Here is a 67,872-nt window from a genome sequence, read left to right on the forward strand (position 1 = left end):
AGATTTACAACAGTATAATTCTACCATCACTCATACAGATTCATAGCTAAGAAGGATATTCTAAACATAACATTATTCATCAAATAATCATAATATGATATCAAACCTATTATTTCTACAATTTATATACACAAATCTAGCTTCCCCTTACCTGGTTTTCTCCTAGCACAACCATCCTACAGCCAAGAACTCTGCCCCTATCGGAATGACGAAGATGTTCGGTTGCAATGAAGCCCTCTACTCCGTGGAAACCATGGTAGCATCAGAATAGAATTCCTATGGTTCAAGGTGCTGGAATTCTAGAGTGAAGTGAGAGAATTTTGGAGATGAAGTTTTAGAGAGAGAAAGAATGGTTTTCTTCCTCTGGTTGCTCTCCCCTGACGTCCAAAACAAGAGACCCTCTCCTTTGCTATGCTTCAGTAATATTGCACTCCAATAATTGCATTCTAATAGTCAAAGAGGTGGGTGACCACCATGTCCCCACCATGTCCCCCACCATTCAAAAATACGGGTCTTACAGAGAACATTGCTACAAAGAGAGAAGTTGAAATGAAATTCAAATCCCTAAAATGGAGAGAGAAGACAATGATAAGGAGAGAAGATAGAGTTCGAAAATGAAGAGGGCAATTTCGGAATTCAAACTTCAACCCATTCCAAACTAGATTTTAAATTAAAAAAAATATTCAAATTTGACCAATTAAAACCTGACACGTGGTGTTGTCAAATTTTTGTCAAATTGGCTTTGTTAGAATATCGGGATCCATTTTTTTTACCTTGGGGTCACCTTTTGTGTAAACAAAACACAATATTTTCTTAAGTGCACACAATAGGACAAAACTATCATCATGAAACGACTCTGTGGGAAACATTGAACGAAATTTTGACTTTAAGAACCAATATTATCCTTTTCTAGTGACCAACATGATTCCTATCTGGAAATGGAGGGACCGTCTGTTTTCTAATAAATCGTAGGATTAAAATAGCAAGAACAAAAAGAGTGAATGAGAGAGAGGTCTGAAATTGGAGTGTTGCCGGAGAAGTTGAGAAACTAAGGAAGAAGGAGGCTTAGATCAACAAAGTAAGGGCTGAAATCTTAAGGAACCAACCAATCTTTGCTGGAAAAAGAGGTAAGGGGAGCTAGACCTGTTTCTATAGATTGTAGAAATATTAAACTGTGTTTGAGATCTGTTATATTCTACTCTTTGATGCAAATCTGGGAATTTGGGGATGAAAAATGGGGTTTCTGGGTTTCTGGAAAATCTGGTGCGATTCTGCAGAATTCTGCAGAACGCGCGTTCGTCAAAACAGTGCTCGACCAATAGTGGTCGGCCAAACTAACCGTTCGGTTTTGTATACTCCAGTAACGAGCGTTAGCGTTCATTATGGGCTTGTCTAGTGAGTGTTCGGCGATTGTTTAAGTGTATAAGTGCTTGTGATCGTTCGGTCTTAACTTAGTATTCTTAGGTTTCCATCTTGAACGTTCGGCCTTGGTTTAATTGTGATGGTGAGCGTTAATTATCAATTTTGGTATTTTAGGTCTCAATCTCGAGCGTTCGGTTTTGATGTAATAGTGGTTGTAGGTGGCCGTCCTTAAACTGATATTTGCAGTGATCTTTAGCATTCGGTCTTGTTTCTGTATTAGTATTTGAGCGTTCGGTTTTGATAAGGCATTCTCGCTTGTAAGCGTTCGGTATTAATTTGGATTCTTAAGTTTGGATTATAAGCGTTCGTTTTTGGATATTTGTGATTTGTGAGCGTTCGGCCGTAATTGGATATTCTAAGTTTGAAATCTTAAACGATTGGCCTTGGTGTATTAGTGAGTATGAGCGTTCGTTTTTAACTTAGTATTCTCGGGTAGCAATGTTGAGCGTTCGGTATTCATTTGATAGTCTCAAGTTTGGATCTTGAGCGTTCGGTCTTGATATCTGTTAGTAATCATTAGCGTTCGACCTGGATCGCGTATTCTGATGTTTAGTTGGTAAGCGTTCGATCTGGGTGTATCAGTGATAGTTAGCGTTCGATCTTGACCAGGTATTCTCAGGCTTCGATCGTAAGCGTTCGGTATTAATGATAGATAACGTTCGGTTTTGCTGATGTTTATTCTCAGTTAGTGATCGTTCATAGCGAACGTTCGGCTTTGATGATGTTTGTCTTCAGATAGTATTCGCCATAGGCAGCGTTCGGTCTTTGATGATGATTTATCTTTGAGCGTTCGTCCTAGCAGTATTCAATTTGAGTGAGGTGTTCGGTTTTAGCGTTCGGTTTTAGCGTTCGGCCAAATAGTGTTTAATCCAGTGAGGTTTTCGGCTTTAGCGTTCGGCTGAATATTGTTGGTGCTCGGTTTCATCGTTCGGCTGAATAGTGTTTAATCTAATATTGGGCTCGGTTTTAGTGTTCGGATGATTATGTTGGATCTCATAGCGTCCGTCCAAATGCATAGTGTTTGACAATATAGCGTTCGGCAGATGGCTTTCGGTAAATAATGTTTGTACAAATAACGGTGAATAGTGTTCGGCCAAATAGTGTTCATCAAGTAGTGCCCAGTCAATAGTGTTGTTTCTAAGTTCTTCTGCTCTTATTCCGGGATGAATTGGGTGTGTAATCTGTTTTGAAATATATATATATACTGTAATGGGATTTCTGTATTTAATGCAAGTTGGCATATACTTTATTTTCGTGGGATTTAATTAGACAGCCTTTAAGAATTTTATATTCTTATCGTGTATAATCAAAAATATTTTTATGCTTTATCTCGGTAGTTAATTATTAGATTCTTAAATTTTTTACTTTTTTAGTCAACTTTAAATTTGCTTGAGTTTTTTAGTTTTATATATATATATATATATATATATATATATATATATATATATATATATATATATATTTAAAACCTTCTCTGACAGCAGCTTTGAGGTGCAGAACTGTCACAGCCAAGTAGGTATGAGCAGTAATGTCTACCCAAGATTCCCATAGAGACATGACCCACAACTCTCACCGATTCCCATTGTTGGTACTAGTTTTTTTTCCCACTAAAGTTAGGTAGCTCCGTCAATGATTGGAGCAAGGAAGCTTCTATTTTATACTTTATAAACATATTATTCATTTTAAAACGGCCTTCCTGTTACATGAATAACTGGTTGACTTGCAGCAGCTGCATTCTTTGGGACTGTCTATAAGATATTGTAAACCTAGGGCCATATTATTGTATTGCACAAATTTGCTTCGTCACTTCATGCATCATCATAAGTAAAAATGCATCTGTTCTTAAGAAGTACATTTTTATTACATAAATCAAATATGACATGCGTAAGATATATGCTGTCTATCTAAAAATTCTCAATTGTCTACCTAACTGTTTTAAGATTAGCCAAAAAGGCAACCACCATTTTAATTTATCAGTATCTCTATTGCATGTAAAAGCCTTTTAAGGTCTTCTTGCTAATGCTAATCCTCTCCAAGTTTCAACATTCTCAATTGGGTCTTATGCCCAACCTCGTGACCAAAAACAAAAAGAATGGATGAATAGATTATTCTGTCTCTGCAATATTATGATTTGAGTATGAAATATGAGCTTAATGCAAAGACAGAAACATATACTTTAAACTTATTGAATTTGTTTGACAATGCAATAAACAACTCCATTGTTTGATTCACTTTCAATTGTCATCCAAAAAAAAAGTATAGAAGCAAGAAAATTTAGTCTGAGGTGAGCTGCAATTGCTATTCGTTTGCCAACTCTACCTCAAACATTAAAGAACAACAGGGACGGAAAAACTAAATGTTGAACACTTCCCGTAAACCAAGTTCATCATTATTGACTAAGGTGAAATCATTATGTAAAAAAAAAATACCATCTTGGATTTGAGAAACTGGATTGGCTTTACTCAATCAACGAGCTGTGATGGAAGTGACAATTTGAGTAGCTTCTATATCTAATCCAGAAGAAGTCAAGGATCTCTCCAGTGTAGAGGAAGATGGTTGAGTGAGAAGGGAGAGACTAAGTACAATTTCTGCTATGGTTGGTCTGGACAAAGACTTGTCTGCAGTACAATTCACTGCCAAGGAGGCCAAGCTGAGAGCATAATCAATAGGATAATAATTATCTAACTTAGGATCCATCCATTTTCTGAGCCTCTCCTCTCTATTCTCTTCATGATCAAAGATCTTCCAAATGTCCTTCCACAGCATAACCACCTCACCCTTATCTTTGGTTGTCATGGCTTTCTTGCCAGTAAGTAATTCTATCAGAACCACCCCAAAAGCAAATACATCTATTTTTGACATCATGGGGTTGGTAAAAGTTCTGGCCATGGAAAAATTTGCTATCTTGGCCTTGAAGTTAGAGTCAAGAAGGATATTACTGCTGGTGATGTCCCTGTGGACTATTCTTGGATAAGCATGTTCATGCATGTACTGCAGACCCATTGCAACATCCACTGCTATGCTTATCCTCTGGCACCATGTAAGCGTGGTCCTTGAGTTTGATGTCTCTGAACAAGACTTGGCGAAAAGCCAGTCATCAAGAGACCTGTTTTCTGCATATTCATAAACCACAAAACAATTTCCATCATTGTCTGATGAGACACCCACACCCATTAGTTTCACCAGATTTCCATGACTCACCTTCTGCAGAATTTTCAGCTCCTCCGTGACATCTTTCTTGAATCTTTTTATTGCTAAAACCTTACCCTCTATGTTAGCCTTGTACACTGATTCCCCAATCTTGCACTGCTCACTGAGGTTCATGGTAGCTTCCAAGATTGCACCAGTTTCATACATGGTAGGCTTACTTACGTAGCATGAAACTCCAGAAAGTAGTTTATCTATAGTTTCAGCTGATGAGGCACTCCTATTCAAACTCTTCATTTTCAGAAAATATACATACAGCAGTAATATTGCTGAAACCACAACCAGTAGTGTGCATCCCAGACTGATACCAATTATAACTGGAAGACCAATTCTGTGTTTTCTTCCATCTGAAGGAGATTGAATAAGATCTGGCAAGCGTGTAACTGGGATCAAAACTGGAAGGTTGTTTGCGGCAGTGAAGTTTTGACCATAGTTGTTTTCACTTAATATGTCCTCTGGTGATGCACCAAACTTGTTGCTTACGAGGGAAACATTGTCATTGGGCTGCCACACGTGAGTGATCAGGTACTTTATCCCTCTGTCAAGCTGGTTCTTTGAAGGACACTTGCAAAATAAAGGAATTACAACTTGGATGCCTACTGGCAAAGTATTTGGACTTAGAGTGGGGTTTAAATCCATCACTACATGCCAATTTGTGAGATTCTGGTATGAAGTGGTTGCAACAAAGTAGAAGCTATCGCCTGGGTTGATTTCATAGGAGATATTGGCGAAAGAGCGGTTTCCAGTGCAACCACAGGTTACTGGTATCAGCAAGACTTGGCCTGGAATCAACTTGTCTTCCTCATTCTCTATGTTGCTGGCTCTTGCAATTGACAAAGGACTCGTGTCAAATATATTAGATACGCCGGTCACACTCAAAAAATTTGGAGACTGGGTTATGTATGTCACATAGGTTTCACACGAAGGAGGTGAATCGGAAGGGCATGAAAAGTTTGTTCCATTGGTCTGTTGTGATTGAGCTGCAATACAAGTGAAAAACATGAGTACAACATAAAGAATCTGGGCACGGAGAGAAAGAGAAACAAACAAGGCAGCCATTGATGTGAAGTTGTGATCAAATGTAAGTTACGAGGCAGTGTACTATCAGTGGCAATCGGCGTTGTTGATATGAAGAGTTCTTTATCAATAAAAGTATCATTTGTTTTAATATAAATATATGGTCCTGTTTGTTTCATTAGCTTTAACTATATTTCCTTTTGGCTGTCCGAATCCTAGACACAGTGGACACGTCAATATTTATATTAGACAAATTGTATGCACTTCATGCGCATGATATATAAAAAATTGGTAATAGGGTACTGTGATGTCAAAGCAAAGCTTTGGACGGCCAATTAATGTTCCTACCAGTTCTATCTATGCACGATGTTAGCCAGCAAGCCGACACCAATACACCAACTAAACTTGCTGATATGGGTAGGTTTGCTCAGACTTACCAAGACCATTATTAGCGACTGTAATTTACACATGATTCAACATAGTAATAGAAGGAATATTGCATGTACAGGGGCTGTAAGATTTAGCTGAAAATAGACTTCGAAATAACTAAAAAGCTTATCAAATGTTGTTATCAGATGAAATATCAAATGATACTATCAGATGTGAATTATTAAACGAAATTATAGAGTAAGTTTAACGAAAGAAAAGTTCGATTTTGCTCAAATAATAATGTAAGGACCGCACGTCCTTTTTAAAAGAAGAAGTGGGGAAGGGGGCGGCTGCACGTTTGAAAGAAGAGGGGCTCCACGTCCAGCAACGAAGTGGGCAGCAGCTGTGAGTGGTGGGTCTCTCCACCTTGAGTGCTCCAGCCACCACCAAAAACCTCCATCATTACCTTCATAGTGGACTTGGCACTGAGGAGTGGAAGGGGATGGTTGAGATTCGTCCAGCTAGGACCACCCAGTATGAGTGCACGGCCTTCTTTCCCTTTAAGAGAAGAACCCTTGGATTCAAAGGGGTGTTGGGTTACAAAAGCTCTTTGCAATGATTAGGCAGAGTGGTCTTGAGCCTGATGCTTATTTATTTAAGGTATTAATCCAAGGTTATTGCAAGTCAAATAGAGCTGCACTAGCATGGAGGCTCTTTGAAGACATGAAGAATTCTGGTTTAGTGCCTGACTCTGCCACCAAAGAGTTGCTAGTAAAGAGTCTCTGGAAAGAGGAGAGACGAAGAGAGGCTGCAGCAGTAGAAGAGAGTTGTGAGGAAATAAAATAAGGTTCTTCCGCTTGCATTGCAGGGTGATGAATGGACTGTCAGCTCTGCAGATCTCAGAAGAGTTTATAATATTTATTCTAATTCATTTGCTTAAAATGGGGGCTAGAGCTATCCATCGGCCTATACGATGGGTGTGAATTCCGTCGCACATGAAATCTCAGCACACATTCTTACAGGTGACAAACAATTTTTAAAAAAAGTTCGCAATTGTTTTATTTCCATAACAACAACTCCTGTCACGCATTAGTATGTATTTTTCTGCAATGTCAAGGATTTGTAGAAATCGAGCTGGGAGCTATAATATCAATTATATGTTATCTGGGAAATATACTCTTCATATATAAACTAAATTTTCTGGACAAACTATCCAGAACATACAAATACAAACACCACACTTTAATCTCTCACACTCACAACTCAAACAAACACATATACTTCTCTGTCTCTTTCACGGTACACATGCTCACACACTTTCTCTTGCACACAATACACAACATGGAGACTCTCTTTTCTTCCTTCTCACTGCCCATTCTCCCACGGTGCACACACTACAAGTGTGTCACACGACCACACCTTCCTCTGTATTCTCTGCCCATTCTTCCTCATACACGGCCTGACATTACTTTTGCCGTACAACAACTTAGTCAGTTTATCTCCACTCCTCGCCAACCTCACATGCAACAAGCCATGAGGATTCTTAGATACTTAAAGAATGCTCCTGGTTCTGGTCTATTATATGCCGCAAATAACTCCTTCCGCATTCATGCCTATTCTGACTCTGATTGGGCTACCTGTGCTACCACTAGAAGATCCATCTCTGGTTTTTGCGTTTTCCTTGGAACTGCTCTTATCTCCTGGAAATCAAAGAAACAAACCACCGTTTCCAAGTCTTCTTCTGAGGCCGAATACAGATCTTTAGCTTCCTTAACTTGTGAATTACAATGGCTGCAATATCTTTTAAAAGATTTGCATATACCGTGTCCGACCCCTTATTCTGTTTACTGTGACAACAATTCTGCTATCCACATTGCCAAAAATCCCACTTTTCATGAACGAACCAAGCATATTGATATAGACTGTCACGTTACTAGACAAAAGCTTCAAGATGGTCTTATCAAACTTCTCCATGTTTCTTCTACCAATCAAGTTGCAGATGTTTTTACCAAATCTCTCTATCCTTCTCCTTTTAATACTGTTACTTCCAAGCTAAACATGCATAATATACATGTTCATCTTGAGGGAGGGTGATAGAGACCTTTTACATTACCGATCGTCCTTAACGCTCGTCATTACTGTTCGGACGATCGGTTTGATTGTAATCCCTTTCTTTACCGATCGTTCTTACCGATCGTCATCACTGATCGGTAAGGACTCTTGGACGATCGGCTATACCGTTCGTCAAGTTCTGTTGACTTCTCGCTACTGTTCCTGTTGTCTTCTCACTGACGATCGACTCTACTCTCGGACGATCGGTCGTTCCGTTCGACAGGTTCAGTTGTCTGCTCTCTACCGATCGTCTCTATTCTAGGACGATCGGTCTAGGAAGCTGCTCGGTCTGCGTTTTACTTTTCTTAGTTGTTTCTTCTTTTTTTCCTGTATAAATACTTTGTTTTATTGTAATTTCCGTAACTTTTCAATACCATTCATTTTCAGTTTGTTCTTTCTGGTTTTCTCTTTCTCGTTTCTCTGATCACTTACAGTCGCACATGAAATCTCAGCACACATTCTTACAGGTGACAAACAATTTTTAAAAAAAGTTCGCAATTGTTTTATTTCCATAACAACAACTCCTGTCACGCATTAGTATGTATTTTTCTGCAATGTCAAGGATTTGTAGAAATCGAGCTGGGAGCTATAATATCAATTATATGTTATCTGGGAAATATACTCTTCATATATAAACTAAATTTTCTGGACAAACTATCCAGAACATACAAATACAAACACCACACTTTAATCTCTCACACTCACAACTCAAACAAACACATATACTTCTCTGTCTCTTTCACGGTACACATGCTCACACACTTTCTCTTGCACACAATACACAACATGGAGACTCTCTTTTCTTCCTTCTCACTGCCCATTCTCCCACGGTGCACACACTACAAGTGTGTCACACGACCACACCTTCCTCTGTATTTTCTTTCTTCTCGGTGGTGGGTGTTTTACAACCACTTCTTCAATCACTTTTATAAGTGAGTTACACACAAAAATCCAAATAATGGTTGGTGAAGTGGATGACTACTTTCGGTGTAGTGTGGTAGTTACAATCATTACAAACAAACAAATAAAACCGTGTGGACCCTTTTAAAGTTTACCCAACAGGATTGTGGTGACAGCAATTGGAATTGGGACCATAATTTAAAATCGTGAAAACGATTGTGGAGATTGTTTTAGACGGTGAGGTTGACTACAAAAGTTTAGGTTGCTGTAATAAGATTTCTAAATATTTGTTGTAGGCTAGGACGTGGGTTGATACTCAGAAGCGGGCCTTTATTCTTATGGCTACGAAATCCTTCGTTGTATCCACTCAATCAAGCTCTTTTGTTTAACGTGTGGAAACCTGCATTCAGTGGCAATTTTCAACTCCTTTTATTTTTCTTACGAAAGTATTTGGTTACAAATTTCAGTTATGAATAAACAAGGGATGCACTCCGGTAGTGAAAGAAAGGGTGGCGGAACAACGTTAAGAGAAACAGATACGGACGGCATTTGGGTGAATCATCAATTTGATCCATGAAATATGGTTCTCTCGTCAATGGTTCTTAGAGTAAGGAAAATTACTTAAAAAGCATTAGAAATTATGTAAGTAATGCCTTAAATGTTCAAAAACTAACCTTCAAAGGTTCTTCGAATTTACTCTAATACATCAATTTTAAGAGTAAATTAATAAGTATTCAAAATTAATTAAACTATTTGTTACTTTAAAGACTGTTTAGAAGGGAAGGTAACAACTTGAGGACAAAATGGGTGATTTACTTTCAAGAGTCAATGGATGATATTTTTTTTTTAAAGAGCTTTGTGTTGCCAAGATAAGACTTGGCTATGTTCCATAGATGGGTTTTATGTTTAAAATTAATGTCTGACATGATTTTGAATCAGTTTTCTGTTAGAGGATGCTTACTCCAAAAGAAAGAGTGTAAACTGCAGCTAATGACATTTTTCCTTTGGTTTAGTCATGATTATCTTTTTTTATTGATTGAGAATAAAATGTGGTATTTCATTATATTAATTAAATTAATTTTTAAATTTTAAAAAGAGGAAACATAAATAAAAATTATACATATATGGATTTTATAAGAGGTTATTTGTAACATCCCAATTGTGAGAACCTGATTTAATTAGCACACAAAACCACTCTCTGATCACTCTTATGATGCGTTTTGCCACGTCAAAATCCACTCACATTCCCACTGCATGTGTCTGCCATGTGTCACAGTGGAAGCACTCTGCTAATGATAGTGGAAGACAAGTGGTGTGTGGAGAATGGGAGTTAGTTTCTGTGAAAGAAGGAAGTAAATTTTCAGGAAAACTCTTCCCATTCTCTGCATGCAATCACCTTCCTTCTCTCGAAAATTCTGACCTCAAATTCTCTCTGAAATTTCTCTGCACTCGTTCATCTTCTCTTCAAGATAACTTACCATCGAACCCTCTGATCTCATTTCAGACACAGGAGAAAGTTTCCCTGCACCGTGAGCACTATTCAGATCCGAACAGAATTGAGAACTGAACTGGTAAGTTCTCGTTTCTGCACAATTGTCCACTTAGTTCATGCGAACCAAAATTCTGGTTGCATGCAGGATTAGAAGTCTGATCTGTTATGATTTTTGGTGTATTAGATTTAGTGGAAGTGGTTGAGTGAATTCCTGGATAGAAAGCCGTGAGTGAAAGAGTGAAATTCTGAGCAATTGGAAGTACACTGCAGTAACAGGTAAGGGAAGCTTAGTAATTTAATTTAATGCTGTTTTAATGTTAATGACAGTAATGAAGTGCACTGGATGTTGAATTGTATGAAATATATGAATTTTAAGTATGCATGTATGAGTATGTTGCACTGGTTGTGTATGAATGTTAATGTTTGAAACTGTATATTAATGCTGGTATGTCTGCACTGGAAAATGATTAATTCGGGTTGATCAGATGTTGAAAAATGTTGAATTTTATGCAGAAAATGTGCTGTATGAGTTGGGATATTATTGAAGCTATGTAGAATTTGGAATGATATGTTTGGAACTGGAAATTTCTGTATTGATGATGGAGTAATATGAATTCTGTAATGTATGAAATGTAGGATGGAAATGAAAACTTTAAAATTATGAATCACATGAAAATCTGTGAAGTTATCGAGTTGAAAAACCTGGAAATTTTACCTTCTCTGATCTATCATGTACGCTCGTCATCGAACGGTCTTATACCGTTCGGTTTCCCTGGAACATCACTTAGAATAAGGATTCTTTCATTTGGAAAGGACCCTGATCTGGAACGAGCGTTATTAGTTGTCAAGAGTTAGGCGTGAGCGTTCGGCTTAGCCTAGCGTGTCCAACTATTGAAAATAAAGTGAAGTATAGTTAGGACGCTCGGTTTTGGTTTACCAGCGTTCGTCCTAAGTGGCGCTTTGTATTATACTGAGCGTTCGTCCAAATGAACTCTCGATCTTAGATTGAGCGTTCGTCCTAGTTAGCGTTCGGTCTGATACCGAACGTTCGTTCAAATGCACGATCGTTCAAATGCACGTTCGTTCAAATGGTGTTCGGTCATTGACCTGACGTTCGTCCTAAAGAGGGTTCGGTTTCTACTGAACGCTCGTCCTTACTATTGTTTCGTGGGCGAATCTTGTAACGTTCGTTCAATTGATTAATTAACGTTCGGTCTTTGACTGGCATTGTTCGTTTCAGAATTTACAAAGGCTCTGATTATTTACTTAAAGTCATGAAAAACTGTAATGGTTCTTTTCATTTAATCTCAAGTCTTTATACTTAGAATTTTTCCTAAGTATTATTTGGATCTTTTAGACTCAATTTCAATTAAATTAGTTAATTGTATCAGTGTCCTTGCATGAATAAGGGTGCGTTTCTTTTGTTCAGAAACGTGAATGTATGAGTGCTGTAATATGTTCTTCCCCATCTATTGAGAGATGAACGTCCTTTAAAATTTAGAGAGTGGAACACAGAATGAAAATTTAATTAAGAGAAGTTGTGAATATGCGAGAATGGTTATGTGAATGAATTCTATCGGATTGGATTGTGAATGAGCGTTCCAAGGAGGAACGTCTCCATGATGTGAATATGAGAAGTAGTGTAGTATGACCATGGATTAAGCTACTGATGGCTGTTCATCCTGATATTCCGTGATTGCTCATCCTCATGTAGAGGAGAGTAGTTCATGCGTGGGAATGGCAGGAGGCCCTAGTCCTTATAGTACTTGGGCTGATAAGGGTTAACCTCGGGTGGCAGCTGTTGAGGGTATCCCAGTTACTACATCACCCGGGTGCAGGAACGCCTGTAGATACATGGATCATACAGTCCGGACAGTCTTTAATTATGAGAATTTGGATGAGTCACTGTATGCGTGGATATGTGTTTAATATTGTATGAATTGTATGACTGATTTTATATGTTAAATTATGTTGATTGTGTTGAATTAAATTACCTAAGCTTACCCTTGCAATTTTCCTTGTGTTGTCTACTGTTTTCTGTATGTCCGTCTTGTCAATGCAATGATCATCCGTTGTGGATGTGAGCAGATGGTGAGGCACCCCTTGAATCTATGCTGGAAGAAGAAAATTTGGAGGATGCCAACCTCGTAGAAGTTGAAGTTAAAGCTGAGCAGTAGAGGCTCATTCCGTAGCAGTTTTAGGATTTAGTTCTGTATTGTATTTTGACAGTTCTGTATATAGTTTTTGCAGAATTGTAAATACTGAACTGTTTTGTATTTTGATGAGTTTCTGAACACTGTAAAGTGCTGCAAGTTCAGTTTTAAATGTTGAGCATCTGCTGTAATGTACTGTACAGTACTGTTTATTTTTTTTTTACGTGCTGCTTTCTTTTGGAGCAGCTGTTATTTATTTTAAGACTGCACTGTATTTTCTGTAAATGTGATTAGTTCTGATTAATGGTAATTACTATTTATTGGGATGTTACACCAATTATATAATAACCAATATTATATAATATAGACGTCAACATCCAAATATATATAACAGTCAGAATATGACGTGTAATTAAATGTGAAATTACAATTGTGAGGCCTTGGAAAATTAACCGTAAGCCATCTGTCCAATCCAATTAATGCACTGCTGAGTCACCTGGCTGCTCTCATTAATGCACTGCGCCACACACTCAGTCTCATTAAAAACGCACTCACACACTCTGACGCACGCCTGCCAAGTGTCAATTTAGAAGCTTCTGAAGTCAGTAGTGGGGGTGCAGGTGTCACCAGGAGAACGCACGTTCGAGTGGACGTGGGGTAGACAAAAATGATTTCTGAAAAATCTGCCTCCACTCTCTCTGCATGCACCTTCTCCCTCCCAAACTCAGACTCCATTTTTCTCCAACTTCTCTCTAGAATCCTTCAACTTCTCTCTACTATTACTCACCCATCTCTTCTCCGTTCAATATTCAGAACCGTAGGAACGTTCCCTGCGCCGTGAGCTTCAATCTGAACCTAACAGATCCAAGTTCTGTAACCGGTAAGTCGCTCGACTCTGGACGTTTGTTTCTGTGTTACATGCAAACTAAGATTCAGTTGCATGCAAGGGTATAAACTGAGTTCTCTGAGTTTTCTTTGGTTAGACTTAGTTGAAGAGCGTAAGAAAGATCGTGGAGGGTAGAAAGCCATAGTTGGGCAAGTTCAAGTTATACTATTAGACATACACTGCTATCCAGGTAAGGGAAGCTTAGTAAATTAATTTATACTTGTATGTTGTATGCAAGCATGATATGAACTGAATGTATGAGATGTATGCTGGTTGAGTATGCATGAACGAACGTTGTTGTATGGAATGAATATAATATATGTTGGTTGAAATGTATGTTTATGGTTGATACGTATGAATATGAGATGATTTATCCCTTTGAAGTAAGAATGATTAATGTGAATCATATAAAGTTTGGAAATTGATATTGATATGAAGTATAAAGCATGAACTGATACGTTGAAAATTGATAATTGAACTAGATGAAAATCGTAAATATGAAATCCTTACTATGATAAAAATACGTTCGTCATCGTACGGTCTTATACCGTTCGGTTTCTAATCAATTGCTTAAAAAGGAATTCTTTCATTTGGAAAGAGTTCTGATCGAGAACGAGCGTCCCGTGAAATACTATGTTGAGCGTTCGGCTCAGCCTAGTGGTAACCTTATAATTTAAATTAAGTTATAATGTATTATCCCTTATACTTACAAATTTGTAGCGCTCGGTCTTACACTGAGCGTTCGTCCTCTATAGTACTCGGTCTTATACCAAGCGTTCGTCCTAATTAATTATCGGTCTTATAATTAGCGTTCGTCCTAAGAAGTGTTCGGTCTTATACCGAACGCTCGTCCTTACCTTTGATTTCTAAAGGGGCGCAAATAGCGTCCGTCCAAATGATTAGTAAATGTATATTATCGCGTTCGGTCATTGACTGGCAGTCGACCCCTTTAAACACATTGTTCTCAGTATAATTAATTATTTGTCTTGTTGTGTCTTCATTCATTTGGATTCGGCCTAGAGTCCTTGTACTTAAATTATTCTGAACATTGATTGCATATCTCTAAGAGTCGGTTCATTCAACTGATTCGAGTAGCAGTGACGTTCGTCATATAAGTATGTGTCAACTTATTCTGTTTGGCAACGAGTCTGCTAAATCTAGTCTTTAGCGTTCGTCTTCGTTCTTCAGAAGTATGAACGTTCGTTATTTTATACTTTCAAAACTGAAGATAAAGATGATGATAAATTATAAGATGTTGAAGTGTGAACACTATATTAAATGATTATACGATTATGGAATTTGAACGAGCGTTCCAGGGAGGAACGACTCTTACATATATTGAATATTAAATTTGGTAAAGTATGACTGTGGATAAGTTAAGACTTGCTGTCCATCCTGATGTTCCATGAGTACTCATCCTCATGTAGAGGGAGTATGTCATGTGTGAGATGTCCAAATCATACTCAAATTCATCATTTACATCTACAGTCATATTATCACAGTAATTTAAACATATCTCATACATTCACATACTTTTCACATAAATCACATCACAGTATATATATATATATATACATATTCAAAACATATTGCACACTCAATTCAACCCAGAATAAGAGTAGAAGAACTTAGAACCGAACACTATTGGCTGGGCACTATTCACCGAACGTTACTTAGACGAACACTATTTACCGAACGCCATCTACCGAACGCTATATTGCCGAACACTATGCCATTTGGACGGACGCTATGAGATCCAACATAATCAGGCCGAACGCTAAAAGGCAGAACACCATAATGATAGAACGCTCTTAGAACGAACAATACTAGGCCGAACGCTCAAAACCGAACACCATATTCAATTAAACACTATTCGGACGAACGCTAAAACCGAACACCTCACTCAAATTGGATACTACCCGAACGAACGTTAACATCATCTCTTAGGCTCAACACTAAAACACCAAATGTTATTAGACCGAACACTATATGAACGAACGCGAAGATTGAGCACTAAGACTTCACTGTTTGAACGAACGTTCAAAGTTCAAAGCTCATCAAGACCGAACGCTGTCTATGTCAAACACTATCTGACGACAAACATCATCGAGACTGGACGTTCGCTAAGAACGATCACTAACTTAGAACAAACATCATCAAGATCGAACGTTCGCTAACACATAGTATGACCGAACGCTTACAATTTAAACCTCAGAATACCTGATCCAGGTCCAACGCTATCAATCACTAATCACATAATAATACCGAACGCTCAAGATCAAACCTTAAGACTATCAAATTAAGACCGAACGCTCAAGATTACTACCCGAGAATACCAATTTAATAACGAACGCCTACAACCCCAAATTCACCAAGACCGAACGCTCAAGATGACTTCCTGAGAATACCAATTTAAGGATGAACGCCTACAATCCCTAATTCACGATGACCGAACGCTACAAGTTAAACCTTAGAGTACCTCCTCAAAACTGAACGCTTTAGATCACTATGAGAATACCAGTTTAAAGCCTACGATAACTATTTCACGAAGACCGAAAGCTCAAGATTGAAACCTATCAATTTAAGACCGAACGCTCAGGATTGAAACCTCTGAATACCAATTAAAGACCGCATTGTTTTACTGTTAAATGTAATTAATTCTATTATATGGTGATTACTGTATTTTGGGATGTTACACAGTACTAAGGCCTCCTTGAAACTTCCAGAAGATCTCCACTTCACCTCTCCCAGATCTTGCAGCAAAGCTTTTCACTCCTCCGGATGCAGAACCCAACACCCCTTTGAATCCAAGGGTTCTTCTCTTAAAGGGAAAGAAGGCCGTGCACTCTACTGGGTGGTCCTAGCTGGACTAATCTCAACCATCCCCTTCCACTTCTCAGTGCCAAGTCCACTATGAAGGTAATGATGGAGGTTTCCTGGTGGTGGCTGGAGCACTCAAGATGGAGAGACCCACCACTCACAGCTGCTGCCCACTTCGTTGCTGGACGTGGAGCCCCTCTTCTTTCAAACGTGCAGCCGCCCCCTTCCCCACTTCTTCTTTTAAAAAGGACGTGCGATCCTTACATTATTATTTAAGAAGGACGTGCGGACCTGGACACTGTCCTTCAAGTGTGGGAACAGTATACACTCGAGAGCAACCATCTCTGTACTGAATCATATAATATTGTTATGGCTCTCTATGCTCAAATGGGTAAGGACTCGCAGGCTGTACGAGTTTTTCAGGGGATGATTGATGAAGGGTCTCTGCCGAATTTCAGGAGCTTCACTATAATAATCGAGCACCTTGTGAAATCTCGGAAGTTATCGGAAGCAATGGAGGTTTTTAATCTGTTGCCTTTGAGGAGGGTCAAACGCACTTTGAAGCAGTTCTCGGTTCTGCTAGAGGGTTTTGAAGGTAGCAAATGGTTTGATGAAGTGAAAATTTTAGTTGATGAAATGCAGGTTGATGGAATACTTCCTAGTAGAGGCGTGAGTTTGTTGCTGCAGCAGATGAAAGAGGAAGGAATTCTTGAAGACAATGAGCAATTACTGCGAGGAATTTTTCCAGATGAGAGAATCAGGAGTGTAAGTTATTCTGTTGATGGTGGTGACGGGGATGATGATGAGAATGAGAATAAGGTTGAAGACGAGAATATAAATGATGCGAAACAATGTGATCTTGTTGATGGAGTTCATTTAAAACCATGGCTGGACCCACGGGCTTTGGCAAGTGCCTTACGGAATTGGAGTCCTGATGAGGTAGCAGCACTAGAGGGTGCAAACTTTGTGTGGACAACAGGGTTGGTCTGCAGGATGCTTAGAAATTTCAAAACACCAGAAGCTGCATGGAGTTTCTTCTGCTGGGTTGCTAATCAAAGTGGATTTACTCATGACATATACACCGTACAAAGAATCACGACCCTACTGGCACGACATGAACGTACTGACTTGGTTAATACACTCATCTCCAAGATCAGAATGGAGGGAATGAGACTACCATTCAGCACCATCAGGCTGATCATTGACTTTTATGGGATTTCAAAAAATGCTGATGCTGCTACGAAGGTTTTTAATGACGACCGAATACTTTGCGGTCCCATATCAAATGTAAACCTGATGCTTCTGTATTCGTCTGTTCTAAGAACATTGACTAAGTGTGGAAGAAACTCCGATGCCTTGGATATGCTTGATGACATGATTTTAAATGGTATTTGCCCAGATATCCAGACATTTTCAGGCCTAATGCTATACTTTTCACAGCTTGGGGACATAAAAACAGTACCAAAGCTCTTTGCAATGATTAGGCAGAGTGGTCTTGAGCCTGATGCTTATTTATTTAAGGTATTAATCCAAGGTTATTGCAAGTCAAATAGAGCTGCACTAGCATGGAGGCTCTTTGAAGATGTAAGGCGCGTACGTTCAAATTGGTGAGTGAAAGTGGACGTTCGGTTTTGTGGTTAGCGAACGTTAGCGTTCGTCCAAAATGACTCGTACGCCAAAATATGTTGAGCGTTCGGTATTAAGTTTGACGAGCGTTCGCGTTCGTATATTGTGAGTGTAGCGTTCGTCCTATGAGTGTAGCGTACGCCCTTAATAATGATTGAGCGTTCGTCTAAATCCTCCTTTGAGCGTTCGTATAAATGTATAATAGATTTAGAGCGTTCGTCTATGTGTGTAATGGATTTTCAGCGTTCGTCTGGGTATAAATTGAGCTTGAGCGTTCGTTGTTAAATGGGTATGTATAAGTTTAAATCGTGAACGTTCGTTGTTAATTTATAAAAATAGCGTTCGACATAATTTAGTATTATCAGGCTTGAATCTGGAACGTCCGTTATGGTTAGTTAGTGACTGTAGCGTTCGGTTTCATTTCTGTATTAGTAAATGAACGTTCGGTTTTAATGAGATATTATGAGCGTTCGGTCTTGGCTTGATTAACGTTCGGCCTTTGTTTTGTTCTGATGGTGAACGTCCTGCCTCGGTTTTGTTGTGAGCGTTCGAGTTCAATTTAGACTCTAAGTTTCAAATCATAAGCGTTCGTTCATGGATATGATTGTTAACGTTGGGCCTCAGGTTGGTATTCTTGGATTTGAATCTTGAGCGTTCGGTATTATTATTATGGGATTAGAAATTCTTAGCGTTCGGCCTGTTGATCTCATAGCGTTCGGCCAAATAGTGTTGAATCCAATTAGACGTTCGGTTTTGACGTTCGGCCTTATTGTGTTCAGGCGTTCGATTTTGGCGTTCGGCCAAATAAAGTTGAATCCAATATGACGTTCGGTTCTAGCGTTCGGCCAAATAGTGTTGAATCTAATATGACGTTCGGTTTTAGCATTCGGCCAGATAGTGTTGAATCCAATATGACGTTCGGTTTTAGCGTTCGGACTAAATGTGTCCAGGCGTTCGGTTTTAGCGTTCGGTCAATTTTTGTTCAATCTCTTAGCGTCCGTCCAAATAGTGTTCGGCTTAGTGTTTTGAAAATGACGTTCGTCCAGTAGCGTTCGTCCCACTGTGTTCGGTGAATAGTGCTCGTTCAAATAGTACTTTACAAATATGTTGAATTCTAAGTTCCTTTGGTCTTGAGTTGGATTATGTATACCAATGGTTGGAATATTGTCTGTGACGTGATTTATTTGAAAATATGTGAATGTATGAGATATGTTGGATTTGTTGTGATAATAGGGTGGTATCTGGTTATTCATGACTTGGGTTAAGGTTCAAAGTAATAGTATGATTCATGGACGTAATTCCATGATCCTCAAGGAGAGGATACATGGTGGTGTTTTGGGGTTGTATAGAATGATTACATGATAGCTCAGTTTTGGGGGTCATCCTGAATCTCCAATGGTCTTTCTTCTCATGTAGAGAGGATTGAACATGTGGTGAGGAGTAGCAGGAGGTCCTAGTCTTGGATGCTTCCATATGATCCAAGGTAAGTGATAACGGATTAACCTCGTGATTGTGGCCGGGTGGGAGTGCCCAAAAGTTCCACCGGACGGGAGTGCCCAAGTTTCACAAGGAGGTAGTGCCAGGGCGGAAGTGCCCAAGTTTCATAAAGCCACCACGAGTGCAAGACCCGCCATAGCTCGGTAATCATTCTAGTCCGGACGAGTCGGTCTATAAAGCAACAAGTCGGGGTTTAAAGTAAAAAGTCTTGTGATGTCAGTTTACCATGTTTGGATGAATGTTTACATGTCATGGGAGTGTGTGAAATATGGATCAATGAGTATGCTTTAATTGTTCGAATGATTGCATAAATTAACTGTGCTGTATGTATAACATGCTTTTTATATCTAGCTCACCCTTGCATTGTTTGTTATGTGCTGTTTGGGTATGTTTCTTTGGCGATGATCATCCACTTGGATGGGAGCAGATGTTGAGGAGGAAACTTTGGGAGCAACTCTTGATGGAGACGGCAGTGCTGCAGCTTAGATGTCTAGTTTTTATTTCGTAAACTCGTTTTATTTGGAAGGATGTTTTGTGTATTTTAAGTTTTAAATTCTCCGTAATTCCCATAGAGGAATCTTAATACTCCAGTTGTCAATTCCGCACTATTCTGAGGATGACTGTATTCCTTATTTAACTCTTGACTGCTTTCCTATATTATGCATGATGATGTCTTTATTATATATGTATGACGTATATAATTGGTGTGAGACCCTGAAAATTTACTCTGTAAATTACCTGTCATATCACCATTAATGCACACCACAATCCATGCTTATCTCATTTAAAACCCATTTCCAAATCTGATAAACCCTCTGCTGTGCACTGAAACCGAGTCACATCATTCTCTGCAACGTTGAAAACGCACATGGCTTCACATGCACACACGCCACGTGTTGCAGAAGAAGCTTCCAGTTCAGAATTTAGTGGGCAGGTGTCAGCTTGGGATACGTTCGCTCAAACGAACATGAATTTAACAAAACTGGATTTTTTTAGAATTCTCTCTCTTACCTGCACCACTCATTCTCTTCCTCAGAACCCAAACCCTTCATCTTCTCCAACTTCTCTCATAAACCAGTAAACTTTTCTCTACTGTAACTCACCAAGCTTTCTCCAAATTCCATTTCAGAACCGTAGGAGTGTTCGTCCAGCTGTGATCTTCACTTTGGACCGAACAGAATTAGATTCTAAGCTGGTAAGTTCCTTTCGCTAGCAGTTCGTCCGTTAGGGTTTCGTTCGAAACCATGTCCTCGGTTCATGCATGAACTATTTTTAAGCAATCTCTGATTTTGATGTTTAGATCAAGTGAAGATAGTTAGTGAAACTGAGGGTAGAAAGTCTAAGAAACAAATCAAATCCTTGCTGTTGAACGAACCCTGCTATCCAGGTAAGGGAAGCTTATATGTTTAATTTATACTTGCATGTTGTGTAATCTGGATTGCATGTATGATGTTTGAGCTGTATGGACGATCACTGTTATGGAATATGAGTTCTGATTTTGATTGATCTGCATGATTGGTTTGATACGTATGAAAAATGGATGTTATGTTGTATGAAGTAAATCTGTATTTTGATGTTGAATATGAAGTTACTGGAATGCATGTTATAAAGTTTATAAATTGAAGATCCTATGAAGCATAAAGTATAAGTTTAAAGGTTGAAATCTGAAACTTAAATCATCCCCTTTGATAAATGACGCTCGTCACCGTACGGTCTTAGACCGTTCGGTTTTCCTTAAAATAACTTAGAATGGAATTCCTTCATTTCGAAAGAATTCTGCTCGAGAACGAGCGTCCCCATTTGGATGTCTGAGCGTTCGTTCAGCTCAGCTGTTTATAAATATTTGAAACTTTATAAATACGTAACGCTCGGTCTTTAACCGAAGCGTTCGCCCTTATAGCGTTCGGCCTTCTGTCGAACGTTCGTTCTTAATAGCGTTCGGCCTTACGTCGAACGTTCGTTCTTAATAGCGTTCGGCCTTACGTCGAACGTTCGTTCTTGATAGCGTTCGGCCTTATGTCGAACGTTCGTCCTTAGTAACGTTCGGTCTGATACCGAACGTTCGTTTAAATGGCGCACGGTATTCTACCGAAGCGTTCGTCCTAAACAGCGCTCGGTCTGATACCGAAGCGTTCGTCCTAAACAGCGCTCGGTCTGATACCGAAGCGTTCGTTCAAAATAGCGTTCGTTCCAACATTTGAATATTTATCCTCTTACGTTCGTTCAAATACTGGCATCAGTTCATTTAATTGGTCAAACAGAGAGTTACGTCCGTCCATCCAGTACTGTATTTGGACGTTCGTCCTATTTTCTTCAAAGGACTGAACGTTCGTCCTTTTGTACTCTTAAAGTTAAAGATGAGATTGATTATGAATTATGATAAATTACAGTGCGAACGTTATATTAAGTGATTTTATGATTATGGAATTTGAACGAGCGTTCCAAGGAGGAACGTCTCAGATATGTTGAATATTGAATTGGTAAAGTATGACTGTGGTTAGCTAATGCTGGCTTGGTCCATCCTGATATTCCGTGATACTCATCTTCACGTAGAAGGGGGTAGTCATGTGTGGGAATGGCAGGAGGTTCTATTCCTTAGGGGTACTTTGGATAGAGCTAACCTCGAGTGGCAGCTGTTGAGTGTATCCCAGTTACTACATCACTCGGGTGCAAGGACGCCTGTAGCTACACGGTTCATACAGTCCGGACGGTCGTCTAGTATATATATATATATAAATTACTATGATGAATTATGTTAAATTGTATGTTGTGCGTGTGCATTGAAATGTTGAACGTGTATGTTGGATGTATGAATTAAATATTATAAGCTTACCCTTTCGTTTTCCTTGTGTTGTCAATTGTCCATGTACGTTCGTCTTGTCTTGCAATGATCATCCGTGTGGATGTGAGCAGATGGGGGTGCATCTCTTGAAGAAATGCTGGAAGAAGAAAATTTAGAAGATGCAAATCTGGTGGAAGTGGAAGTAAAGGCCGAGCCTTAGAGCGCTCGTTAGTTTAGTACTGTAAATGTTAGAGTAGTTTGAACGTTCGGCTAAGTATTTTGTAAAGCCGTTCGTCCTGATTATCTCTATTTCTGTTTGAGCGTACGTTATTTTTTTTTCTTCAAGCCGTTCGGCTTTTGAACTCTGCTTTATTAATGTAAAGACTGTTTGCTGTTTACTGTTAATTGTAATTAATTCTCAATTATGGTAATTACTATATTTTGGGATGTTACAATTGGGATGTCACAGAAGACATGAAGAATTCTGGTTTAGTGCCTGACTCTGCCACCAAAGAGTTGCTAGTAAAGAGTCTCTGGAAAGAGGGGAGACGAAGAGAGGCTGCAGCAGTAGAAGAGAGTTGTGAGGAAATAAATAAGGTTCTTCCGCTTGCATTGCAGGGTCATGAATGGACTGTCCCCAGCTGCAGCATGCCACTGCATGAGATTCATGAAGCTGATCCGAATGGTGCCGAATCGGTTGGCTTGGATAGCATCAATGAGGGATTTGAGCGCGGAGCATCTACCAGCCTTGGCAAGAACAGTTGCAAGTGCATTGAGCGTGTGGTGGGTGTGGGAAAAATTGGAATTTTTTTCAAGGGCATGAACAAGGGAAAGAGCGAAATCTACAGAGGGGGAAGAACGAATGGCATGGGTGAGCACGAAAGAGTCAAAAAGGCGGTGGTTTATGAGAGAGGGAAGAGAGGAGTCAGGGGGTTTTAGAGCGTAGAGTGAGTCTAATGGAGTCAATGAGTTTGGCACGTTTGAGGTAGTGAGCAACTTTTGTGGGAAACGGTTCACGACGACGGACATATGAACGAGCTTGCACTTGCGAGCTTAACCTGTTCAACAGGTTAACCTCGCAAAAAAACGACCTCAAGTGCATCCTCATTCAGCACTGCGAAGGTTGTTTGTGCTTACAATTCATAATCTAGGAACCGTTAGTATTCTTCGTCGGGGTGACACCAATAAGGAAAAGGACAGCGATATTCCAACAACGATTTCTTAACACTTTTTTTACAACGCCACGTGTCAGGACTCAAAAAAAAAAAAACACAACGTGCGTAGTGGAGTCCACGTGGCAGCTGCAGAACGAGCCACCTCAGCGACGCACCTGGGCGACAGCAGCGCCTGACATCCATTAACGGACGCCAGGTGTTGCACATGGAGGTGAGTCAGAAACGCAGTGGAAAGCTGACTGCCAGGGTGTGAACGTGCGTCCGGTAGTAGTGGAAAACACTTGGCGACCTCAGAGTGGACGACCGTCCGGCATGGGCTGACAGGAGCGTAGTGGAGTGCGCTAGCAGCATGGGAACGTGCGCTGGCAGGAGTGGAAAGCAAAACTCAGAATCTGAAATATTCCCCTCCCTCTGCACGCCCCTCTTTGCTTCATTTCTGAGAATTCATTCTCTCCACCTTCTCTCTACACTCTCTGCACCTTCTCTCTCTCTAGAAACCACCGTTTCATCTCCTCCAATTCTGGGTTCCGGCAGCGTGGAAGGACGCACGACGTCAAGGACTCCAGAAGAACCGTTCGGTTCGTGAATCAAGGCCGGTAAGACCTTCTCTTCACTGTTGTCGTTTGTTTTCCATGCATGCAAACTCAATTCCGAGTTGTACGTTCGTCATCTTTCTTAAAGTGGGAATAATTCTGATTTTGGGTGTTGGGGTTCGTTCTTGTAGTAGATTAACGAGCGTCAACGGTAGGAGATTCTGTAGGGAGGGAGTGTCTTTGTGCGTCTGTGGACGTTCGGTCATCCTAGAGGTAAGGGAAGCTTATTTAATTTAACTGTTTTGATGTATGCTGTGTGTGAACGTTCGTTATTTAACTGAACGGAAATAATGCATGATGGATGATATGAATGAATGGTATGAACGTTCGTTATTTGACTGTATGATGTTGCTATGGGAGAGTTGCATGGACGTTCGTTATTTATTGAATGGAAATGATATATGACTAAGTTACGTATGATGTATGAGATATTGGATGAAATGAGATATATGAAATCTGAAATTTGGGTTGATATGAACGAATGAAATTATGTGATTTTGATGAGAGATGAACTGGAATGTAAAAAGAAATTGAATAAGAAATTTTCCCCCATGATCCTATGCGTTCGTTACTGAACGGTCATTGACCGTTCGGTTTTCTTGGCAAACATAATAGAAATGGGATTCTATCATCTGGATAGAATCCTGGTCGAGGACGAGCGTCCTCGTTCTAAAATACTCTGCTTGAGCGTTCGGTCAAGCACTGTTGAATCTGGTATTTTTGATAAACTTCTTTCTTTTGTAATTGTATATGTATATGTAACAGTGCACTTTCCCGTTCGTAAACACTTCTTCAAAAGTTCCTTAGTTTATTTATCAAGTTCTGTTAATTTAAGTTATTAAACGTTCGGTCTCCAACCTGACGTTCGTACTGGGAAGCGTTCGGTCTTACACTGAACGTACGCTCTAATTGGTGCTCGGTTTTATACTAAGCGCTCGCTCCAAATGAGGCTTGGTCTTATACTAAGCGCTCGCCCTAAATGGTGCTCGGTATTATTCTGAGCGCTCGTACTCTTTTCTAGCAAATTAGCGTACGTCCAACCTTAGATTTCTACGCTCGGTCATTTACCGGCAGTGGATTCAGAACGAGAACTTTCATAAGAACCTTTCTTGCATTACTGAGACGTTCGCATTCGATGTATTCGGCTTAGAGCCTTCCCACTTAAATTATTCTTGAAGTACTGGTTTAAGTTCACGAGCGTCAGTTCATTCAACTATTCTCAAGGTAATTACGTTCGTCCAATGAACAGGACCTTACTCGACTATTCCCAAAAGTAATTGTAACTCTGTCGTTCGTGTTCGAACGAGCGTCTTTTCGTCCTCGGTCTTATTGGGGGACAGAACGTTCGGTTTTTTATGGTTTCGCTATTAATGATGAAAATGATCATGTAATGATGAATTGTGAATAATGAACAGTATCTGAGATGAAATGAAAGTTATGAATGTTGAACGAGCGTTCCAGGCAGGAACGACTCATGGATGAATGTTGAAAGTTGTAAAGTATGACTGTGGATAGTTAATGCTGGCTGTTCGATCCTGATGTTCCGTGAGTGCTCGTCCTCAAGTAGAGGACGCACGTCATGCGTGGGAACGGCAGGAGGTTGACGTCTTTAGGGGTACTTTGGACGGACGGACTAACCTCGGGTGGCAGCTGATGAGGATGCCAGTTACCACACCACCCGGGTGCGTGAACGCCTGTAACTACGCAGAATTCGTACAGTCCGGACGGTTGGTCGAGTGTTGGGTTTTTATTTAGTACGTACGTTAATTCATGATTTGATGTGTGATGAATTGTTGTTTTACTTGATATGTTGATGCATGAGTTAAGTTACATAAGCTTACCCTGCGTTTTTCCTTGTGTTGTCTCGTTTTGTACGTCCGTCTTATCATTGCAATGATCATCCGTGTGGATGTGAGCAGAGGGAGACAAGCGTTTGGAAGAGGCCCTGAACGAAGAGAATCTGATTGAAGTTGAAGTGAAGACCGAGCAGTGAGACGCTCGGCCAGAAGTTTAAGTGTTTGTTGGAGTGGTCGTTCGACCACCTCATTCCTTTATTTTGCTTAAGTTCGACCGTTCGGTATTTTCATGTGTAAACCGTTCGGTCAGTTTCAACTTACGTTCGGCTTTGATTTTTGTAACTCTGATTGTAAGACGTGCGGCTTTGCGCGTTCGTCCTTTGAAGTTGTAAGACTGTGCTCAAGGACGTTCGTCCTTGAGCATTCGTTCGCTTCTTTATCTTTTTGTTTTTAGTTGGAAAAACTGTTTTGGATTATTATTAAAAGTGATTTTTAAATTATATGGTTTATGACTGTATTTTTGGGATGTCACACCACGGGTCCTATTTTCATTGGTTTGTTTTAAAAAGAATATTTTATTAAAACTTTCGAAATGGAAGTCCGTAACCCTTCTTTTAACTGAAAATTCGAAAATACCCCTTTCTCTGTTTCATTGGAAACAGTCTCGTGAAGGTGCCGTCTCCTAAAGGCCGCATTTCGTGCCTCTTCACTTTGCTTTCTATGTGATTGTTCTGTGTGCGTGGTGTTGTCTCCCTGCATTTTCGTAAAGGTGGTGTTTTTCGTACAAGTTATCGTGCGGAATGGCAAGGTCCGGTGACCATTGTCCGACGACGAAGGTAAGTGGTTTTCCATTCCATTTCGTACCATGGTTTTTTGGTTTGGGTTAAGGTTTGGGGTTCGTATCCTTTTGTTGTGGTTATTGGGTTATTGGGTTTAGTAGTTTTGCTGATTTTATTTTGGTTTATGCAGTTGAGTGTTCGTCACTCTTTTTCGACAAAGTATATATGTACTTTGAACGAACGCTTGACAGACGAGCATCGGTCATTGATTGCGAAGACTGTAAGGACCGAGCTCCTTTTGTTGTTTTTTTAAAATGAGTGAAGTGGTGGGGAAGAGAGGCACATTTCTGAGTGGTAGGGAAGGGGGCGGCTGCACGTTTCTGGAAGTGGGGAAGTGGGCGGCGGGGAAGTGGGCGGCTGCACGTGGAGAATGAAGTGGCTTCCCATTCAGCAAAAGTGGGCAGCAGTTGGGTGGTGGGTCTTCCCACTTTAAAGTGCTCCAGCCATCATCAGGAACCTCCATCATCAGCTCTTCAAAGTGGGCACAGCACTAAGAAGGGAAGGGAGAAGCTGAGGAGTGCAGAGTTTCTTCCTCTTAAAGGGAAGGGTCCGTAGATTCAAAGAGATTTTTGGAGGTTCTGCAGATTGGAAGAGTTGCTGCAAAATCTGGGAGAAGAGAGGGAGAGCTGGACACTGTAGCAGAGGACTGGAACGGCAGAGGAGGAACACAGTGCAGAGATTGATTCAAGGTTTGCAAGGAAGTCTTCAAGAGGTAAGGGGAGTTGGATCTTTTGTTTGATTATTGAAATATACTGTATTTGATGCAAATCTGGGAATTTGGGGATGAAAACTTGGAGTTTCGGGGTTTCTGGAAAACCTGGTGCGATTCTCCATAATTCTGCAGAAACGCGCGTTCGTCCAAATGGCTCGACCAAATAGTGGTCTGCCAATTTCTGAACGTTCGGAATTGTATTCTGAGCATTCGCCCGAATCGGCCATTGGAACGTTCGTCCTAACAGTGCTCGACACAGGTCAGTCAGTTATGGAACGTTCGGTCTTATAAAGCTAGCGAGCGTTAGCGTTCGTCCTTGGTTTGAAAAGGTGATATCAGCGTTCGGTCTTAATCATCTGAGTGTAGCGTTCGGTCGTTAGTGTTACCATTGGGTTAAGCCTTGAAATTGGTACCGTTCGGTTAGGTGTTGATTTGTGTGGTTCGGTCAAGGTTTATTTTATATCGTTCGGTTGATATTTGATTGGTTAGTTTTCTGTTAAGAATTGATCTGTTACAGTTCGCTCTTGAATGTTTAGTACCGTTCGGTTAGATTTGGATTTATTACCGATCGGTAAGGCTTTGATTTAATACTGTTCGTCCTAATGTTGTTCGGTTTAATAGTGTTTGATCTTGAGTGTTCGGTCTCGGTGTAAAACTGCTGGTATGCGTTCGGTGTTAATTTGGATTCTTAGGTTTGAACCTTATACGTTCGATTTTGGTGTAATAGTTATTGTAAGCGTTCGTTCTAATTGGTATTCTAGGATAGTGATCGTAGGCGTTCGTCTTTCAATTGGTATTATCAGGAAGTGATATTTGGCGTTCAGTCTGGGTTCTGTATTAGAAATTATAGGCGTTCGGTTTGATGCGTTATTCTCAGGTTTAGATTATGAGCGTTCGGCGTTAATTTGAATTCTAAGGCTTGAATCTTGAACGTCCGGTTTTGATGTATTAGTGTGCGTTCTGTTTTAAATGGATATTCATAAATTTAGATCTGGAAAGTTCGGTTGTCAATGGATATTCTTAAGTTTGGATTGTGAACGTTCGGTCTTAATGTATATTAGAAATTGTAGAGTTCGGATTAAATTAATACTCCCTGGATTTGAGGTAGTACCGAACGGTCAGAATGGATTAGTACCGTTCGGTCAGAATTTTGATTCAATACTGTTTTATTTAGTCGTGATCATTCGGCCAGGGTTCTAGACGTTCGACCAGTACCTTAGGTGTTCGGTAAAGTGATCTGGGTATTTGACACAGAAAATAAACGTTCGTCCTAGTAGTTTCCGTCTTGTACAGCGTGCGTTCTCGAAGAGGTTTTATCTTTGAGCGCTCGTCCGAACAGTGAGGAATTCGATATGGTGTTCACAGTTTTAGCGATCGGCCTAAGTACTTGATATTAACGTTCGGCTCAGTAGTGTTGAGTCCAACATTGTGTTCGTTTTTGAACGTTCGGCCAGCCAGTATCGGGTTTTAGTGAGACTTCCGGTATAGCGTTCGACATGATTTCATGACGTCCGTCCAGATAGTGTTCGGCATGGTGTTTTGAAAATGACGTTCGTCCAGTAGCGTTCGTTCTATGGTGTTCGGTGAATAGCGCTCGTTCAAATAGTATTATACAAATGTGGTCTAAGTGTATTGTGTTGTGGATTTACCTTGCATAGTGTTGGGGAGTGCCAGCTGTACTATGCGAGTGTAAAGATGAGTTGTGTGTGTGGATTTACCTTGCATAGTGTTGGGGAGTGCCAGCTGTACTATGCGAGTGTAAAGATGAGTCGTGTGTGCGGATTTACCTTGCATAGTGTTGGGGAGTGCCAGCTGTACTATGCGAGTGTAAAGATGAGTCGTGTGTGCGGATTTACCTTGCATAGTGTTGGGGAGTGCCAGCTGTACTATGCGAGTGTAAAGATGAGTCGTGTGTGCGGATTTACCTTGCATAGTGTTGGGGAGTGCCAGCTGTACTATGCGAGTGTAAAGATGAGTTGTGTGTGCGAATTTACCTTGCATAGTGTTGGGGAGTGCCAACTAAACTATGCGAGTGTAAAGATGAGTCGTGTGTGCGGATTTACCTTGCATAGTGTTGAGGAGTGCCAGCTGTACTATGCGAGTGTAAAGATGAGTCGTGTGTGCGGATTTACCTTGCATAGTGTTGGGGAGTGCCAGCTGAACTATGCGAGTGTAAAGATGAGTTGCGTGTGTGGATTTACCTTGCATAGTGTTGGGGAGTGTCAGCTGAACTATGCGAGTGTAAAGATGAGTCGTGGGTGTAGATTTACCTTGCATAGTGTTGGGGAGTGCCAGCAGACTATGCGAGTGTAAAGATGTGTGGGTTGTGGTTTAACGAGTAGGTTTTAATTGTTCCTTTATATGTATCTATGTATGATGACATGAATTAACTGTGATATATGTATAACATGCTTTTTATATCTAGCTCACCCTTGCATTGTTTATGTTGTGTGCTGTTTGGGTATGTCTCGTTGGCGATGATCATCCACTTGGATGGGAGCAGACGTTGTCGAGGAGATCCCCTTGGAGTAAGAGCTGGAGGTTGCTGATGTTGCGGAGTAGTCTTCTTAGAAATTTCCTGATTGAACACTCGTAGTGATCAATCCTTTCAACTGTTTAAGTTTAAATTTTCAGTCTCTTTTATTTCTGGATGACTGTAATTTCACAAATAATTACACGTCATACTCCGACTGTTCTCTTTATTGGTATGTTGATGTCTATATTATATAATATTGGTTATTATATAATTGGGATGTTACAAAGACTCCATTTGCGTGGTTTTTAGATGTCAATGTGAATGTTAAACTAGGTAGAAATATATTGAGTGAGTTATTGGGTAAGTGGGACGACTGTAGTAGTGGTTTTTTAGTTGGGAATAAAGTTTTGAATATAAATGAAAATGATTTTCATTTAGGGTTGGGATTGAGTATAGATGGTGCAAATATTAACTTAAAGGAAGAAATGGAAAATATTGAATGTGTGAAATACATAGGCAAAGGAACAAAGGAATTGAATTCGATATACAAAATTCTAATGCGAAAACACAAGAAAAAGATCACTTGTTCTCATTTTTGTAGCCTTTACCTCTTGGTAGGGATAAGTGAGATTTTATTTCCAAAACGTAGCGGAAAAGTATTTCCCGTAATGTTTAATATTGTTGACAACTTAAGTGGTTTGGGTAGTTATTGTTGGGGTAGTCTAGTTTATCGTTTTTTGTTACGTAGTTTGTGCAAAGCTTCAGAAGGCTTGAAGAAAGGCAAAGGTACAACAAACGTTTACGTCGATGGTTGTGTTTACATGCTGCAGGTAATTAATACTTTTTGATGTAATTATTTAAATTGTTTTGTAAATTTAGTTTCTTACAAGTTAAGATGATTTATTTTTCTTAGAGGACCAAGAATTTCTAATTGAAGAACTTAAAAGGAGGGTTGCAAGTTTGGAGGCACAATTGGCTGAAAAGAAGGCAAGAAGGCAAAATAAAGATGACGTTGGACAAAGTGTGCCTCGTACAGAACCATCCGTGAACACTGGTTTTGTATCCCCTGCTGACATTGACGGAAATGAACAACCTTTGAAGACGTATGTTAGGGTTGGATCACGAAGGCGTTACAAGGGAAGAGCACTTAGGACTCCATACACCGGAACCGTAGTGCTTAGAATAAAAAATGAGTGATATGTGTATTTAGTTGATTAATGGAAAGTAAATGATCATTGTAATCATTGTAAATAGATTAAGAAAACAAAGTGTAATGTATCGGATTTAGTTGAATGATATAAAATTTGAGTTTTTGTTTGAGTTGGTCTCATATTTTATTTTTTAATACCATTATTATTATGAGTTGTGGGTCTGTGGATTTCAGAATGTGGTCAAGTTTTGTTAAGTTGCAGGCTTGTTTGTAAGATGTTGGTGTTTGAGTGGTCATTCTGGGTAACATGGGTGACTTATGTGAAAACCAGTTCATTTGAATCACAATTTGAGTGGGGGGTCATGTGATGTGATGTGAGGCCAAGGAGTGTGGAGTGACCCCTCATGAGTGGGGGGAGCAACTTGTGCAAGGGATGATGAGAGTGTTGAAAAAAGGCTGTGGTAATTGTTTACAACTCCCTCGTAAACGATTACCTGAGAGAAAATCAGGTTTTGTACAGAAAGTCCAACAAAGGTAGTCAGTCAGGTTCACAGGGGTGACCATTGTCAAAAAAAGTGACTTTTAGGCACTTTTGCACTTGTCTTAGGCTGGTCCTGGTGCTTCATAGAGTCCGATTTCTGTTGGTAGAGGCCAATACCTCATACAATGCCTTGTTGGGACGACCTTGCTTGAACGCATTTGGAGCTATCGTGTCCACCCCTCACCTGGCCATGAAGTTTCCCACGAAGCGTGGCACTATTTGTACTGTAAGGGCGGACCAGCGAACGGCTCGACAATGTTATGTTGTCGGGCTCAAAGTCACCCCTTTCATACCAACCAGAAGGACGAGAGGGGCTGAAACAGGTGGTCGACTTGGATCCCAGAACCAACATAGACGAACGTCTCCATCCGCAAGGCGATGTCAAACTCCTTCCGTTGACAGCGGACGCGTCCAAAACCACAACCATTGGCGGGGACCTCGCTTTGAACGACGAACAGGATCTGGGACATATGCTACGAACCAACGCGGACTTGTTTGCGTGGACGGCCGCCGATATGCCAGGAATACACCCCGGAATCATGGCCCATAAATTGTCCATATTCAGAGAGGCACGGCCGGTCGCGCAAAAGAGCGACGGTTCGGAGAAGAAAAGCGCAAGGCCATTCAAGTCGAGGTCGAGAAGTTGATGAACGCCCAGTTCATTAGGGAGTTAACTTACACTACGTGGTTGTCGAACGTAGTCATGGTCAAGAAGTCGAACGGTCAATGGAGAATGTGTGTCGACTTCACCGACCTCAACAAAGCATGCCCTAAAGATTCATATCCCTTGCCTAGCATCGATCGGTTGGTAGATGGAGCTTCCGGCCATGCTATACTCAGCTTTCTTGACGCGTACTCGGGATACAACCAAATCCCCATGTACACACCTGATCAGAGCAAAACAGCTTTCATTACCGAACGCGCTAATTTCTGTTATGAAGTAATGTCGTTCGGCCTGAAGAATGCAGGCGCCACATATCAACGCCTCATGGATAAAGTTTTCCATCATCAAATAGGACGATGCATGGATGTCTATGCCGGCGACATGGTTATTCGAAGCCATTCTATGGAGCAACATTTACGGGATTTAAAGGAAGTGTTTGGCCAAATCAGAAGGTACAACATGCGCCTTAACCCTTCCAAATGTACCTTCGGAGTCCCGGCGGGTAAGTTTTTGGGTTTCATGCTTACTCGTCGAGGAATCGAAGCCAACCCAGACAAGTGCAAAGCCGTACTCGACATGGCAACTCCAAAAACCCTAAAGGAAGTACAACGTCTGGTCGGTAGGCTCACAGCCCTGTCTCGCTTCATTCCGAAGCTAGCTGAACACATCAAACCAATTCTGAAGAACATGAAGAAGGGTACCACACAACACTGGGATGATGATTGTGAAACAGCATTCAATACTGTCAAACACATTCTCACCAGCCCTCCAATTATGGCTAGACCGGACGCTGGATCTGACTTACAGCTATATATCGCAGCATCCCACCAGGCTGTCAGTGCTGCTTTAATACAAGAGACACCCTCCCTCAAATTAATATACTACATCAGCCGTACGCTGCAGGGGACGGAAGAAAGATATTCTCGAATTGAGAAAATCGCATTAGCCCTGCTCACGGCTTCGCGTCGACTCCGACCGTATTTCCAAAGCCATCAAGTGGTAATCCGCACCGATCACCCGATCGCCAAAATCCTTCGCAAACCAGACTTAGCAGGGCAGATGGTCTCTTGGTCAGTGGAACTTTCAGAATTTGGACTCCGTTACGAACCGCGGGGATCCGTTAAGGGTCAGCATTTGGCAGACTTTGCAGCTGAATTAAGTCCCACACCTGATGACTCCACACCAAAGTGGCTCCTAAGCGTGGACGGATCCTCGGACAAAAGAGGGGGAGGAGCCGGTATTGTCCTTGAAGGACCAAACGGTCTAATCGTAGAGCAAGCCATCACATTCAAATTTCCCGCCAGCAACAACCAGGCCGAGTATGAAGCTCTGATTGCTGGCCTATCCCTGGCCAAAGAATTCACAGTCACTCGTCTAGAGTGTCGGATGGATTCAAAGTTGGTGGTCGGCCACATGAATAGAGCGTATCAGGTTAAGGATAATCAATTACTGCGCTACTTCCACAAAGCTAATACCCTACTTCAAGACTTTGTCGAGGTCATCATCATCCACATACCCAGGGAAAAGACCACAAGAGCAGATCTCTTGTCTAAGCTAACTCACTCTAAGGAGAGAGCACAATTATCTTCAATTGTTAAGATGACGCTCGACCACCCGGTTGTGGAAGCTTTCATCACCAATGTTTCGTCACCAACAACAGACTGGCGATAGGGGATCAAAGATGTAATGATAAAACAAGATATAGGAGAAAGCATTACTGTGACTGATTCAAAACGCATTGCACGTTTCCTGTACATAGGCGATGACCTATACCGCCGCGGCCACAGTACTCCTCTATTGAAATGCATATCGGAGGATGAAGCCGACTACGTCTTGCGCGAACTGCACACCGGGATATGCGGGTTTCACTCGGGTAAGCGTACACTCAAAGCACGCATACTTCGTGCATGATATTACTGGCCCACGATTGACCGAGATTGCGAGACGTTCGTTAGAAAATGCATCTCCTGTCAGGCCCACGGTCACGACATCCACGCTCCTCCCGAAGAGTTGCATGGTATCGTCTCTCCTTGGTCGTTCGCTCAATGGGGCCTCGACATAGTTTGACCGTTACCCCTAGCCAAAGCACAGAACAAATTTCTCCTAGTGGCGGTCGACTATTTCACCAAATGGATAGAAGCCGAACCATTGTCCGTTATCAGTGCCCAGCGAGTACAGAAGTTCATCTGGCGCCTAATCTGTCGATTCGGTCTGCCACAGAAAATCATCACCGACAACGGTCGCCAGTTCGTCGAGCGAAAATTTGAGGAATTCCTCAGTAGTTTGGGCATTAAACACGTCACCTCCTCTGTCGAACATCCACAAATGAACGGACAAGCCGAGGCTGCAAACAAAGCCATACTTACTGAATTGAAGAAGCGACTCGGTGAAGCCAAAGGTTTGTGGGTGGAAGAACTACCCGAAGTCCTCTGGGCGTACAGATGCACTCCACACGGATCCACAGGGGACACGCCGTTCAACCTAACTTATGGCATTGATGCCATGCTCCCAGTCGAAGTCGGCGAGCCCTCGTTAAGACGAAAGATCACCGATATGACACTTAACGAGGAACAGTTACGGATGAATCTCGACACCCTTCCCGAGCATCGAGAGGTCGCCGCAGTTCGTGCAGAAGCTCAAAAAAGAATGCTCTCCCGCCGTTACAACACGAAGGTCAAAGCCCGAGCGTTCAAAAGCGGCGATCTCGTGTGGCGGAAACGAGGAGAAGTCAGGAAGGACCGAACTCACGGCAAGCTAGCAACCAATTGGGAGGGACCATTCCGCATCGTTGAGGACATGATGAATGGAGCATACCGCCTCCAACTCCTCAACGGACAACCCATCCCCAACACATGGAATGCTACTCATCTCAAATATTATTTTAGTTAAAGTTCATTTTTTTTCATGACACATTATTCATCTCCATTCTAAATAAAAGGCATATTTCATGGCTATTATTATTTCATTTCATCTATGATTTCTTGCATGTCGAGTCCCAGGATTACATTCTCCTGATTTCATCCGGCATGATACACGGTCGTCCTCGGTCGCCTCAGGCACCTCTACGTCCGAACGAATGGATATACACTCCATCTGGTAGATGTTCTCCCTTGAACACCCAGTCCGTCCGGGATACACTCCCTCTGGTAGATGTTCTCTCTCGAACACCCAGTTAAGTCCGGGATATTAATCCCTCTGGTAGATGTTCACCCTCGAACACCCAGCGCACTCGACCTATATGATCGCTAATAAAAACGACAAGTTCTCTCTCGAGCGCCCAGTTACGTCCGGAATATCAATTCCTTGGTAGATGTTCACCGTCGAACGCCCAACGCATTCGACCCATACGATCGTTAGAAAACTTTTTCAACATTTGTATCACAACGCAAGAAAATAGTGTCCATCCGACAACATATATAAATTTAGACACACCAAGAAAATCAACACATGTCCAACAGCATATAAATGCATTAATTCCTAATCTATTACAATATTAGGTGATTCGCCAGCAGCATCTCCGACCGTCTCCACAGCCGGTTCATTCACGGCGACCACCTCTTCATCCTCATCGGCAGCGACCGCCTCTTCATCCTCTTCCGCTTCCATAAAGGCATCTTCGGGAATTTCACTAAGAGGCTTCAGTTGACCCTCATACACGTCCTTCCGAACGTCAAACTCCACTCCTTCGGTCGAAACCTCAAGCAAGTGCCCGACCTGCCTCAAAGCCTTCCGAAAGCCTCGGGTATGTTCAATCACTACCGCCTCCTTTAGTTCTTCTATTATCACCTTGTTCTTCGTTGTTTCCGCCCGCAAGTCATTCCTCTCCTTGGTCACCGTCGCCACTGTCTTCTTGGCCTGTTCTAACTCGCACGACATTTGATCGCGCTCCTTTCTCAAAGTCAGGCCGGCATTTCGGGCGTCATTCAGCAACACTTCAGCCTCTCTCAATAATTGCTCTGGCCGTTTCTGCTTTGAATCGCAGAGGGCATGTGCCTCAGTCAGCTCCTTCATCTGAGTCTGCGCCTTGTCCAGTTCAACCCGCAACACACCTCTATCAGAGGCATATGCAATATGCCAAGCCAGCATCTGTGTTCGACTCGCCATTTCCAACATGGTGTCGGCCATTTGTTGCTCGGTCATATTCTCTACCACCCTCTTCTCCGAGTTATCCAGATTGAACTCAACCTTATGGCTCAACGTGAAGGAGGGGTCCCATACACCATTGGGGAGGGGACGCTCTGTCTCGTCCGCGGTCTCTTTCCTCTTCTTCGACACAGCGCCGCTAGTGTCGACCGCCTTCCCTCTCCTTTTTCGCACCAAGGGCTGCTCTTCGACAACCGTTGTCTCATTAGTCGACATCGAGAGCACTACTGGACCGGTTGGTTGAACCTGCGTACATTGTTGACCCTGCGTACGTTTGGATGAAGACCCTGGAAGGTCACCCTCAGCCTTCTCGTTGTCGATGGATTGAAACCAATTTCGGACACTTCCTTTTCTCCCCATTATTTCTGCGAAACAAAGGTCATCCCAGAACAGTCAACAACAACAAAGCAACAGATAACAACAACAAGCAAAGAAACATACCAAATACCCTCGAATCAGCATCATCGTACTCAAGGCAGTTTATAAGCTGACGGGAAGAAAAAGGGCGCGGCAACGTCGTCAACACGTTCAGGGCCTCTAACTCTTCAACCGTCATTTTATCCTCGGACTAAGAGGTGAACCTCAGCGGATCCTGCGTCCAGTACAATGGGAATTTGGGGCTTCCCTCACCATCAAAAAAGTGCCTCCGCCCAAAATCGGGGATCGACACTTTAAAGAATTTTTCTTTGAAGCCCCTATACGACTGCAGGTAAAGCTCTAGAAGAGCATTACCCGGCTCGGAAATTAACGATACCCAACCCTTCCTCGCAACCGGTCGACATCTAAAAAACTACAAAAACAGTCCCACAGTCGGCCTAATTCCTAAGGCCTGACATAACACGGCAAACGCCTGCATGTACCCCCAACTGTTGGGATGCAATTGACTGGGCGCGACATTCAGGATCCTTAACACATCCATTTGGAAAGTTGTGAAAGGCAATCTCAGGTACAAATCATAAAACGGTGAAGCATAACAATAAAAGAAATCACTGGAAGCACTCTCCCTCCCATGGCACACCCTCTCTTCCTCCCGACAAGCTACCAACCTCACACACGTTTTATACCCTAGGGTTCTCAAAATACAGCTATTTTCAATCCAATTTGCTAACACTGCCCTACTCCTAAACAGACTCCTAAACTCTTTAACTTCACGCGCCGCCCAGGCGTAATCATCACCGCTAGCCGGAGACGTTACACGCTCTTCTGGACCTTTACTACACACGTTTCCATAGAAAAAAGCATCCTCACCACAAGGCACAGTGGTGATATCAGGGCGTTCCGCCGTTGACGACGGCCCCGGTATATCGCTACCGGCATTATGCCCCTTTTCTTCCATTATCAGCAGTAAGCGCACTAAGACGGAGGAAGGTTTAAGGTTTACCTGGCAGATTCCTGTAGCAGCGTAATCGGTGGCGTTGAAAAGCAGATTTCACTCGCAGCACACAGTACCAACTTCTCTTCCTCAGGAAAAGTGACGAACTTCTTTCTGATTCGTGTTAAAGAAGGAAGGAAGGTTAATCGTCATGCGCCATAGATTTAATTTCAATCCAACGGTTGTAAATTCATGTCTTTTCGCTTCCCCAAAAGAGCGGGAAAACCCTAAACATTCTAACGCCAAAACGGTGCGTATCACTCCCCCAATAAGGCACCACTCAACGTCCTTTAGTAAACTCGCAAGCAAAATCTGCGCTCGTTTACTCGGACTCGGGGGGCATGTACCGTAGGATACCTAAATTTAGAATTGGATAAAATGAAAGAGCAGTAACAATCACTTGCCAATAAATTTGATTCGTTTAGTAGCAGTTAATTTACTAAGCAATTAATTCATTTTTTAGATACTTTACTAGCATTGTTCCTTTATCCACTCGATGTCTTCCTCTATATTAATGAGTTTGCTGTATAGTGATCAGTAGGCAGCAGCATTATAAGCCATATAGAACAAGTATCAAATTTGAATGGTGTTCAGGTGAGCCATGTTATGATTAACTGAAAATGCAAAGGGTGTGCAATAAATAATTAGAATTTGTACCGTAGGATACCTGAATTCACCAACGGTCGACAAGTAACCCGGGCGACCGTTTGTCGAGCCTTCTTACGGTCGTAACGTCACGATTGTATGTATGTCGAACACATCTTAACGACAATCGTTAAGACGATCGCATCATAACATTTATATGTTGATGTCGACACATTAATGATCGACAAACAAACAGCGATGTCGCGACGTATAACGCTCGCAAGTTTGTGTCGATGCACCAGACAATCGACAGTTCGCATATTTATGTCGATACACAAGACGATCGACAAGTAATAAATCAACGGTTAAGAGTAAACGGTTAGGAATATCAGTCAATGCCACGAATCACGGGAGTAACTGATCCAGTGTCAAGCACGATCTAACAGTTACAACTTCCAAGTGGTCAACTTCGATAACTGACCGGATTTTCAGGTAAACGATTTATTTTACTGTTTTAAATATGAAAAGCAGAGAGAAAAAAAGGTACGTTTTTCCTTAAGAGAAATTAAGAGAGAGAAGATTAATCTTCTTCTTCACTTTTGAATGAGAAGGGTTCGACATATCCTTTTCTAACTTGAGCGTCAGACTGCCTTTGCAGGTACCCAGCCCATTTTCCCCTCAGAGAGCTTGACACAGAAAGGGAGATATCACGGTAACGACATCACAGGAAGAAGCGATTGCAATTCGTTAGGTTCGTATCTCGGTCTCAACACTCGTACTGAAACAGAATTCATAACTGAGTTTGCAAAATATAAACCATAAATTTTATGATGGCCTTCACTTCAACAAAATGTTTCGCTGGCTATATTCGTCATCTTTAAATTCGAATTACAAGTTAATTGTCTTGTCTTTGTGTTGACTTAGAACGCTAATGGGGTCAGCGGTTCTAGTCTAATTAGCCAGCTTATCTCAATTTTATTATTCCAATAGTTCACTTCTCACTTTTCCCACTATCTTATTGTTACCAAATCTTAGTAATTACTTTATTTTAAATCAGTTAAATCTATGATCACTAGTTAAAATTTGCAATTCAATTACTAAGTTCATTTAGTTTGCTTGCAAAACCCCTTAAACTCAATTACTGATGACTCCCTCTTTGTGTAAGATGAGAGGCCAAGCCTTCCATGCAGAGAACAAGTGTTGGACTGATCAAAAAGAGTGACGAATGCAACGAAAATAAGGATGGATGGATGAACGAATTCAGTGACTATGGTGCGGTGTGTGATGTGAATTGGATTAAGAAAGCATTTTGTATGAGGAAAATGGGCTTGCCAACTTATCAATATTAAAAGGAATCTACAGGAGAATGGGTTTAGCATTCACAGATAAAGACAAGCATATTGTTTCTCAAGAATATACTGTCTCCTACAAGGGGAAGAAATGAACAAAGTACCAGCAGACTACATCACAGAAACCAATTCTTACTGTTGCTGTTATACAATGCAAACTTATGATATGACCAGAGGCAGCAGAGAACAATGGACGTGACCTCCTTCATACGACCTTTTATCATCAAAGTCCCTTACGAATGCCAGTCAAATGATTCACAAGATCTTTTTCTCCAGATTCTATTAGGACATCGATTGCACTCTCTTTGTATGGAGATTGCAGCGGAACTGATTTTTTAAGCATTATCTTGGCCAGCTTTGTGGCCTCGGTCAGGTGGCTTCTTTGACAAAGGCCAAATAAAAGAATAGAATAAATATCATAGTCAATGGCAGACAAACATCCCTTGTTCTCAATTGCTTCAAGCAAGTAGAATCCATCCAATACTCGGTCCTTCATACAGAGCTCCTTTAGCAAAATGCTAGATGCCAAAGTATCAGGTCTAGCATCACCAGAAAGCATTTCTATGAAGAGCTTCATTGCTTCGTCCAGCTTTTTAATCCGGAAAATGATACTTGAACAACCTCTTTTGACAACATTTAGACACGGGACACGTGTCTAAATGTGAGTGGTCCGCGTGGAAAATGAAAACCCAAATGAAATCTGACGTGGAAAGGGACGGGCAGGGTTTTCAAGTTGGCGTTTCAAATTTCAAATTCATTTGGAAGATTGTAGAGAGAGAAGCGCGAACGTTGAGAGGGAGACTGTGACCTAGAGAGAGAGGCCGAGAGAGTTGAAGAAAGGGAGTTCGAGAGAGAGAGGTCCGACGGAGTGCTTGCTGGAGTGCTGCCAGACAACGTTGAAGGCCGTGTCGGAGCTAGTCAACCCCTCCAGCCGGTTCCGATTCACGGCCGCCGCAGCTCCGACGTTGGCCAACGAAGCGAAGACGGCATCGTCTTCCGTCCGGTCCGGCCCAGCGAACTAGGGGCGCGTTCAAGGTCTCGCTTCGTCCCACCTGCTTCCGTCCCTGTCCCAGAGTGCCACCGGAGCATCGCCGGAGTGTCGCCGGAGTGTGAACTGTTCGGTGGACCAAAAAGAGGGGTTTTCCGGGTTGTCAGTCCCACCCACACCTTTTTCTTCGTCTGTGTTCCAACCGCCACACCTCGTGTTCACTCAAGGTTCGTTTTTTTTTTTATTTCAGTGGAATGAAAGTTTAATACATGCACGATGTTGTTTGTGGATGGTTTTGGTTATGTATGAAATGTCTCCCAAGTGGATTTTGTTGTGTTACTGATTTGTATAGATGTTGTTTGGTTAATTTGGCCAAGTACTTTGTATACAATCCTGTCATCTTTGCCTGAAATACAAGGGCAGCGAAAGAGATAACATTATGCCAAGTCCTCGAGTTCCATGCTCTAGGTTCTCTCGGTTCCAAAATCCACTAGTCAGCATAGCAAGAGACAAGTGACAATAAAAAATCTGATTTTATGTCCGAAGAAATAAAATTAAGCTACTTAAAGTTATAAGGCCAAACGGCCAGACAAGAGAACCGTTCGGCTTTCGGTTGGATGACCAGAATGAGGAAACCCATATTAAGATGTGTTAGAGATATCAATGTCTAACACTTTTGTTGCCTGCAAAAGAGCTAAAATCATTAATCGTGATTACTGTGACCTCTGTAGTTTCGATGAACGCCTCATAGGCAACTTCTTTAATGTTAGCATTTGTGTCCGTAGGCCTGCTGGGCAATCCGCAACATGTAAAAGAGCAAGATTAGTCACCCTAGAAACTCGTTCGACAATTCTTCCAATAAGCTTGTACTGGTACGCATCCCAGGACATGTGTCTCGACCCGCTTAGCGGGTTAAACTCCATCGCCGCTCGTGGCTCTCTCCAGGAGATATAGGCCACCACGGGGAATTCCAGGGGGTTCACCATCAACGTCTTGGCTGTCGTGATGAAGATCCCTCCGTTGCCGTCGCAGTTCGAGAAACCGAACCACCACCGGCGGCCGTTATGCTTTCGTAGGGACTGGGCGCGACGAAATGATGGTCGCTAGGGGAGAATACCGAATCAACGTTTGATGCTGTGTTGGCAAAGGACGGCGCCGAAGTTGGATCGGACGGCGCCGAGGATGGCGCGGATGGTGCAGCGAATGGCGTGGACAGTGCAGCGAATGGCGCGGACGGTGCCGCAATCGTTGCGTCCGCAAGCGTTACCTGCATGATTTCCAATCACTATGATAGTGGCACCCTTCCCGCGTGCTTCTCCCTCGGCCGCCGCTCCACGGCAGCCGCTACTACCGACTGTCCCCCACACTAAGCCAAAAGCCCCCTACCATCGGCGACGTAAGATGAGCGAGAGATCTTGGAGTGGTCAAACTCTAACACACTGACAGCAGATCGGCACAACGGACCCGTGAGGCTCAATTGGAGATTTAGGAACGGCGGGGGCGAATTCCAGCTTTCTTTTGGAGGATGCCTTGAATGTCTTTAAACAAATGAGCAGGAGAAGATTAACGGGCGATGTAAGAACCTAAATAATTCTTTATTTTTTAAAGAAGATGGGGGAGCAATCAGTGCTGGGAAGCACCAACCGCCCCATAGAAAGAAGTGAGATTTTATTTTATTTGGCAAATGGGGAACAGCACACGTTCGGGCCCTTACTTTCATTTTTGGCACCATTCAAAAAGCATTGCACGTAGGAGATAAAAGGGGGTATGGGTTCTGCACTTGGAGAGTGAAATTCTTGCTGCCAAATCCGTGGGAGTGAAAAGCAAGATCTGGGAGAGGTGAAGTGGAGATCTTCTGGAGCTGCAAGGAGGCCTTGGTAGTGCAAATCTTGGGGGAGATAGATTCAATAGTTGCTAAGGAAGTCTTCAAGAGGTAAGGGGAGCTAGATCCTTTTCTCTGGATTGTATGAACTATGCGTGTACTGAAATCCATAATATACTGTCGTTAATGAACAAATTTTGTATTTAGAGTGATTTTGTTGTGTACGAATCTGTATGCGTGGTTGTAGAATTGTGCTGTTGTATGCAAATCTGGGAAGAAGGGAATAAAAAATGGGGTTTCTGGGAAATCTGCAAATCTGCTGCGTTTCTGCAGAATTCTGCAGAACGAGCGTACGTCAATTGTGCTCGACCAATAGTGGTCGGCCAAAATAGAACGAGCGTTCGCCCGTATAGTGTTCAGCCTTAAATTTAATATTCTTAGGTGAGAGCCTTGCACGTTCGGTTTTGGAGTGTATTAGTAAGTGTTCGGTCTTAATATGGATTCTTAGATTTGATTCTTAAACGTTCGTTATTAATTTAGTATCCTAAGATAGCAATCTCGAGCGTTCGGGTTTAGTGTAATAGTAGTTGTAGGCGTTCGTCCTTAAATTGGTATTCTCAGAAAGTGATCTTGAGCGTTCGGTATTGTGTATTAGAAATTGTAGCGTTCGGATTGAACTAGTATTCCAAGGAGTTGATTTAGTACCGAACGGTCAGAATGGATTTAATAGCGTTCGGTCAGGTTTTGATATAGTACCGTTCGGTTAAATGGATTTCGACCTTAGCGTCCGGCCTGATAGTGTTGATGATGTTTAATATTCGTCATAGGCAGCGTTCGGTCGAATAGTGTTTGAGCCAGTGTAGTGTTCGGTGTTAGCGTTCGTCGAATAGTGTTTGATCCGGTGTTAGGTGTTAGCGTTCGGCCGAATAGTGTTTAATCCAATGTGGTGCTCGATTTTAGCGTTCGGCCAAATAGTGTTCAATCTAATGTGGTGCTCGGCTTGTAGCGTTCGGCCTTGATCTTTAGCGTCCGTCCAAATAGTGTTCGGCCTGGTGTTGGAAAATAGCGTTCGTTCAGTAGCGTTCGTCTAACGGTGTTCAGTGAATTGTGCTCGTCCAAATAGTATTCTACAAATAATGTTGGAGTCTAAGTTTATTTTCTCTTGAATTGAATTGATTGTGCAAAAGGTTTGGAATATATATATGTGAATGTATGAGGTATGTTGGATTTACTGTGATAATATGGTGGTATTTGGTTATTCATGACTTGGGTTAAGTTTCAAAGTAACAATATGATTCATGGACGTAATTCCATGATCCTCAAGGAGAGGGTACATGGTGGTGTTTTGGGGTTGTATAGAATGATTACATGGTAGCTCAGTTTTGGGGGTCATCCTGAAACTCCAATGGTCTTTCTTCTCATGTAGAGAGGATTGAACCATGTGGTGAGGAGTAGCAGGAGGTCCTAGTCTTGGGTGCTTTCATATGATCCAAGGTGAGTGATAACAGATTAACCTCGTGACTGTGGCCGGGCGGTAGTGCCCAAAGTTCCACCGGGCGGTAGTGCTCAAGTTTCACAAGGCGGTAGTGCCAGGGCGGTAGTGCCCAAGTTTCATAAAGCCACCACGAGTGCAAGACCCGCCATAGCTCGGTAATCATTCTAGTCCGGACGAGTCGGGGTATAAAGTAACAAGTCTTGTGATGTCATTTTACCATGTGTATCAAAGTAGTGGATGGGTATGTATGGTGTGATTGTTGTATGATGGTATGAGTATGTCTGACATAATTATTATATGAGGTTTGCATGCATGTTTTATAAATGATTGGTTGCATGTTAGCTCACCCTTGCTTGTTTGTATTGCTTGTATATGTTTCTTTGGCGATGATCATCCACTTGGATGGGAGCAGATGGCGGAGAGGATACTTTGGGAGCAGCTCTTGATGGAGACGGCAGTGTTGCAGCTTAGATTTGCTAGTTTTATTCCATGAACTCATGTTATTTGGGAGAACTTTTGAGTGTTTAAAGTTTTAAATTCTCTGTAATTTCCAGAGAGAAATTCTAATACTCTAGTCGGAAATTTCGCACTATTCTAAGGATGACTGTAATCCTTAATTAACTCTTGACTGCTTTCCTATATTATGCATGATGACGTCTTTATTATATGCATGACGTATATAATTGGGATGTTACAGGCGAGATCGAGAAAAGAGTGCCGGCTGTGGATCGTTTGGGTTCATGTACGTATCTTTCATTTTAATTAGTTTCCAAAGTAACTTTCTAATACATAAGAAAGGGGTTGTTCTGTGTGAGGATGAAAAGCTCATACGAAAACATTACTTTCAACTTCTTGGGGATATTTGTCAGCGGCATGTGCTAGGCTGAGCCCCCCCAGGGTGTGACCAACTAGAATGACCTTCTGATTAGGCAGAGTTGTGGCCAATAGCTGCAATAGTAGTTGATTGTACTCTTGTGTTTCCAAGAGTGGCTTCAGCGTGTGCTACCTCCAAGCTCCACGGTGTAACATCCCAAAAATAAGGTAATCACCATATAATAGAATTAATTACATTTAATAATAATTCAGTACAGTTTTCCACTAAAGGAACGAACGTACAAGGCCGAACGTCCTTACAGAAGTATTTCAAAATGCAGGCCGAACATACAGAGATCTGACCGAACGGTCAATCATAACTAAAAGAAACAGATACGCTGGTCGAACGACCACTCCAGTCAAAAACCTATACTACTAGCCGAACGATCACTACAAACAACTATCATCATATAAAACTGGACGGCCTAAGGTTCAGCCTTAACTTCAACGTCCACCAAAATCTCCTCTTCGATCAGGTCTTCCAACAGTGCTTCACCTTCTGCTCACATCCACACGGATGATCATTGCAAGGAGAAGACGGACGTACAAGGACGAGAGACAACACAAGGAAAACGAAAGGGTGAGCTTATGTAATTTAATTTATACATCAACATATAAAATAAACATTTCAATCCACACAAGCACATAGTTTAACATATCACCTCATACGGAATATATATACTAGATCGACCGTCCGGACTGTATGAATCTATGTAGCTACAGGCGTCCTTGCACTCGAGTGATGTAGTAACTGAAATACACTCAACAGCTGCCACTCGAGGTTAGTCCGTTCTTACGTCGCCCATGTTAACTTATGGACTAAGGACCTCCTGCCATTCCCACACATGACATACCCCTCTACGTGAGGACGAGTACTCACGGAACATCAGGATGGACAGCCAGCATTAGCATAGCCACAGTCATACTTTACCAAATCCAATATTCAATATATATGAGTCGTTCCTCCTTGGAACGCTCGTCCAAAATCCATAATCGTATAATCACTCAATATAGTGTTCACCCTTCAAGTTCTTATAATTTATCATCATTTTCATCTTTAGTTTTAAGAACATAAAATAACGAACGTTCAGCCCTCTGAAGAACTAGGACGAACGTCAAGAGAATGTACTGAATGAACTAAGAAGTCTATAACGAACGTTACTATCTATGCGGTCAGTTAAATGAACTAACTCGTTTGGATGTACATTGATACTTAAAGAAAATTTCATCATGAAGACCTTAGATCAGATCCAATGTAAGAAGGAGAGCCAAGAATGTTTAGAACTATTTTTGTAGTAATTCGCATACAGACGACCGATGCCAGTAAATGAACGAATGTGAGGAAAGGAGAATACTATTATAATTGAACGAACGTTATTTTATCAAAGTGGGTATTCAATAATATGAGCGCTTGGTATAAGACCGAGCACCATTTAGGACGAACGCTAGGTAGATGACCGAGCACCAATTATGACGAACGCTTAGTACAAGACCGAGCGCTACTTAGGACAACGCTTGGTATAAGACCGAGTGCTACTAATTTTAAGTATAAGGGTGAAATATATTATTATTTAATTTAAGGTATACGGTACCACTAGGCTAAGCCGAACGCTCAAACCTAATATTTCACAGGAGGACGCTCGTTCTCAAACAGAACTCTTTCCAAATGAAAGAATTCCTTTTTAAGCAATTTACTAGAAACCGAACGGTATAAGACCGTACGATGACAAACGTATTTTATCATAGTGGGGAATTCATATTCCAGATTTTCACCTATATCAAATCTCAAGTTTCCACATATCAGCTCATACCTTATAACTTCATATCAATATCAATTTATAACTTTATATGATTCACATTAATCAGTCATACTTCAAAGTGATAACTCATTTTCTATTCATACGTATCAATCATCAACATACAGTTCAACCAACATATACAATATTCATTATAACAGCGATCGTTCGTAACCAATCAATCAGCATACATCTCATGCATCCAGTCCATATCATGCTTTCATACATCATACAAGTATCAATTAAATTAATAAGCTTCCCTTACCTCTAGAAGTGCACGTACGTCTTTCAGACTAAAACTCAGCTTTCAGAAATAAGATCTCTTCTACCCTCAACGCTCAACCAAACTCTTCAAACTAAAACAAATTACAGAAAACCAAGATTGGTTCAGATAAGGTGACTGCATGCAACCAGAGCTAGGCTTGCATGTTAATACGGACGAACAGCTAAGGACGAGGAACTTACCCGTTTCAGAATCCAGAACTGTTCGGTTTAAGGTAAAGCTTGAGACGCCGGGAATGCTTCCACGGTGCCTGAACGGTGATCGGAGTAGAGAATGGTAAGTTATAGAAGAGAGAAGGGAGGGTTTTCTAGAGAGAAGAAGGAGGAAGATGGAAGATCAGATTTTTGGAAAGATAGTGCATGCAGAGGAGAGTGGAGTGTTTTTCTGAAAATCCCCGTTTTGCTCCACAGTCGAGAACGAACGTCCCCTCTTCAGTCGACACCTGTTTTCCACTAACTGATTTCCGGTTCTCCTTCGCTTGACACCTGGCGTTCGTTGTTGAAGTGTCGCGTTCTCAGAGTGACACACAAACTGCACTGTGCTCTCCACTCCAGACTCCATGCAGCGTGACACCTGGCGTCTGTTGGTGAAGTATCTCGCTCTGCAGTCGCCACGTACGTTGTTGAAGTGTCTCGTTCTCCAGCTGCCACATGTACTCCAGCGTACGTTATTTTCCAGGGTCTTACACATGGCATCAGAACAAAATGCTTCCTACCTTTACAATGTCCTTTTTTCCTTGTAGCTTTATCAAGAAAAGTGCACCAACTAAAGATAAATCTTGAATAAATATTCATCTCAGGTACGTCATTAATCCCGTACTTTGTTCCTGAGTAAATCTTTTGAATAATATAATATTGAATTAAATTATTCAATAATAATAAAATAACTCTAGAATGGTTTTATAGGAAACAATGATATGTTTAAACAAAGCCAAGTGCTCGTGAGTGGTGAAGCTGGTTGGTTGGTTGTGAAATAGTTGTACAACATGTAATAAAGCTTGCAAAATACAGTTTTATTAAATAAAAATAATATGGAAAAAGGTATGAAAATAATTCTGCAGCATGTGATAAAGCTCGCAACATAATATAAAGCACCGAGCATGGGAAATTGCGCCGGTGAAATCTGCACAGCACAATGTGCCACCTAAAAGACCATCGTCTTTAGTATTTCCTGTACCCGTCTTTTTATAATAAAGTGATATTTCAAGTTGTGAAATACTTTCACTCCTAACACGAAGTGCTTTCTATCCTCTATCCTCCGCCTTTTGGATTATCTCAAGCTTCGGCGTGGAGTGATGGCGGTTTCAGGATCAGTCATGGCGGGATTTATGAGATCTATTTCGTAAATTCTCGGATAATGTGTTTCCTGAAAATTCCTTAAACAAAAAACAGGTCATTAAAAATTACTATTAGATTTTTTGTTTGTGCTACCAGAGTATTGATCCGAAGTAACGATGTACAGACCGAGTGCTCGTCAGGCTCCTAGTGGCCAAAAGGGGATGTCGTTCGGGCCCACGGTGGGCGCCAAAATGTTTCGGCCGGATTTAGAATCCTAGTTCGAAACATTCAAAGTTGTCTGCTTCGATGTCCAGTTGTGCTGTCTTCTCTCTTCTCCTTGTCCAAGCCACGAGGGAGGGTGCCTGCAAAAGACATTCCGACGCTCAAGTCAGTGACTTTGTGTAATAATCTTGTAATCAAGATTTAGTTATCAGAGCTCTAAGTTTGAGTTCAAGTTCAAGTTCCCTGTCTTCCTTGCCAGACAAATATTTATAAATTATAATGAGCTTACTGTTAGGTCTGACTCATTAACCACCAATGAATGACAACATTAACTATCAATAAATGCCAATTATTTTCATTAACTCCCTGACAGTTATTACTATTAATTACCTTAATGGCTGACTTAACCGATCAGTTCACTGACCTGAGAGGTATCATCGATCGGGCTGATTTAACCGATCGGTTCATTGACCTGAGAGGTATCATCGGTCGGGTTGATTTAACCGATCGGTTCATTGACCTGAGAGGTATCATCGGTCGGACGACTCTTCTACACCCTTACCGTTCGGTCGGCTATGATCCCATAGTAACAAAAGTTATTGAGTATTTAAATTGAAATCCAAATCTACCTTTGATCTTAAAAAAATGGTTTGAGTAGGAGATCGGAATATATCCCACACAATAATAATAAAATAAAAAAAGATGAAGGATATCATGTGATAAAGAAAACGAAAGTATTGTAGACTATTTGAATTAAAGTATAATGACATTGATGTCCTTTAAGATAAATAATTTATCATAAAATACCTATTTATCTGTGTTGGCATTTTTGTTTTCTTTTTAAAAAAAAGGTTTAATGTCTCCGTATGTTCCTATTTTGGTCATGAATTTCAAATAGGTCCTCTTTCTTTTCGGCGTATCAATTGAGTCCTTGTTTTTGTAAAATTAAATCAATTACAGGTCTGCCGTTAAATTGGACAAACGGTCGTTACAGTATTGGTTACGTGGCATGGTCATTGCAGTTACTAAGCAGACGTGGCATTTAAAAGCATTTTTGAATTAAATAAAGAAGAGGGAACAGAAGTATAATCAGTTTTGGTAAGGGTATACTTGGAAAAAAGAAAAAATTAAAGGGCAAGACGTTTTAATTGAGGAATGCAACTGAGATTGGGGAAACAAATTGGGGGTTTTTATTATTAGGGTTCGCGTGAGGTGAAGATTATGTAGTTGGAAGTGGGAGGGTGCGTGTTCTTTCTTCGATTCGAAGTCATGGGTAATGAAGTGCAGAAGTCGCATTCTTGTTCATCTTCGACATGCAATTGGTGGCGGAATCAAAACTCTGATTTCGTTTTTCGTGGTGGTGGAGTATCTTCGATTGATGGTGTATCACCCCTTTGCCTGTGTGGAGAGAAAACAGTGGTAAGAACAGCTAGAACTGCTAAGAACAGAGGAAAGCAATTCTGGAGCTGTCCTAAGTACAAGGTAAGAACGTGGAGAAGTAGTGTTTTGTTTGAGTAGAAAGTCGTTTTAATTGTTCTAAGAAGCCACTTTCCTTTTTAGGCTGGATTTAAGTATCACCATTTGAGCCAGAGTATTTGATGCTTGTGCGATGGATTCCAGAAACTCCTGATACCTTTCCTGCAAATGCTTCACATCGCGTGGGTGTTGCCGTTTTTGTCGTTAACGACAAGAAAGAGGTAATTTTTTTTTTCAATTTATTTTAGTTGAAGTGTAAGCTTTCCTCCGAGTGAGATTATTTTTAGGAAAGACTTAAATTTTAATTCTCTAATATGTTGGGTATTTTTAATCGAGTCCAGATTAAATATTCTTGCTCCCTTTCATATATACATTTTTTAATTAAGTATATACGGTTTAATTTTGTTATTAGGTGGGGTTTATTGATTTGATATTTTGTATCGTTAAAAAAGAAATATTAAGTTTCTCATAAATTTAAGTATGTATTTTTAATTTAATCTTTATTAAAAATTTACATTCTATAGAAGGTTTATAATTTCTATATTTTTTACTTTAGTCCTTTACTCTCAAATAGGATAAGATGGAATGATAGGGTCTTTTGATGTTGTACTCTCAACAAAAACATCACGAACTTGCACAATAAGAAAAATAGTTCAATAATCAAAATTATCTTTACCAATTGGTGATTAGATGTTGTACTGTCCGGTCCTCCCGACACATAGACCGAGCGAGCGGTTAACCCAATGTCGCCCACCCAGGTCACAATCAAGAACGAGTGTCCAAACTAACGTTGTCCGAGCTTTCATAGACCGAGCGGCCCTCCATGGTCGTCCATCTAGGTCGACCGACAAGACCGAGTGTCCATCGTGACCGATCGGCAGAACCGAGTGGCTTCCCACCCAGGTTGGCATCCTTGGCCGGTCATCCTACTGACTGGCCGTCACGACCGTCCCTCACTATGTGGACTACGCGGTTAAATACTAATGACTCATTAAAGCCCTTAATGAAGATTAAGGTACGATTGGACCGTTTTCAGGCCCACGAAAGGTAAAAGCCCATTACAATCAGTATAAATAAAGGTCTCAGGTATGATTTCGAGGCAGATTGCTTACAATGCAATATACACATGCATTACAGACCACTTGGTCATGTTACTGACTTAAGCGTTGGAGTGCCTTTGACAGGTACACGACCGCCCGGCTTGGAGAGTGAGGAGAGAGAGGACGAATACTACGACCAGGACTTGAAGACGAGAGAGCCCGTTCGGCCCTTCCCAGCGCATCCAGCCCTCAGCCAAGAGGTAACCGTCCGGTTTTCACCAGCTACTAGTGCCCCCTAGAGACAGAGCCGCTCGGTCTGCTTCAGCTCATGAGAAAACGTTCGTCCGACACCAAGCGTCCGTCTGATCCGTAGCATGCGATATCACTCGTCCGCCAGTCTCTACCATTCGTGAGTGTTTTAACAGGGTCCCACCAGATCCAGTCGAAACAAATGTCATTATGTAGTGCCTCCATATTATTAATTTGATTTTTATTTTAATATTTAATTTATAATATGAAAACATGTCATTTTGTTAAAGTGATTAATGTTCAAGATTTTTTTTTATTGTCAAAAATTGTGCTTAAGATTAAAACCCATGTGATTACATTATCCCAATTGACAGCACAGCAGAAACTTATTAGAAAAGTATGAAGATTTTAGAACATTTTTTCATAGAAATTCAATTAAAAATACTCATATTTGCAATAAGTTTAAAATTTATTTAAATTATTTTTATTTTTCATATAAAGACATGTAAGCATAGACATGCAAATTACTAGATAGATCATTCACTTAACAACAAAATAAAATAACATATATTCAATTAAAAAATAAAAAAAATTAGATATATGATAATACAATTTTTTAAATAAAAATTTGATTTGTTTAAATAAAAATTTGATTTGTCTAAACATGAATGCTATTATTATTTAAACAAATCAAATTTTTATCAAACCCAATTGCCAGAAAAGACTCGCCCCGTATTGGATAAGTATGATGGTTCGGCTGATCCGGATAATCACTTAAGGACGTTCGGTAATGCAATGGCATTCTATACAAACAGCGACCCGATCATGTGCAGATCCTTCGCATTATCACTTAAGGAAGAGGCATTGGAATGGTATAACACTCTCCCTCCCAACACAGTGGATTGCTTCGCTACTGTGGAAAACCTCTTTAGGAGACAATACGCATCCAATCGGAAACAGGAGGTAACACCGGCAGATTTGGTAAATACTAAGCAGGAGAAAGGAGAAACCTCCAAAACTCTATTAATGTCATGGTTAAATTTAGTTTCATTTGATTTAGACTTTTGTTATTGTCCTACGGTTTCATTATGGAATAAATAAGGCCAGGTAATTGATGCCCAATCAATCGTTCCTAAACGTTGCTAAAGAAGTGCATATCCAGCGAAAAAAGTCTCTCGAAGAGTTTGAAGAAAAAGACCGAGCGGTAAATCCCGCTCGGCCGAAAGGTAAATCCCTCGTCAAAATTGAAGATAAAAACCAAGAGGTAAAGCCCTCCTGACCGAGCGATAAAACCCACTCGTCAAAGAGGTAAATCCCTCTAAAGATTTGAAGACCGAGCGGTAAATCCCACTCGGAGAATAAGTAAATCCCTCTATAAAGATTTGAAGACCGAGCGGTAAAACTCACTCATCCAGGAGGTAAATCCCTCTATAAAGATTAAAGACCAAGAGGTAAATCCCTCTATAAAGATTAAAGACCAAGAGGTAAATCCCTCTGTAAAGATTTGAAGACCGAGCGGGAAAACCCACTCATCCAAGAGGTAAATCCCTCTATAAAGATTTGAAGACCGAGCGGTAAATCCCACTCGGTGAAGAGGTAAATTCCTCTATAAAGATTGAAGACCTAACGATCTTATTTGATTGACCGACCGGTCTTATAACAACCTATTCTGACATTAATGCATTGGTTTGTTTGGCTACTCTCTTTCTCACCATATCAAATTTCGAGTTGTTATATTTCTTCAGTACAGGTAACAGGATACTGCAAATCACAACTGAGAGGTAAATCCCTCTCGTCAAAGTGGAAAACAAAGACCGAGCGGTAAATCCCACTCGGTCGAGAGGTAAAACCCTCGTCAAGGTCGAAGCGAAAGACGAGCGGTAAATCCCACTCGGCCAAGAGGTAAAACCCTCTCGTCAAAGTTGAAGCCAAAGTCCGGGAAGAAAATACCTCTCAACCGAACGGTTCTCACTCTCATCAATCTGGAAGCTCTGATAACAAGGACTGTCAAGCATGCGGCCAAATTCAATACATGGAACTGTTCGGCACAAATAGGATATAACGACTTGAAGCACACGGAGAGCAAACTCCTTAATACAACGAGAACAACCTCCCTCAAACTCATAAGTCCTATAGTTAACCGTTTGGCTAAAGCCGAACGATTAACTCAGACTTGGGGGGCTTATGTTACTATGGGCTCATAGGCTACCGATCGGTCTCGACCAGCTTCACATCCGTTCGGTCTCGACAACTATTGAGCAGAGTGCACAATGAATGTGATAACGGCTACCGTTAAACAATTAAGGTTTGCATTAATGACCATTAAGAGGTAAATTAATTTAGATTCCTTTAAACACTATAAATAAGGGTTTAGGTTTGAGGTAAAGACAGATCAACTCATACTACAATACGCCCTATTTACGTCCTATTAGGACTTCAATATTTAACTGTAACAAACAGTTCATAAAACCGCTCCTAACTTGAGCGTCCGAGTGCCTTTTGCAGGTACCTCCCCTCTTTTACAACTGAGCGGTCAAGATTGAAGTTCACCGAGCGGGCAATATTGAAGGTGACCGATCGGTCCAAATTGGAAGCAGACAAGCGAAGCGCACCAGTCGAAGGTTAGTGTCTCGGTCTCAATCCCTACTGAAACACCTTCCTTGAAAAACCTGTTCTTTCACGTTCTGGTTATGTTAGGGATGGAGAGTTTACGAGTGAAGGAATAAAAACTGCCTTAACTGCCTTAGCAGTTAGGAAGAGCGGGGTTATTGATTGTATAAATAGCAAATAATCAATTGTAGTGGGGGGTCGATTGTTTGATTGTAGTCTAACAGGGTTTGTCATCCTGAGGAGGGAGGTTAGGCTCTCTAGAAGGAGGTTATGCTCCCAAACCCAGTCCTTGTAAAGAGATTCGTTTACGGTGAATAATAGCAAAAACTCATTCTTTCATTTCTGTTTCTATCTTTTGAGTGTTTTCTTGTTAGGTTCCAAACCCAGGAACCTAACAATTGGTCCGACCTGCCGGATATCCTTAGGAGAGGGGTCAAGAACGGATCAAGAAGTGGTCAAGAAATGGGGAAGCATGGAAGGAAGAGACAATTCTTGGGAAAGGAGGATCAGCGAACAGAAAAGGGAGCTAGCAGAATGGAGAAGAAATATGCAAGAAATGCGGCAGGAAACCAGAGAACTCTTGCGAGTTCTTGGAGGAAGGGTGTGGAACCAGGAAAAGGGATTAGAAGGCAGTCCAGGGTTTGTAGATGAAGATCAACATACTGTTAACGAGAATCAGAGAAGGAGAAGGGAGTGCTCGGGGGAGGAACGAGAGCGAAGACAAAGGGGGGAAAAATTAAACGCACTAGAAGGAAGAATGGAGGAACAAATGGCGGCAATGGAGCCGTCAATGGATGGACGAAAGGCGGAGATGGAGTCATCAAGGGAGGAAATGAAGGTGAAAAAAGCGGCAGTTCGACAAGACTCGGCAGCCACACGCCAGGATCTTCAAGAAGTGAGGCGATTATCGGGGGGACGGCACCGCATTCAAGAGGAACTGTTTGACGACAGTCAAGCGCCTGTGAACGCCAATAGGAGTACGAGACGCAAGGACGAAATTGGGGGTGGAGAAGGTAAGTGGTTCAATTGGAGAAAGAGGGTGGAGCTGCCCATGTTCGAAGGATTAGATACATTGAACTGGATCAATTGGGCGGAGCGATTCTTCGAATTTCAAGGAGTAGCGGAAGAGGAGAAGGTACGATTAGCGTATGTGAGCATGGAGGGGAGCGCTGGCTACTGGTTCAAAGCTTGGAAGGAGAAAGCCAAGAATCGTTCATGGGATGGTTTGAAGGAAGCCTTGGTGATAAGGTTTGGAACCATTGTTGAGCGGTTGACAGCATTGAGACAGACGGGGACGGTGGACGAGTATGTACAATACTTCAAGATATTGGCGGGTCCAACGAAGAGGGTACTGGACGAGCAGCTGTTGGGATATTTTCTTCTGGGATTGAAAGAGGACATCCGGAATCAAGTCCGACAGCATGAACCGCAGGAATGGATGGTGGCGATGCGGATCGCAAGGGATGTTGAGGAGTTCTAGAGAGTTGCCGAACGGTCGGAGGACAAGTGCTATAGCCCATACCGATCGGGAGTGGCGGAGCAGTCTAAGGCCATAGAAGACCAATTGTCTGGGGGACGAACGTGCGGTGAGGTGACACGGTCCAAGGCCAATTGCTATAAACCAAGCAGATCGAAAGTTTCCGAGCGGTCTGAGGACAAGTGCTACAGCCCATGCCGATCGGGAGTGGCCCAGCGGTCCGAGGCAATAGAAGACAAGTCATCTTGGGGACGAACGAACGGTGAGGTGACACGGTCCGAGGCCGATCACTATAGCCCAGGTCGATCGAGATTTACCGAACGGTCGGATCCGAACAAGAGAAGACTGCTGGACCCAACGGGAGAGGCTTGACGAAGCCGAACGGGCTAGCACTACAAGCTGCGAACCCGAGAGGACTGAAGGAACCGAATGGTCCGGAAACGAACGGGAAAGAACTGCCGAATCCGAACGTGAAAGGACAGGAGGAACCGAACGATCTTACATTTACAGTCAAAGGCCGAACGGTTTTACACTCAAAACGATCTCCTTGTCATTGGCCGAACGATCTTACAGTTACATTCAAAGGCCGAACGGTCTTACAGTCCAAACAATCTCAGTAATTGGCCGAACGGGTTTACAATTAGAATGACATTTAATCAGAAACTGAAATTAGATAGATCCTAATATGAAAAACACAAGTGTTTTTACTTGGAAATGCAGGAAGCACTCGTTCAAATTGGGCGGCAGCACCAGAGAAGAAACTAAAAATGACTAAGAAAATGAGTGCCGAGATTTTCAGGCCCTTCATCTATCTTAGATTTATTTCTCCTATAGCAATACCCAAATGTAATGAAGTTAAAAGTGAAAAAGAGCGATATTATTCATAGTAACCCATTACAGAAACATCTTTCCTTTCTCTCTTTTACAATGTATCAGGAGATAAAATCTTCCAATTATGAACGTGTTAGCCTTGGCCTCAGGCTCCTTTTCATTTTTTGATTGAAATTCTCTAGCCACTTTTCCGTTCTGAATTCGCAGCTTAATTACACCAAAGAACTATTCTGGGTTGAGAAATATCACCATATTGCTCCTTCTTAATAATGATTTATCCCACCTGATACAGGGAACTGCACAAGTCTCTACCACAACAACACAAGGAACAAAACCAACACCTTTAGTCCCTGCTCTTTCTTCAAACAAATAGCAAAAAAGTTCGGTTGCAAAAGATGGTACTCCTCTCCTCTATCCTTCTTATTGGCTATTTATTTAGTCATTCTTATAAGATTTATAATTCACAGCAAAAGACAAAAACTTAGGAGAATGCTTAACAATTAAATCTGTAGGGATTCTGAATCTTGACAATCACAAGCAAAAATAAATTTAGAATTGGATAAAATGAAAGATCAGTAACAATCACTTGCCAATAAATTTGATTCGTTTAGTAGCAGTTAATTTACTAAGCAATTAATTCATTTTTTTAGATACTTTACTAGCATTGTTCCTTTATCCACTCGATGTCTTCCTCTATATTAATGAGTTTGTTGTATAGTGATCAGTAGGTAGCAGCATTATAAGCCATATAGAACAAGTATCAAATTCGAATGGTGTTCAGGCGAGCCATGTTATGATTAACTGAAAATGCAAAGGGTGTGCAATAAATAATTAGAATTCATAACTGAGTTTGCAAAATATAAACCAGAAATTTTATGATGGCCTTCACTTCAACAAAATGTTTCGCTGGCTATATTCATCATCTTTAAATTCGAATTACAAGTTAATTGTCTTGTCTTTGTGTTGACTTAGAACGCTAATGGGGTCAGTGGTTCTAGTCTAATTAGCCAGCTTATCTCAATTTTATTATTCCAATAGTTCACTTCTCACTTTTCCCACTATCTAATTGTTACCGAATCTTAGTAATTACTTTATTTTAAATAAGTTAAATCTATGATCACTAGTTAAAATTTGCAATTCAATTATTAAGTTCATTTAGTTTGCTTGCAAAACCCCTTAAACTCAATTACTGATGACTCCCTCTTTGTGTAAGATGAGAGGCCAAGCCTTCCATGCAGAGAACAAGTGTTGGACTGATCAAACAGAGTGACGAATGCAACGAAAATAAGGATGGATGGATGAACGAATTCAGTGACTATGGTGCGGTGTGTGATGCGAATTGGATTAAGAAAGCATTTTGTATGAGGAAAATGGGCTTGCCAACTTATCGATATTAAAAGGAATCTACAGGAGAATGGGTTTAGCATTCACAGATAAAGACAAGCATATTGTTTCTCAAGAATACACTGTCTCCTACAAGGGGAAGAAATGAACAAAGTACCAGCAGACTACATCACAGAAACCAATTCTTACTGTTGCTGTTATACAATGCAAACTTATGATATGACCAGAGGCAGCAGAGAACAATGGACGTGACCTCCTTCATACGAACTTTTATCATCAAAGTCCCTTACGAATGCCAGTCAAATGATTCACAAGATCTTTTTCTCCAGATTCTATTAGGACATCGATTGCACTCTCTTTGTATGGAGATTGCAGCGGAACTGATTTTTTAAGCATTATCTTGGCCAGCTTTGTGGCCTCGGTCAGGTGGCTTCTTTGACAAAGGCCAAATAAAAGAATAGAATAAATATCAGAGTCAATGGCAGACAAACATCCCTTGTTCTCAATTGCTTCAAGCAAGTAGAATCCATCCAATACCCGGTCCTTCATACAGAGCTCCTTTAGCAAAAGGCTAGATGCCAAAGTATCAGGTCTGGCATCACCAGAAAGCATTTCCATGAAGAGCTTCATTGCTTCGTCCAGCTTTTTAATCCTTATCAATGAAATCACAAGTGAACTGCAACAATCACCATAAGAAACACCATGTTCCACCACAAACTTATCAATCAACTTGTAAGCTTCTCCTACACGACCCTCAACACAAAGGCTATCAACCAAAGTAAAAACAGTAACATGATTTGCATGGCACCCCGAAGCTTTCATTCTATCCAGAATATCCAATGCTTTCGTCCACTGACCTCTCTTACAAAAACTTTGAATCACAGATGTATAACTAACAACATTTGGACGGCAATCCCCACCTTTCTCCATTTCATCCAACAACTCCAATGCCATTTCCATAGATCCAGACCTACACAAGCCATTTAAAATGGCTGATAAAAGGACCAAATTGGTTGAACATCTATGTACTCTCATAACCTTAAGCAAAGAATAAGCATGCTCTGGGCGACCCACATCACATAATCCCTCCACTATTGCCATGTACGTAATAAGATCAGGGTAAAGACCGTTCAAACTGATCTCCCCGATCAACTTCTCAGCCGTTTCAATGTCGCCATTCTTGCAACATAGCCTAATAACCGCATTATACATCACAGTGTCAGCACCGATGTTGAAACTCTGCTCCATCTTCCTCAACACCCACAATGCCACGTTAGCTAGTTGGGCTTCTTTGAACAGTTTCAGAACCTCCCTGAACATGTTGACATTGACTAAACACCCTTCGGCCTCATAAGACAGAACGAGATCACGAATAATTTGGGGATTTTGCTGAATCCCCAACAACTTGCAAGCTTTGCTGTATGTGTAAACACTGTGCCTGTAGCCAGATTGAAATCCAGCCCAAACGAAAAATCTGACGCCCAATAGAGGTTGCTTGGGATGACAGGAATTGAGGACTTCAATGACACATTGAGAATCGAGTTTAGGCTTAACCTTGGACAATGAGTTCTCAACACTGCCATTGTTTTGGTGGAGATGGGTACAGAGGGTATCGACCATGCCCATTCGGTGGGTGGAGAAAGGAAGAGTTTTGAGTGCGTCGCAACGCGAGAAAAGCCGAAACTTTACAAATTGGGGCATAGGGTTAGTGGACGAGAAAGAAAAAGGAAGAACGACGAAGGTTGCGTGAAACAGAAAAGGGTCTAATTGATTTGATTACCAGTGCCTGTGTATGTGAGGACGAGACTCCATCAGCCAAGAAATGAGTTGAGTTGGTTCCTTCCTCCTTCTCACACCGCTTCCAAATCCAATGGTTTTTCAAACATCCTTTGGATAAAAATCAAAAGATACTAAATATTTATTGTTTAGTTTGACAAAAATCTATAATTTTTTATTTATGTAAACAATTTAAAGTTTGATAAAGTATATATTATTTAGATAGTTTTTAGAAACTTTAATTTAAAAAATATAATTAGATTTTAGTGGACCAGGAATTATAAACAATTATAGTTGACACTTATAAATATATACAATTTATTTGTATTATTTATTATTATTGTAATGATTTAGGATTATTTGGGATAATCCGCAGGAATTGTATCAAATCCGTCTTCGGTATTTCACTGTTTCTTCTTTATGAACTCATTCTGTTTCTGTTATAGAGTATAGGACACAGACGTGCTTAGCCTGGAGTTCTTATGAGTCAGACTACCGAAAAGCAAATGCATTTGGTGATATGAGTAGTCAAATCAATTCCTTTAAGCTATCATTCAACTGTATAGTCCCATACCTACACAGTCTCTAGATCCCTCTCATTCTGGTGTATGTTCGATTCATCCATGTGTCCCTTTCACTCGAAGCCTGCCAGGAGCCGCTCCTTGTCTGTGCCCCCTGCACCATGCCTCTTGCACCGGCGATCACTCCCCGTCCTCGTCAGTGCCCGGGTGTCACATGCCCACCAACTTCCGAATGGTTCGTCCTCGAACCACACCGTACTGGGAGAGGCTAGGCTCTGATACCATCTATAACGTCCCGGCAACTCACCGGGACCATCGACTTCCCCCACAGATCACCACGAGGCTTTCCAGTGTGCTTTGTCCTCACTCGCACACTTTCTGGGAGTATGATGTAATGGGTTTATGATGTGTTTTTTTTATATGATACTTCTGGTTACTCACCCTTGCATGTTGTGGTTGTGGTTTCCACCTGCGATGATCGTACTTGTACGGGAGTAGATGGTATTGCAGATAAAGCTGGATTGGAATAGCTCTTCGAGAGAGACGGGAAATGAAACTTGTTGGGATTTTTATAATGTTTTCTTATTTATGTTTGTTTGGTTTTGTTATTTTAAGGAAACAATTAAGATTTGGTTTGTTGTAATGTATGAACTTATGATGTGTGTATGGTTTGTTTATGTGGTGTATTGTTTAAAAAAAAAAAACACTTTCATAAGATTCATGCTTCAAGATTATTATTATTATTATTAATATATTCTATAAGGGGTGTTACAACTTTGGTATCAGAGCCTAGCCTCTCCCAGTACGGTGTGGTTCGAGGACGAACCATGCGGAAGCTGGTGGGCATGTGACACCCGGGCACTGACGGGGGCGGGGAGTGATCGCCGGTGCAAGAGGCATGGTGCATGGGGCACTGACAAGGAGCGGCTCCTGGCAGGCTTCCGGTGGAAGGGACACATGGATGAATCGAACATACACCGGAATGAGAGGGATCTAGAGACTGTATAGGTATGGGACTATACAGTTGAATGATAGGTTAAAGGGATTGCTTTGGCTACTCATATCACCAAATGCATTTGCTTTTCGGTAGCCTAACTCATAAGAACTCCATGGTTAAGCGTGCTTAGCCTGGAGTAATTTTGGGATGGGTGACCTTCTGGGAAGTTTTCCCGCTCCCGCCCATATTTTTAGGTGTTCGCCCGACTGGTCGTATTGCTCTTAAGAGATCCGATCGGACGTATGAGGCTGAGACACCCGGTCGGATATATTTTTTTATGATGAACTTCATGTTCTTTTAGAAACTTAGAAGAATGTATTGATAAATTTATAACGAATTAAGATATGAATATTTATAAAAATGATAAAATACTTCATGCAAATTATTTTGAAACAAAGACATCCAAGTCATTCATTCTAGTGCCTTCTTAAATGAATGTAACAAAATTTGGAGACTAATAAAGTGAGGAGATCTTTCCAATGCCCTATATATAATGGATTATTATAAAGTTATAAATTTTATATTCAAATTGAATAAATAAGAAACATTGATGACTTTTTAACTAATTCACTAATTTCAATGAAAATTTAAAACACCTAAAAAAAATAGACAATGCCTACATGGAATTCGACTTGCAAAATAAAAATTCACCTCGGTCCGTCCGTGCAATCCGTTTGTTACATGCGTAAGTATTTGTTAAAAAAAATTTCACAAATACTCACAAATATTAAAAAAATATATTTTATACATTTTTAAAATACAATTACAAAAAATATATAAAATTTAATATAAACAAAATAAAATATAAATTAAAATTTAATTTTAATTAAATTTAATTCAATAAAATAAAAATTAATTTTATTTTAAATTTAATTAAATTAAATAAAATATAAATAAAATTATTATTTTTATTTTTTACGGATAATGATATATGTGAGTCGGATAATATAATACCCGTAACCAATTTATTTATAAATAGGTATTAAAATATCTACTATTCGCGCTTGCTCTTCTCCAGTTGTTGTTGTTCATACTCGCCAAAGGAGGGGGAGGTACCTGCAAAGATACTCCGACGCTCAAGTCAGATGTGAGTTATGGAGCCTCAGCTCTCAAGAGAGTGATTATGATACTGCTCTGAAATATTATTTAGAGTCTCTAGACATAAAGAGAACGTACCTGGACCTTTGCCCTGTTACTGTATTTATAAGCAAAATAAAAATAACCACCTTACCTAAAAATGTGGTTAGTTACTTAACTGTTTAAAATATCTAAGATATTTGGAGTAATTCTGGGATGGGTGACCTTCTGGGAAGTTTTCCCGCTCCCGCCCATATTTTTAGGTGTTCGCCCGACTGGTCGTATTGCTCTTAAGAGATCCGATCGGACGTATGAGGCTGAGACACCCGGTCGGATATATTTTTTTATGATGAACTTCATGTTCTTTTAGAAACTTAGAAGAATGTATTGATAAATTTATAACGAATTAAGATATGAATATTTATAAAAATGATAAAATACTTCATGCAAATTATTTTGAAACAAAGACATCCAAGTCATTCATTCTAGTGCCTTCTTAAATGAATGTAACAAAATTTGGAGACTAATAAAGTGAGGAGATCTTTCCAATGCCCTATATATAATGGATTATTATAAAGTTATAAATTTTATATTCAAATTGAATAAATAAGAAACATTGATAACTTTTTAACTAATTCACTAATTTCAATGAAAATTTAAAACACCTAAAAAAAATAGACAATGCCTACATGGAATTCGACTTGCAAAATAAAAATTCACCTCGGTCCGTCCGTGCAATCCGTTTGTTACATGCGTAAGTATTTGTTAAAAAAAATTTCACAAATACTCACAAATATTAAAAAAATATATTTTATACATTTTTAAAATAAAATTACAAAAAATATATAAAATTTAATATAAACAAAATAAAATATAAATTAAAATTTAATTTTAATTAAATTTAATTCAATAAAATAAAAATTAATTTTATTTTAAATTTAATTAAATTAAATAAAATATAAATAAAATTATTATTTTTATTTTTTACGGATAATGATATATGTGAGTCGGATAATATAATACCCGTAACCAATTTATTTATAAATAGGTATTAAAATATCTACTATTCGCGCTTGCTCTTCTCCAGTTGTTGTTGTTCATACTCGCCAAAGGAGGGGGATGGTACCTGCAAAGATACTCCGACGCTCAAGTCAGATGTGAGTTATGGAGCCTCAGCTCTCAAGAGAGTGATTATGATACTGCTCTGAAATATTATTTAGAGTCTCTAGACATAAAGAGAACGTACCTGGACCTTTGCCCTGTTACTGTATTTATAAGCAAAATAAAATAACCACCTTACCTAAAAATGTGGTTAGTTACTTAACTGTTTAAAATATCTAAGATATTTGGAGTAATTCTGGGATGGGTGACCTTCTGGGAAGTTTTCCCGCTCCCGCCCATATTTTTAGGTGTTCGCCCGACTGGTCGTATTGCTCTTAAGAGATCCGATCGGACGTATGAGGCTGAGACACCCGGTCGGATATATTTTTTTATGATGAACTTCATGTTCTTTTAGAAACTTAGAAGAATGTATTGATAAATTTATAACGAATTAAGATATGAATATTTATAAAAATGATAAAATACTTCATGCAAATTATTTTGAAACAAAGACATCCAAGTCATTCATTCTAGTGCCTTCTTAAATGAATGTAACAAAATTTGGAGACTAATAAAGTGAGGAGATCTTTCCAATGCCCTATATATAATGGATTATTATAAAGTTATAAATTTTATATTCAAATTGAATAAATAAGAAACATGATAACTTTTTAACTAATTCACTAATTTCAATGAAAATTTAAAACACCTAAAAAAAATAGACAATGCCTACATGGAATTCGACTTGCAAAATAAAAATTCACCTCGGTCCGTCCGTGCAATCCGTTTGTTACATGCGTAAGTATTTGTTAAAAAAATTTCACAAATACTCACAAATATTAAAAAAATATATTTTATACATTTTTAAAATAAAATTACAAAAAATATATAAAATTTAATATAAACAAAATAAAATATAAATTAAATTTAATTTAATTAAATTTAATTCAATAAAATAAAAATTAATTTTATTTTAAATTTAATTAAATTAAATAAAATATAAATAAAATTATTATTTTTATTTTTTACGGATAATGATATATGTGAGTCGGATAATATAATACCCGTAACCAATTTATTTATAAATAGGTATTAAAATATCTACTATTCGCGCTTGCTCTTCTCCAGTTGTTGTTGTTCATACTCGCCAAAGGAGGGGGAGGTACCTGCAAAGATACTCCGACGCTCAAGTCAGATGTGAGTTATGGAGCCTCAGCTCTCAAGAGAGTGATTATGATACTGCTCTGAAATATTATTTAGAGTTCTCTAGACATAAAGAGAACGTACCTGGACCTTTGCCCTGTTACTGTATTTATAAGCAAAATAAAAATAACCACCTTACCTAAAAATGTGGTTAGTTACTTAACTGTTTAAAATATCTAAGATATTTGGAGTAATTCTGGGATGGGTGACCTTCTGGGAAGTTTTCCCGCTCCCGCCCATATTTTTAGGTGTTCGCCCGACTGGTCGTATTGCTCTTAAGAGATCCGATCGGACGTATGAGGCTGAGACACCCGGTCGGATATATTTTTTTATGATGAACTTCATGTTCTTTTAGAAACTTAGAAGAATGTATTGATAAATTTATAACGAATTAAGATATGAATATTTATAAAAATGATAAAATACTTCATGCAAATTATTTTGAAACAAAGACATCCAAGTCATTCATTCTAGTGCCTTCTTAAATGAATGTAACAAAATTTGGAGACTAATAAAGTGAGGAGATCTTTCCAATGCCCTATATATAATGGATTATTATAAAGTTATAAATTTTATATTCAAATTGAATAAATAAGAAACATTGATAACTTTTTAACTAATTCACTAATTTCAATGAAAATTTAAAACACCTAAAAAAAATAGACAATGCCTACATGGAATTCGACTTGCAAAATAAAAATTCACCTCGGTCCGTCCGTGCAATCCGTTTGTTACATGCGTAAGTATTTGTTAAAAAAAATTTCACAAATACTCACAAATATTAAAAAAATATATTTTATACATTTTTAAAATAAAATTACAAAAAATATATAAAATTTAATATAAACAAAATAAAATATAAATTAAAATTTAATTTTAATTAAATTTAATTCAATAAAATAAAAATTAATTTTATTTTAAATTTAATTAAATTAAATAAAATATAAATAAAATTATTATTTTTATTTTTTACGGATAATGATATATGTGAGTCGGATAATATAATACCCGTAACCAATTTATTTATAAATAGGTATTAAAATATCTACTATTCGCGCTTGCTCTTCTCCAGTTGTTGTTGTTCATACTCGCCAAAGGAGGGGGAGGTACCTGCAAAGATACTCCGACGCTCAAGTCAGATGTGAGTTATGGAGCCTCAGCTCTCAAGAGAGTGATTATGATACTGCTCTGAAATATTATTTAGAGTCTCTAGACATAAAGAGAACGTACCTGGACCTTTGCCCTGTTACTGTATTTATAAGCAAAATAAAAATAACCACCTTACCTAAAAATGTGGTTAGTTACTTAACTGTTTAAAATATCTAAGATATTTTACGTAATAAATATCTTACTACATAACAGTAAATATCCGTACATATCAATTATTTATTGCAGATTTTATTTGCAAATGTTCACAAACACAAATTTTTTTTGTCAAATGAAAAAAATTAATTTTTTTTAATACTGAAAGAGTTTGTCCCACCTAATTAGAGTATAATTAATTTAGGTCGTGTCACGTCTCATTAATTAGGTGATGACTCACCTCTCTGCTCCATTAATGCACCGTGAAACGTGAGCAGTGCCATCAAGAAACGCACACACACCACTCTGCATGTAGTTGCCAAATGTCATTTTTAGAACATTCTAAAACGTTAATGGAAGACATGTGGCAGTAGAAGAATGGACACACGTCCTGCCTGGGAAGAGAAAATTGATTTCTGGAAAACTCTTCCCCTTTTTCTGCACACTTCATCTTCTTCCTCAAACTCTCTGATCTTCCAAATTCTCTCCCTTCTCTCTAAAAACCATTCTCCTTCTCTCTTCTGCAACTCACCATTCTCTGCTCCGTTCACGTTTCAGCACCGTGAGGACGTCCACTGCACCGTGAGCTTCATTTTGAACCGAACGGTTTTGGATTCTGAAACGGGTAAGTTGCACGTCCTCAACTACTCTTCATTTTCAACATGCAAGCCTCATTCTGAATTTGCATGCACCTTCTCTGAACCAATATTGGTTTTCTGTAATTTTTAGTTTAAGGAGTTTTGGGTTGAACGTTAAGGGTAGAAAAGATTGTACTGGAATCGGGTGTTCTTTCTGAAGAACGAACGCACACTGCTAAATCCGAGTAAGGGAAGCTTATTAGATTTAATTCATGTGATTGTGCTGTACTGCATGTGCGTTTATGTGATGTTTGAAGTATGATGTATGATAAGTGGATTTTGGTGTATGAATATGATATTGAATTGATTGTATGGAAATGATGAAAAGTTATATGGTTGGATTAAACTGAAATGTGAGCTGTATGATGAGATGATGCATGAACATTATAGATTTTTGCTATGATATGCTTAATTAAATGTATGAAAGTTATACTGGAAAATGAGTTTATTGTAAATGAGAAATTGAAAATGAGATTTGTATGATAACACACGTTCGCTATCGAACGGTCCTTGACCGTTCGGTATTCTCTGTAACTTTTCTGAAAAAGCTGAATCCTTTCATTTGGAAAGAATTCGCATGTAGGACGAACGCCCTCTTATATTAACCTTACGTTTGTGCGTTCGGCCAAATGTAAATACCCTGAGTGTTTGTGAGAAATTTGAGAAGCCTGAGAATATATTCAAACACTTAGTCATATTGTTCCAAATGTAACTTCAATATTATAACTTATGAAAAATCTTATTTCAAATGTATTGAATTAGCTATGGGTCTCGACCCAAAGCGTACGTCCTAAGTAGCGCTCGGTCTTATACCGAACGCTCGTCCAAATGTGTATGTGGTAAAGAACGCTCGGTCCTATACCGAACGTTCGTTCCTTCTGTAATTATCAACGAGCGGTAATAGCGTTCGTCCTGAATTGAAATATCGTTCGTCCATGAATTTAAATAGCGTTCGTCCAATAGTCCTAGTAACGTTCGTCCAATACTTCAGTGACGTTCGTCCAAAACTTCATTAAATGCCTATTTTCGCGCTCGGTCATTGACTGGCGGTTTGTCTCCTGAATTATCTCGTGTTCGGTTTATTTATCTAAACAAGTTTGTGAATTATGTATCCATTGGATTCATTCCAGAGTTATTGAACTTAAATCATTCTAAGTATTTTCCAGATCGTACTAGATTCAGTTCATCTAACTGAGTCAAGTTATAATGGAGTTCGTCTAATAACCTGTCTTGGTTTTATTCTACTCGTGAACGAGCCTCTCTTGGTAATTGTATTAACGTTCGTCCTCTATTACAAAGAGGGCTGGAACGTTCGTTCTTTTATGGAAAGTGAAACTAAGAATGAAAGTGTGAATAAGATGAAAGATTAATATGTGCGAATGATGTAAGAGATGAAATTATGATTGTTGGAATTTGAACGAGCGTTCCAGGGTGGAACGACTCTTGAATGGAACTTGAGATTTGTAAGTAATGAACTGTGGTAAGCTTAGACTGGTGGTTCATCCTGATATTCCGTGAGTGCTCGTTCTCAAGTAGAGAGGAGTATGTCATGCGTGGGAATGGCAGGAGGTCTTAGTCCATAACTGTAACTTGGACAGAACAGGACTAACCTCAGGTGGCTAGCTGATGAGCTATTCCAGCTTACCCACCTGGGTGCACGGAACGTCCGTAGCTACACAGAATTCATACAGTCCGGACGGTCGGTCTAGTATCAGGATTTTGGATTGAAGTAATGTATGAATTGAATGTATATGTTGTGAATTTACTTGCTGAAATTGATAAGTATGAAATATCTG

The 67,872-nt window shown here is 40.3% G+C and overlaps 3 protein-coding genes, 1 long non-coding RNA gene and 2 pseudogenes across 7 annotated transcripts; 3 read left to right on the forward strand and 3 right to left on the reverse strand.

The window, feature by feature from the left end:
• The first annotated feature begins 939 nt into the window (after nt 1–939).
• LOC148201380 (pentatricopeptide repeat-containing protein At5g66631-like) lies at nt 940–19,912 on the forward strand. 4 transcript variants are annotated; one of them, XM_088109103.1, is made up of 5 exons: nt 940–1,127; nt 9,495–9,634; nt 10,532–10,598; nt 10,704–10,795; nt 12,608–19,912. In XM_088109103.1, exon 5 carries the CDS (start codon nt 16,748–16,750, stop codon nt 17,987–17,989), a length of 1,242 nt encoding a protein of 413 aa, XP_087965229.1. In that variant the 5' UTR covers nt 940–1,127; nt 9,495–9,634; nt 10,532–10,598; nt 10,704–10,795; nt 12,608–16,747; the 3' UTR covers nt 17,990–19,912. The 4 variants fall into 4 exon arrangements, with proteins under 4 accessions (XP_087965229.1, XP_087965230.1, XP_087965231.1 ...); XM_088109104.1 differs by lacking the exon at nt 9,495–9,634; XM_088109102.1 differs by lacking the exon at nt 940–1,127 and having other exon boundaries at nt 8,005–9,634.
• Nucleotides 3,595–7,638, reverse strand: LOC148201381 (serine/threonine receptor-like kinase NFP). The gene has a single exon (XM_088109101.1). It carries the CDS (start codon nt 5,686–5,688, stop codon nt 3,889–3,891), a length of 1,800 nt encoding a protein of 599 aa, XP_087965227.1. The 5' UTR covers nt 5,689–7,638; the 3' UTR covers nt 3,595–3,888.
• Nucleotides 19,913–35,706: 15,794 nt separating the features above from the next.
• LOC148201382 (uncharacterized) lies at nt 35,707–36,931 on the reverse strand. Its single transcript, XM_088109029.1, has 2 exons — nt 36,814–36,931; nt 35,707–36,737 (listed from the first exon to the last, which is right to left on the reverse strand). Exons 1-2 carry the CDS (start codon nt 36,926–36,928, stop codon nt 35,707–35,709), a joined length of 1,146 nt encoding a protein of 381 aa, XP_087965155.1. The 5' UTR covers nt 36,929–36,931.
• Nucleotides 36,932–39,493: 2,562 nt separating this feature from the next.
• On the forward strand, nt 39,494–44,650 carry LOC148201383 (uncharacterized). The gene is made up of 2 exons (XR_015784759.1): nt 39,494–42,599; nt 44,396–44,650. It is a non-coding gene; the product is annotated as an uncharacterized LOC148201383 (long non-coding RNA).
• A 5,053-nt stretch (nt 44,651–49,703) lies between these two features.
• On the forward strand, nt 49,704–55,658 carry LOC148201384 (uncharacterized; annotated as a pseudogene).
• Nucleotides 55,659–57,472: 1,814 nt separating this feature from the next.
• On the reverse strand, nt 57,473–59,334 carry LOC148201385 (pentatricopeptide repeat-containing protein At5g47360 pseudogene; annotated as a pseudogene).
• Nucleotides 59,335–67,872: the final 8,538 nt, after the last annotated feature.

The sequence above is a fragment of the Vigna umbellata genome, chromosome 3 (assembly GCF_029865625.1).
Source record: "Vigna umbellata cultivar VRB3 chromosome 3, Vumbellata_1.0, whole genome shotgun sequence".
Lineage (NCBI taxonomy): Eukaryota > Viridiplantae > Streptophyta > Magnoliopsida > Fabales > Fabaceae > Vigna > Vigna umbellata.

Excerpts from the sequence above, each read along its gene's own strand:
- LOC148201381 (XM_088109101.1), bottom strand. The coding sequence starts at position 5,688 with ATGGCTGCCTTGTTTGTTTCTCTTTCTCTCCGTGCCCAGATTCTTTAT.
- LOC148201380 (XM_088109103.1), top strand. The coding sequence starts at position 16,748 with ATGGCTCTCTATGCTCAAATGGGTAAGGACTCGCAGGCTGTACGAGTT.
- LOC148201382 (XM_088109029.1), bottom strand. The coding sequence starts at position 36,928 with ATGACGGTTGAAGAGTTAGAGGCCCTGAACGTGTTGACGACGTTGCCG. Across the intron at positions 36,738-36,813 it reads TGCTGATTCGAGGGTATTTG|AAATAATGGGGAGAAAAGGA; the intron begins GTATGTTTCTTT and ends TTTGTTTCGCAG.